Raw genomic sequence first — 72,089 nt, 5'->3', positions numbered from 1 at the left:
AGGAACAGGAGAATCGACGTTTCGGGCATAAGCCCTTCTTCAGGAATGAGGAGGGTGTGCCAGGCAGGCTAAGATAAAAGATAGGGAGGAGGGACTTGGGGGAGGGGCGTTGGGAATGCAATAGGTGGAAGGAGGTTAAGGTGAGGGCGATAGGATGGAGAGGGGGTGGGGGCGGAGAGGTCGGGAAGAAGTTTGCAGGTCAAGAAGGCGGTGCAGAGTATGAGGGTTAAACATCTCTGGGACACCCGCAAAACCAACCCAACCGCTGCGTGGCTTAATACTTTAACTCTCCCTACCACTCCGCCAAGAACATGCAGGTCCTTGGCCTCCTCCATCGCCAGACCATGGCAACACGACGCCTGGAGGACGAGCGCCTCATCTTCCGCTTAGGAACCTTCCAACCACAAGGGATGAATGCAGATTTCTCTAGCTTTCTCATTTCCCCTCCACCCACCTTTTCTCAGTCCCAACCCTCGGATTCAGCTCTGCCTTCTTAACCTGCAATCTTCTTCTCGACCTCTCCACCCCCACCCCCTCACCGGCCTATCACCCTCACCTTAACCTCCTTCCACCTATCGCATTCACAACGCCCCTCCCCAAGTCCTTCCTACCTACCTTTTATCTTAGCATGCTTGGCATACGCCCCTCATTCCTGAAGAAGGGCTTATGCCCGAAACGTCGATTCCCCTGCTCCTTGGATGCTGCCTGACCTGCTGCACTTTTCCAGCAACACATTTTTAAGCTGTAATCTCCAGCATCAGCAGTCCTCACTTTCTCCAAGAAAACAGAGATCACAGGGTACTTAAAAAGAGTGAGGCATCACACAGGCGGCGTGCAGAGCAAGATCGACGTTAGCACATTTGATATTATTTGAAGTTAGAGAGGGCAATTCATCAGTATAATGCAGGTGTTTGCAGGAGATAATTATCTGGGTGGGAGAGATCTTTGATGTTGCGAGACTTTCTGCGACAATGAGAAGTATAAATGGTGTCTGTGGATGAGATGTTGGCTTCTGTGATGGTGTGGGCTGTGCACACAACTTTCTGTACGTTCTCATGGTCCTGGGCAGGACAGTTACCATGTCAGACGATTATGCACTCGAATAGAATGTTTTCAGTTGCCAGTATATAGAAAACTGGGAGACAGGCAGTTCCAAAATAGTTCGCAACAGAAACAGGAGGACAGTCAGTCAAAGAGAGAAAGGAAACAAAACAAGGAAACAAACAGTCACATGGACAGGGTGAAGGGGAGAGAGTAAACCCAGGGGGACAAACAGAAAACAGAGAAAAGGAAAACACAGGGAAACGGAGTGAGAGAAACAGTGAGGGACAAATGATATGGGGAGCTGGGTTGGGTGGGTCGCACAGAGCTGGGGGTACGGATCATGAGAAGCTGGAGGTGAGGACTGGAGGGAGCTCAGAGTGAGGATCAGAGGGAGCTGGAGAGTGGGAGGTGAGGATTTATTGTCACCTGTATCAAGATGTCCAGGCAGATGATAATGAGCAAGGATGTACAGAACAATGGCTGTAAAACATGTCTGAGAGGCATTAGGTTACGTTGCACAGAGCGTGCGCGAGGTGAGATCAACATGAACAAGATCAGCATTATCTAAGATTAGAGAGTCCATTCAGTTTGACAACGGCTGGGAAGAAGCTGTTCCTGAACCTGCTGCTGCGTGTGTTCAAGCTTCTGTATCGTCGAGCCTGATGAAAGTGGTTGTAGGAGATCATTACTGGGGTGTGATGAGCCTTTGATAATATTAGAACAAAGAACAAATAAAATTACAGAACAGGAACAGGCCCTTTGGCCCTCCAATCTTGAGCTGATTCAGATCCTCTGTCTAAACCTGTCGCCTACTTTCTGTGGGTCTGTACCCCTTTGCTCCCTGTCCAGAAAAATATCTTAAATGGCCCTATCGTATCCACTTCTACCAGCTCCGCTGGCAACGCATTTCAGGCACCCACCACCCTCTGTGTAAAGAACTTGCCATGCAAGTCACCAATAAACTTTTCCCCTCTCAATTTGAACTCGTGAGCCCTGGTAATTGAATCCCGTTCTCTGGGGAAAAGCTTCTTAATATCCACCCTGTCTACACCTCTCATAATTTTGTAGACATCAATCAGGCCCTCTGTCAATGTCGTCTTTCTAATGAAAATAATCATAGTCTACTCACGATATTTTCACAGCTAGCGTCCTTCATCCCAGACAATCTCCTGGTGAATGTCCTGTGCACCCTTTTCAAAAGCATCCACATCCTTTTGGTTATGTGACGACCAGAACTCGACGCAATATTCCAATTGTGGCTGAAATAAAGTCTTATACAACTGTGACATGTTTTGCTAACTCTTGTTCTTAATACCCCGTCCAATGAAGGAAAGCATACCATATACCTTCTTGACCATTCCACTGACCTGCCATGGGTGTACAGGAAGTACAGTTGGGGACTGAGGACACAAACGTGGATGTACAGTGAGTCCAGTAGGGGTCCGAGGACACAGCTGTGGGTATACAGGGAGGATGGAAAAGGGCTGGGGGCACAGCCGTGGGTGTACAGTGAGTACAGCTGGGGGCTGAGGGCACACCCATGGGTGTTCAGTGAGCACATTAGGGGCTGAGGACACAGCTGTGGGTGGACAGGAAGTACAGTTGGGGGCTGAGGATACAAACGTGGATGTACAGTGAGTTCAGTAGGGGTCCAAGGACACAGCTGTGGATATGCAGGTGGATGGCAAAGGGTTGAGGACACCGCTATGGTTGTACAGGGAGTACAGTAGGGGGCTGAGGGCACAGCCATGCGTGTAAAGTGTGTACAGTAGGGGGATGAGGGCTTATCCTTCTGGAACTCCTGTGTTGAGTGTTATTGTGGAGGAGGTGCAGTTACCTGTCTTCATTCATCGTGATGTGTGTGTCAGAAAGCTGAGGATCCAGTGGCAGAGGGAGGAGATGAGACTATAGTCATGGGGTTTTGTGATCAGTCTGGAGGGGATATTGATGTATGATGTAGGTGCCTTTGTTGTCCAGATGTCCCAGGGAGGAGTGCAGTGTTCGGGATATGGTATCCATTGTGGACCCATTACATCAGTCAGCAAATTATTCGTGATTTGGGCAGGCTGGAAGACTGGAGGTGGTGTGGATCATAACCAGTCTCTTGAATCACTTCATATTTATTGAGTTCGGAGCCACTAGGCGGTAATCATTAAAGTTGCATGAGCTTTCTCACTTACTTTCTTCACCTTCTTGAAGCAGGCTGGAATGTGGGCGTCAGGGGGAGAAGCTGAAGATGTATGTAATTACCTCTGCCAGTTGGTCCAGACAGGATCTGAGTGCTCAGCCTGGAACATCAACCAAGCCTATCACTTTCCTTGATTTGACTCACAGGAAGACTTATCATGCCTGCAGCGGTGACAAAGGGCACAGGTACATCCGAGGCTGTCGGGGCAGATTACAACCTAACAGTCACACAGTTATTCATCATAGCCAACCCCTCCCCTACCTCCCTCCGTCGTCATGAAGACACAGTGACATTGGTCGGTGTAAGCGCCACACAAGTAGTGTCGAGATAGAGTGACATCAATACACTGGGATTGTGCACCATCAAGTCCTGTGTCACCAAAATGGGGTAAATTCACAACAAAAGGGTCGAAGCATGTGCTCCTACTGAGTGTCAGTGGCGCAGAGAGTGAAGAGTTTACAGGTATAATTCCAATCAATCCACTATGTTAACCTCAATGGAGTCAATATCTAGAGTGTTGGCCTTTGTAGATCAGTGGACAGTCCTTTGGGAATTCAGGAAACATCTTATACAAGAACCACCTGGACCAAGGATTGAGGGAAGTTTTGCTAAGTTTGCAGATGATACAATAATGGTTGGACGGCCAAGTGATATAGAGGAAGTGGGGAGGCTGCAGGAAGACTTGGACAGTTTAGGACTATGAGAAAACACGTGGCTGATGGAACGTAATATGGGAACGTGTGAAATTATGCCGTTAAGTAGGCTGATTAGAGGCAGACACTATGTTCTAATAGGATCCACTAAATCTGAAGCACAAAACGATTTTGAAGCATTCGTCCTGTCTTATTGTTAATCCGCAGGTTCAGTTGGCAGTTTGGAAAGCAAATGCAATGTTAGCATTCATTTCAAGAGTCTTTGAAAAGTCATACTGCTGAGAATGCAATGGACTATGTTGGAGGTGATCCATCCTGGGGATGACAGCTTGCCATATGAGCAGCATTTGAGGGCTCTTTTATCCATACTCGATGGAATTTAGAAGAATGGGAGGCGAGGCATCTGATAGAAACTGATCGATTACTGCAAAGATTGATACAGTCAACATTTAGAAGACATTGCCACTAGTCATAGAGACTATCACAAAATAGCACAGTTTCAGAGTGAAGGAATCGGCTGAATGACCTAAATCTATTGCTATATCTCATGCCCTTATGATCATATGGTCTACTATTCAGTGCAGAATTATAAGTCTCTGACATGCTTTTGTAATCATGGTATTTGTATGTTGTTTTGCCTTCACATTCTGGTCAATGTTAACAACTGTGATACGGACGGTGGGAGGATTCAATGTTGGCCAGTAGTCCATTAGTATTTTGAATATGAGCTCCTATCTGTGAGTCTCATGTGGCGGGAGCACATTGTCTCCATGATGATTGTCATTTTCCGTCTGGTATTTTTTGAAGAATCGATCCTGCAACGCCAGTATTGTTAAATTTAACAAAACGGTGCAATTTATCACAAAACTCAGCAACAATGTGTCATCGAATACTGAACACCCTTCGAATAACAGAAAGGTCTAAAATGTTCAATATTAGAAACATAGGTTTCCTGTTCGTGTTCAAACTAGATAACCTGTCCCATCGAGATGATCAACTTGGAACGATTTGGAAAATCTTTTTTGGATGTGGGCATCGCTGGATGGGCCCAGCAATTCTTGCCCGCCCCTAGTTGCCCCCTTGTGAAGGTGGTGCCGAACTGCCTTGTCGAACTGCTGCAATCCACCTGCTGTGTGTTGACCCACTCGTGATTAAGGAGGGAATACCAGGGTTTTGACCCAGCAACAGTGAAGGAACGGCGATCTATTTCCAAATCAGGATGTTAACTGGTTTGGAGGGGAATTTGAAGGTGGTGGTGTTCCCAAAAGTCTACTGCCCTTGTCATTCCAGATGGAAGTGTTCGTGAGATTGGAAGGAGCTGTCTGAGAATCTTTGAGGAATTTCTCCACCATTGTGTCTTATAGATAGTACAAACTGCTGCTTCTGAGTGACATTGTTGAAGGGAGTGAATGCTTGCGGATGTTGTGCAAATCAAATGGGCTGTTTTGTCCTGGATTATGTCAAGCTTCTTTAGTGTTGTTGGGGCTGCACTCATTCAGGTAAGTGAGAATATTCCATCTCATTCCTGAATTGTGCCTTGTAGATGATGAACAGGCTTTGGGTAGTCAGGAGGTGAGTTACTCGTACATTATTCCCAGCATCTGATCTGCACTTATATTCATGTGGCGAGTCCAGTTGAGTTTCTGGTCAATGATACCCCCCCCCCCCCCACCCCCAGGATATTGATAATGGGTTAGTGATGATAATGCTGCTGAATACGAAGTGATTATATTGTTTCTTATTGGTGATACTCATTGTCTGAATTTTTATGGCGCATGTTACTTGCCACTTGCCAGCCCAAGCCTGGATGTTGTCCAGATCATGTTGCTTTGGGCATGGACTGCACCGCATCTGACCATTTGCGAATGGTGCTGAACATTGTGGAGTCATCATCGGATATCCCCACTCCCGACCTTATGATGGAAGGAAGGTTATTGTTGAAGCAGCTGAAGATGTTTGGACCTAGGACATTATCCTAAGGGACTACTGCAGAGATGTTCTGGAGCTGAGATGACTGACCTCCAACAACAATGACCATCTTCCTATCTGTCAGGTATGACTCCAATAATGCAGTATTGGCCCGGGATACCATCTTTGCTAGGGCTCCTTGATGTCACATTTGGCAGAATTCAGCCTTGCTGTCAAGGGCTGGAATTCAGTTCCCTTTTCTATGTTTGAACCAAGACTGTGACGAGCTCAGGAGCTGAGTGACCCTGGCAAAACCCAAACTGGGCCTCACTGAGCAGGTTAGTTTTGAGCAAGTGCGGTTTGATAACACTGTTGATGACACCTTCCATCATTTTACTGATGATGGAGAGTAGACTGATAAGGCAGTATTTGGACGGGTTAAATCTGTCCTGCGTTTTGTGTACAGAACATATCTGAGCAGTTTTTTCCCATTGTCAGTTTGTAAGCATACTGGAACAGCTTGGCTCGGGGAGAGGGAAATTCTGGAGCACAAGCCTTCTGGACTATTGCCGGCATGTTATCAGGGCCCATAGCCTTTAAAATATCCAGTACCTTCAACCATTTCTGGATATCAGTTCATCTCATTTGTTGAAGACTGCTACCTATAATGATGGGGACCACGGGAGGTGTCCGAAATGGATCATTCACTCAAAACTTCTATCTTTTGCATTGATGTTCTGGGCTCTTCGATCATTGAGGATGGGGATATTTGTAGAGACTCCTACTCTAGTGAGTTGCTTAATGGTCCACCACCATTCATGATTGGATTAACAGGACTGCAGAGCTTAAATCTGATGCATTGGTGCTGGGATCGCTAAGCTCTGTCTGTCCTTTGCTGTTTATGCTATCTGGCACGCAAGTATTTCTGTTTGGAAGCTTCAGCAGATTAACATTTTATCATTATATATTCCTGGTTCTGCTCCTGGCGTGCCATCCTGCACTCTCTATTGAAACACGGTTAATTCTCTGGTTTGATGCTAATGTTTGAATGGGGGAGGTGGGGGGGGGGGGGGCATGCTGGGCCATGACGTTACAGATTGTACTGGAGAAAGTTATGCTGCTATTGATGGTCTGCAGTGTCTTATGGACGCTCAGTCTTGAGTTGGTAGATCTGATAAACGTCTGTGCCATTTACCATGGTGATATTGCCACACAACACAATAGAGTTTATGGAGACAATAGACTTTGTCTCCACAAGGACAGTGTGGTGGTCACTTTTACCAATACTGTCATGGACAGATACATCTGCAGTTGGTAGAATGGTAAGGATGAGGTCAGGTATGTTTTTTACCCTCTCGCTCATTCCGTCACCACCTTCTGCAGACCCAATCATGTAGCTATGTCCTTAGGAGCCGACCAGCATGATCAGTAGTACTGCTGCCAAAACCACTCTTGGCAGTCGACTTGGAAATCCCCCAGCCAGAATACACTTTGTGCCCTTGCCACAGTCAATGCTTTCTCCAAGTGTTGTTTAACATGAAGGAGGAATGATTCAGCTGAGGAACGACGTTACGTGGTAATCAGTAAGAGACACCTTTGTCCATTTGTCCATGTTTAATTTCTGTTATTTCTGTAAGGTATGATTCCGTGAGTATGGCTATGTCAGGCTGTTGCTTACCTAGTCTGTAAGGCAATTGTTCCAATGTTGGCACCAGACCTCAGATGTTAGTAAGGAAGACTTTGCAGGTTCGACAGTGATGTTTCTAATGTTGACTTTTCTGATGCTCATTTCGATGCCAAGTGGTCCATCCGGTTTCATTTGTTTGAAACTTTGTAGCGATTGGTACAACTGAATAACTCACTAGACCATTTCATAGGGCGATTAGGAGTCAATCATATCGCTTTGGGTCTGAAATTACACGTCAACCAGACCAGGTGCGGTTGGAAGATTCCTTCATTGCAGGATATTAGTGAACCAGGTGGATTTTTCTGACAATCGGCAATGATTTCATTCTCATCAGTCGATTCTTAATTCCAGGGATATTCTTACAATATTGAACTGAATTTCCACCATCTGCAGTGGCGGGATTCGACTCAGCTGCCATTTCTTATGTTGCCTGTTTTTCAATCATTGCTTATGTTATTCTGGAATCTCATCCTTCATTAAATCCTGATTGAAATATACAGCCTTCTCGATTGCTCGAACTTCATTCAGTCCACTTATTTTGAACAGACATTTCAAGGCAGCTGTACATCAGAGAAGAGCAGGAAAAGATAATGGGTGATTGTGCACTGTACATGCCACCGGACCAACAGGTCTGCCCACGAGGTATTTATTGTGGGTCAGAGTACCTCAGAATTATTTTGGAATGGATGGAGGCCATTCAGCCCATCGTGGAGTCGCAAGCTCTCCAATTGCACAATTGGAGATCGACAGAGTGTTTGAAGATATATTGTGTGACAATTAAATAAACTGAGAGAAAGCAAGTGAAGTGAGATAAACTGAGAGAGGCTAGAAAGGGGAGCGACAGACTGAGTGCAAGAGGAAAAGGTGTTAGATGAGGGTGAACTTAGATAGATCAGAAGACCGCAGACAGAAGTTAGAAGCTTTATTTAGAAATTTCTCTGGACGGCAAACCCTTTGTCTGTGCGCCATACACTGTGAGCACTGTGCTGATACTGGCTGTCATCCCAGATTATTTATTTCCAATAATATCACAGAGCTTGGTTTCTGACAGCTAAACAAAACCCACTCGCCCAATAGATTGGTTCCATGGAGAAAGCAGAGTTTGGAAGTAGACTGTGCCAAGAGCAGCAGGAAATGATAACCAACACGACCCCCCCCCCCCCCCTTCCCCGATACTGTATGAGAGACTAGTCCAGAGAATCTTAGTGAGGGGACTCACTGACAGAGAGGAAATCACGATCTCAGCTGTGAGTCAAATAATGATTGATAAAGTTTGCACACCACTTCTCTAGTTATGTAAATCACATTTCAATTTATATAGCTCAATATCAGGAGTGTATTTTAACAACCTTATCTCTTTGTACTTTGCATATATTGTTGTTTGCAGAAAATCATTTTGTTCCTGTATTTTATATTGTAGAAAAAAATTTCATTAATATTGTCCCTGTTAATTCCTCATTGTAGATGTATTCTTGAATCTGTTCTTCATATGAGTTATAAAGAGTAATGTTCCAATTCTGGTAACTGGGGAACATCACTGTCTCTCCACCCTCCGCCATGTCCTCCAGACCTCTCCGTCTTCTGCCTTTTCCCCAATATCATAATCACAATGTACTCGAAGTCCATTAAATTACACTTTATGACAGTTCCTTAACATCGATAACATCAACAGCATGACCCACAGCTGCCCTCTCTGATCCTGGAATAGCAATCTGCACTGTGTTTGTTATGTGCAATTCTCCGTTGACATATCAACGCCATTTGTTTGTTGTAACCTTCGTTTTCTTTGGCACATTTTGCTATCAGATCATGGATGATAGTTGTTCTCTCAATATTTTACTGATTTTGCAATGACTGATCAGTATTTACTGGATTTATTTCTGTATACAAGAACAGAGAAGCATGTTTATGTCCTGTTAAGCCTCTGGAATTACTTCCATATCCAAGGCAGACTAATGAATACACACAATCAATCTGCCATCTTCAACATTCCTTCCTTCAGTCACACTCACATATCACACACAGAACGCACAAATGTTTGAAGGTATTTTGAATTTTAATAAATTAGCATTTAATTCAAAGGGGATAACTGGAGCTATTTGTTCAGCGAATGTAAATATGTCAGTCTCCATGAATCCTATACGCCCCTAGAGAGGTTCTCTCTTCTACTAATAAGGGAATGCTTTCAGTGTTGTATCCCATAGTATAAGCGGGAGCATGTCCAACAGCAGTAACAGGGATTTGCAGCATCAGAGAGAAGGGCAGGATAGTTGGGAATCTGGGAACACTAGACTGGAATGTTCCAACAATGGATCAGAATCTGAGAACATTAGACTGGAATGTTCCAACAATGGACAGGGGTTTATCCTATGGTCTTTACTGGCTTTCCCAGCCTTGGATATCATTAGTGTCGCGGATTGAAGATGTACTGATGGTTATCCACGCTAGTTACTATCCTATCCTTGCTATATTTGGTGTTCCTGGTAACTCACTCTGTCTTCTAGTGAAATGGTCTGAACTGAATCGATGGTCATGATATGTAGATTTTGGAAAGGTGTAAACCAATGTTTTCAGTTCGAATCAAATATACCATTCCTTAGAAATTATAACTCGCAAATTATTATTTACAAATTACTCACCAATATGCAAGGATAAAACGCACTGTTCTCAACTTCTTTGATTCATTTTCTCCTGAAAAGTGTACATCTCCATATCCTCCCAACATACCAATCCTGTCCAGTACCACCATTAAGGCGATCCAGTCTCCTCCTCAACCTCAGTTCAATTCCTGAATAAACCATCGTTTGTGCCTTTGCTAATTCCAGATGCATCTGTTTCGACTCCCTTCTTACCACGTGCCCATTGCAAAATAATTGCACTTGAGATGTTTAACTTGTCTCTCCACAAAATCTGAAAGATGGGCAGACAGTTTATGGTGGGTCACGTCATAGGCTCGTATTCTAGAGCCAGAGAATAATAATCTGTTGATACCGTTTTGCCTTATGCCCATTAGAGAATGCAGTGGGTCATCCTTCTCTGGTCAAGTCTCTGTTTAACTGCAAACCTACGGCAATTTGTTTTACTCTTGATTGTCCTGTGGAACAGCTGAAACAGCCACTCAGTTCAAGACCGGTATAACACGCTGGCCTGACCAGAGCTGCACACATCCCGTGAGGGCAGAACAAAAGGAAAGGTAGCTCCCTTCCTCTGCCTGCATCCCATATTCCACCGGCTCGTTTCCATTCAGGTAGGTAGCCATTCACTGTTTTAGATGGATTCTTTGTAATTCAGCCTCTCCAAAGAGTGATGTCAATCCCCATGGGCACCTCTAATGCTGGCTTTATTGATACTGACCTACAGATGTAAGGATGTTTTAAATTCCCCATCAGTGGCAGTGCATCGTAAATGAATGGTTTCCTTTGTCACATGAATGAAATGGAGCCAGCAAAGTGAGGGAAAGGAATTATTGTGATCAAACCTGAGAGTATTTTTGAGGCAGTATTTGGGGCATTGTGGACAGATTTTCTTTCCTTGAAATAAAGTGAACTCCACACCACAGAGAGAATGAAGAGGAGTTCCACCAGATTAATCCCTGGGATGATGGCACCATGAGGAGTGAGTGAAGGTTGATCTGTAGCGCTGTGAGGGAATAAGAGGTGATTGCATTGAACCCTGAGAGAGATGAACAATCACTCCTTATATTCGAAACAGACAAAGAGAAGGTGATAAATTCATGACTGCTGTTCCACTCAGGATGCATGATTCAGGATAGTTGAAATGCCTGGGAGGATGTTGCACCCACCCACCCCAACCCCTACTCCCCATTGTGAGAGACAGAGAGGTCCAGGTTTTGAACACACTCTCAGCACATTAATACAGTGCGGTTGGTGTGTGATCCTGCACTGAATGTCATATTATCCACCACCCCGACAGCAGCCACAATACCTTCATTCTTAAACAGTTAATTATTCCCAACAGCTTCTGACATTCATGAAGAACATGAATCTATCTTCTCAGAGTTGCAAGGTACTTCCTTAAGTTTTAGACCAGAAGACGATAAGACATTTGAGCATGCATTAGGGCAGTTAGCCCATCGAGTCTGCTTCGTCATTCAATCATCGCTGATAGGTTTCTCAAACCCATTCTCCGACCTTCTCCCCGTAACCCTCGATCCCCTGGATAATCAAAATCTATCTACCTCCGTCTCAAATATACTCAATGACCTGACCCCACGGCCTTCTGTGGCAATAAATGTCAAACATACACCATTTTATGGTTAAATAACTTTCTCCATATCACAGTTCTAAAACGTGTTCCTTTGTGCCTTTGGATCCTAGTCCAATGGAAACATCTTATCAACATCCACTCGCTCCAGGTCATTCAGTATTCTGTATATTTCAATTTTATTCCCTCTCATCCTTTTAAACTTTATCGACTATAGACACAGAGTCCTCAAACATTTCTCAATACAATAAGCTTTTCATTCCGATGACCATTCTTGTGAAAGTCTTCTGAATACGCGCCAGGACCAGTACATCTTTCCTGACATATGGAGCTCAAAAGTGAGTACAATACTCCAAATGTGGTCTGATAAGAGCCATATATATGCTGTTCTTATATTCAATTCTTCTCGTAGTAAATGCTCCCAATCCTAATTACGATTGCCCTCCTAACTACTGCCTCAACCTGCAAGCTTACCTTGACAGAACACTGCACTAGAACTCCCCAGTCACTTTGCACTTCAGATTTCTGAATTTCCTCGCCATTTAAAAAAATAGACCATGCCTCTATTCTTCGTTGCAAAGTGCATGACCTCACACTTTCTAACGTTGGAATGCATCTGCCGATCTCTTTACCTGTCCAAATCCTTGTTCAGCCTCTCTGCCTACTCAATAAGACCTGGCCATTTGCCTATCTTTGTATCATCTGCAAACCTAGCCAGAGTGCACTCAATTCCCTCATCTAGATTGTTAATGTAACAAGTAAATGATATGATTCCAACACTGAGAATTGTGAATTACCACTTGTCACCAGCTGCCATCCTGAGAAGTACTCTTTTATCCCCACTCTCTGCTTTCTGCCAGACAGACAAGCTTCTATTCATACCACTACCCTTGCTCTAACACCACGGACCGTTATCATAACCAGTAATCTCCTGTGTGATACCTTGTCGAAGGCCTTCTTCAAGTCAAGGTGGATAACATCCATTGGCTGTGCTTGGTCGAGCCTGCTCATTTGTCTTCAAAGCATTCCAATAGATTTGTCAGGCATGAACTTCCCTTGACGAAATCATGCCAACTTTGCCCTATTTTAACAATCACTTTCAAGTATTCAGAAATCTTATCCTTCACAATGAATTCCGGGATCTTACCCACGACCGTGGTAAAACTATTCATGGTGGGTTTTTGTTGTCTTTTTCTTTATTCTCTTTTTAAAATGGGGTGTCACACTAGTGGGTTTCCAGTGCTCGGGATCGTTCCTTACTCTCGTGATTCCTGAAAGATAACCACGATCGCCTCCACTCATTTTTCAGCTATCTCCCATATAATACTGGGATGTAGTCCATCTGGTCAAGGTTATTTAACCACCTTCAGACCATTGCATTTTTTTCTAGCATGTTCTCCATTGTAGTGGCCATCATACTCAGCTCTGGCCCCTCAATCCCTTGAATGGTTAATGTATTACTCGTGCCTTCCACAATCAAGGCTGATGCAAAGGAATTCTTCAGTTCCTTGGCCATTTCTAGTTCCCTACTACTATCTCCCCAGTATCATTTTCCAGTAATCCACTGTTCACTTTTGCTGCTCTTTTGAACTTTATATATCGAAACAAACTGTTACAGTCTTCCTTTATCTTACTAGCTCGCTTACCCCCCTTATTTAATAATCTCCCTCCTTATTTTATTTTATTTGCCCTCTGTTTTGTCTTTGTAAGCTTCCCAGTCCTCAGGTTTCCCACTACACTTTGCCACATTATATCCTTTCTCTTTTGCATTTATGCTATACCTGAGTTCCCTAGTCAGCTATGGTTGCCCCATTCTCCCGATATAAGCCTCTTTTTCCTCAGGATAAATCTCTGCTGTGCCCTGAATTACTCCAAAAATCTCCTGCCATTGCTGTTGTACTGTCTTTCCTGCTGGGCCCGTCTCCCAGTCAATTCTACCCAGCTCCTCCCTCATGTCCCTGTAATTGCCATTATTCAGCTGTAATAATGTTACTACTGATTCTACCTTCTCCATCTGAATCTGCAGTATAAGTTCAATCATATTATGATCACTGCCTGCTAAGAATTCCTTCACCTTAAGCTCCTTCATCTATTTCACCTGTACAAGCTGCTCCAAAAAGCCATCTCATAGACATTCCACAAATTCCTTTCCTTGCGAACCACTATCAACCTGAATTCCCAGTTCACCTGCATAATGAAATCCCACAGGATCACTGTAACTTTGTCTTTCCTACAGAACGTTCTAGCTCCTGGTGTATCTTGCACCCCAGCTTCCTGTACATAACTCTAACTGCATTTTTTTCACCTTTTTGATTCCTCAATTCTACCAACACAGATTCTACATGATCGGACCTTACTTCATTTCTTATTGTAGATTAATGATTCAATTCCATTCTTAATAATGAAACAACTCTATCACTCTGGCCACCTGCCTATCTTTTCGACAGGATGAATATACTTGAATATTCCGCTCCGAATCCTGATCCTCTTGCAGTGATATCACTGTAATGCCCATGTCGTACCTGCCAATTTGTGAATGAGTCGCAAGCGTGTTTACCTTATTCCTGATGCTGCATGCATTTCGATATGATAGTTTAGTCCTGTATTACCCGTCGCTCTTTTCACTGTCATTTATTTGTCCAGTATTTGGTACCTACATGAATCCTGACCACTGGATCATTCCCCGCCCAATCCAAGTTCTTCTGCAGCCCAGATGATGTATCCCAAACCCAAGTACCAGGTAGGCAACTCATCATTCAGGACTCTCCATCCCAATCACAGAGAACAGTAGCTATGTCTCTAACTCCGATTATCCATCATTGGGCGGCACGGTGACACAACACCGCTACTTCAAAGTGCGAGGGACTCGGGTTCAATTCCAATCTCTGGATCCTGTGTATGTGGACTTTGTAAATTCTTCCCGTGTCTGCATTGGGAACATTAACTCTTTCCTCTCTCCACAGTATGTCTCTGTGTTTGCTTCGGATTTCTACCATCTACAGTATTTTTGTTTTGGCTCGACAGAGAAATCTAGCAAACGTGTCAGGTTTTTGTAAAAGCAGCCGTGCATCGCGGGTTTCCTGGTTATTTAGGAATCTTGCCCGGCCCCTTCCATGTGTGCAGTGTCCCTGGATACCCATTCCATCCCTTTCAGTCTGTCAATCCATCGTCACTTCATGCAGCCTTTTTTCTTGTGCCACCCCTGGGACTCCCCACACCCCATTGCCTGGCACTGGACACTCCCTTCGCAGGACTGTGCACACAACGACACTGGGCACTTTCTGACCCACTGGTGATGCTGCATACACATCCTGCCATTGAAAGGAACAGAATAACTAAAGTCCAATTGAATAGCAAAGCAGAGTAAACAAGCTGCATGACATCCATATTCTCTGATATTTTCTAGTTTTCTGTTTATCCTCCTCCATCTGCAATTATATGGTTCATATGTATACCTTGGTAAAAGCAATGACTGCAGATGCTGGAAACCAGATTCTGGATTAGTGGTGCTGGAAGAGTACAGCAGTTCAGTGGTGCTCTTCCAGCACCACGAATCCATATGTATACCTTGTCAAACAGGTTTAGTGGCGGGGATAGATATCAGATCCTCTGGGGACTGGACTGATTCAGTGGACTCCACTTTCCTGAGGTCACACTTAAGTTTTTATTATCAAGTCTAACCACTTTAAATAAAAGGCCTTGTGAGAGTTCTGTTGAAAGGATATTTGAATTTTGGAGACACCAGAATATGTCACGTGCGAGTGAGGTTAGGAATAGGAAGGTAGCACAGTTAAATACATGGCCAAACAGCTGGCAGGGAAGGCAGCACTTCTGATATGTGGATCATTGGGATTCCCGAGTCGGTAGGACCTAAACAAGAAGGACAGGATGGACCTAAACTTGCAGCAATCTCTCATATGTGGAGAGGGGTATAGCAGGAAAGACAGTGGAACAGCAATGGCAGGAGATCCCAAGATTAATTCAGGAGACACTGCAGAGATTCATGCTGAGGAATAGAGACATGATACAGGGAGGATAAGGCAACCAGGGCTGACGACGGAAGTCAGGGATTGCTTTCAAGGAAAAGTGTTAGCATACAATGTGGTGAAGGGCAGTGGAAAACGAGAGAATTGTAAAACTTATAAAGACTAACAGAGGACAAAAAAATAAGGAGGGAGAAGATTAAATATAGGGGTAAGCGAACCAGCAATATAGAGGAGACTGTAAGAGGTTCTTGTAAGAGATATGTAAAATGCAAAAGCGGAGTAAAAGTAATATTGGACACTGGAAAATGATGCTGGAGAGACAGTAGTGGGAAACAAAGAAATGAATGAGGAACTTGGCATCAGTTTTCATGGTGGAAGACATGAATAATTTCACAGAAGTTGAAGAGAGTGAGAGGGCAGAGCTGAGTATGGTGGCCATCATCAAGAATAACATGTTAGAAAACTGAATGGCCTGAATTTGGATCAATCACCTGGACCAGGTGGACTACACCCCAGCCTTGGAAGGGAGATAGCTGAAGAGCTAGTGCAAGTATAAGTAGTAATCTTTCAGGAATGACTAAAATCAGGAAAGGGCCAAGAGGCTGGAAATTGCTAATGTCACACTCCGTTTAATAAGGGAAAAAATGGAAAATTACAGACTGATTAGCCTTACCTTAGTTGTGGGTAACAACCTGGAATCCATCGTGAAGGAAGGGATTTCTGAATACTTGGAGGTCTTTGGTAAAATAGAACAGAGTCAACATGGTTTCATCAAGAGGAGGTCAGGCTTGACAAACCTGTTAGAATTCATTGAGAGAGTAACAAGCAGATTAGACAAAGAAGAACAATAGATGTTATCCACTTGCTCCGCAAGAATCTTTTGATAAGGTGCCACACAGGAGGCTATTGAGAAAGATAAGGGCCCATGGTGTTAGAAGCAATGTACGAACATGGATAGTAGCATGGCTGTCTGACAGAAAGCAGCGAGTTGGGATTAAAGAGTCCTTCTCAGGATGGCAGCCAGGGACAAGAGGTGTTCCATAAGATTCAATGTTGGGACCACAACTATTCCCTTCATGCATTAATGATTTGCATGAAGGAACTGAGGGGATTCTGGCTAAGTTTTCAAACAGTGCAAAGATAGATAGAGGGACATTGAAGAGGTGGTTCGGCTGCAGGAAGGTGCTCTAGCGCATCTCCTCAACTTCCCGCACCTCCGCCCTTGATCTTCACCCTTCCAACTACAACAAGGACAGAACCCCTCTGGTGCTCGGCTTCCATCCCACCAACCACAGGATACAACGCATCATCCTCCGCCATTTCCGCCACCAACAGTCAGACCCCACCACCAAAGGTATAATTCCCTCCTCACCCATATCAGCAGAGACCATTCCCTTCACAACTCCCTCGTGAGGTTCATGCCCCCAAACCCCACCCAGCCACCTTCCACTCCTGACAGCTTCTTTACCACTGCAAGAGGTATGAAACCTATGTCAACACTCCCTCCTCACCTCCATCCAAGGCTTCAAAGGATCCTTCCACATCAGGCAAAGAACATCCTGTGCATCCAAACACCACATCTACTCTGTCCATTGCACCGGATCTCCTTCCCATTGGGGAGGCAGGACATCAATTTGCAGAACGGTTCAGGTAACACACTCGGACACACACAATGATGGCATTTATTTCAAGAGGGCTTGAATATAAATGCAGGGGTGTACTTCTGAGGCTGTATAAGACTTTGGTCAGGCCACATTTGGATTATTGTGCACAGTTTTGGGTCCCATATCTCAGGAAGGATGTACTGGCCCTGGAGCGTTTTCCAAGGAGATCCACGAGAATGGTCCCAGGAATGAAAAGCTTAACATATGAAGAACATTTGAGGGCTCTGGGTCTATATATGAGAAATTTAGAAGATGTTAGGTGGTCTACTCGAAACTTACAGGACACTGAATGGCCTGGACAGAGTGGATTTTGGGACGATATTTACAATGGTAGGAGAGACGAGGCCCCGATGGGAAAGAGTAAAGAGAAGACCTTTCAGAACAGAGATACGGACGAACCTCTTCAGCCATAGAGTGGTGAATCTATGGAATTCACCGCCACAGAAAGCTGTCGAAGCCAGGTCATTGAGTATATTTAAGAGTGAGACAGATAGGTTCTTGATTGTAAAGGGGATCAAGGGTTACACTTAGAAAGTGGGAGAATGGGGTTGAGAAGATTTATAGCCATCATTGATTGGCGGAGCAGGCTAAATGGGCCTAATGGCCAAATTGCTGCTCCAATGTCTTCTGGTTGCATGGTGAATATTGGCTCTCCTCATTCCTCATTGGAGTTGTATCCCGAAATTTGATCTTCATATGATATATGAAGAATAAAATTCCAATACTGATGGCTGGGAAATATCATATTCCCTCCCTCCAGTCTCAGCAGCCATGTCCCCAGTATCATAATCACACTGCAATAGAAATCCAGTGAAATTTATTTCATGATAGTTCATTGACATCGATAACATGAACAGCATGACCCTTACCTGCCCTCTTTGATCCTCGAATAACCATCTGAATTGTGTGTCACATCATATTCTATGGTAACATATCCATGCCATTTGTCTGTTATCCTCATGTTGTTGTATGCACATTTTCCTGTCAGATTGTGAACTAGAAATTTCTCTCCATATTTTCCTGACATTATAATCACTGATCAGTAGTTACAGACTACATGTTTCGATTTATAAACGGAGAAACTTTTTTAAGTTCTGACAATCCTTTGACATTATTCGCATATCTAAGGCAGATTGAATGATTACATACAATCAATCTATCATCTCAAATATTTCTTCCCTCTGTTCATCCCCACCCCACACATATCCCATGCCAAATGTGTAACTTTAAACTTTTTTTAAAAAAATTAATAAAATCAATATTGTTCAGTGACTGTGATTAATGTCAATCTCCGTGGATCCTAATTATCACAATGGAGAGTTTTCATTGTTGAAAGATAAATGGGCTTTGTTCAATGTGCTATCCCATAGTATGAGTAGGGGCATCACTGACAGCACTAACAGGGATCAGCAGCTCGAAAGAGAGAGAGACGGGGAGGAGCGATCAGAATCTGAGAACATTCGACTGGTATGTTCCAACAATGGACAGGAGCTTATCCTCGGGTCTTTACTGGCTCTCTCGGACTTGGATATAATTAGCATGCCGGATCCAGGATATCCTTTGGATTATTCAAGGTGGTTACTATCCCATCCTCGCTATAGTTGTTGTTCCTGGTAAGTCATTATATTTAATAGGAGAAAGTGAGGACTGCAGATGCTGGAGATCAGACCTGAAAAATGTGTTGCTGGAAAAGCGCAGCAGGTCAGGCAGCATCCAAGGACCAGGACAATCGATGTTTCAGACAAAAGTTCCTGAAGAAGGGCTTATGTTCCAAAAGTCGACTGTCCTGCTCCTTGGATGCTGCCTGACCTGCTGCGCTTTTCCAGCAACACATTTTTCAGCTGTCAAGTCATTATATTTGTCTACTAAACCGGGTTGGCTTGAATTTCTGCTCATTATATATAAATTTTGGAAAGGGCAAGTCAATGCCTTCAGTTCCAAACAAAAATTCCTTTCCTTATATATTATAACTATCAAACTACTATTTATAAATTACTCACTGATATGCGAAAAGTAACCAGACTGTTCTCAAACTCCATAATCCATTTTGTCCTTCACAGATTTACATCTCCATGTCCTCCCCATTCACCAATCCTGTCCAATACCACCATCATGATATCCCAATCTCGTCCTCAGTCTCCGAATAAACCCTTTGTGCCTTTGCAATCCGAATGCAATAGTTTCACGTTCCTTCTAACCACATGTCCGTCACTAAATAATTGCTCTTGAGAATGTTTAACTTGTTATCTGCACGTATGGGAAGACAGTTTATGGTGGTCAAGCCATTGACTGATAATCTAGAGACACAGGATAATGGTCTGTTGATATCTCATGACGGAAATTGGGGTGTTTAAAAGCAACCATTATCATTTGTTATAAAAACCAATCTGCTTGCCTCAAGACCTTTAGTGAAGTCAATGTGTCATGCTCCCTTCGTCAGTTTTCGGTGTGACTTCTGTGATGAACACGTGGGTGTACTGTACCATTGAGAGAATTAAAAACTATCAATAACTATCTGACAGCACCAAGTGTTCTGAAAAATTGATATAATGTTACACTTGGTCGAACAACCCGATTAGCTCATTGTCTTGAAACAAAAACAAATTCAGCAAAACATTTGAAGTCATACCCCAAAATACCCACCTTCAACCAAGTATGAATTTATTATCTTGACAATCTTAAAAGCCAATGATACAGTCCCCAATAGTTTGGCAGTACAAGACCATGGAAAATTGAACAGTTGAGAGGAGAACTGCCAAGCTACCAGCATGCAAAGACTTCCTGGAAAATAGCTCTCCTATTGGTACCTTTATTGATTAGTAACTGGTGAAAAGACAGGAATATGGAGAAGAACCGAAAGCTTCCTGATTTTGAGATAAGACGTTTTGTTTTGTAAATCTTAATTAGGAGCCTTATAGAACTAGTATTGTGGAGGGGGAAGGTAAAAGACAGGTTAGAGGAAGAAGTTGTAAATAGTCATTCGTTTATTATTCTGTGTTATACTTTAAGAAATAAAGTTGTTAATTTTTACTTAAAATAGATTTGGTCTCGAGAATTATGACAGATTACTGCATGGGATAAATCTTTTCTCTGTTGCTGGTTTTAATTAAGCAGGAAGATTTATCCTGTGTTGTAACACTACAAACCCACAGCTATGCGATTTACTCTTTACTGTCCTGTGGAACAGCTGAACTCAGTTCAAGTTCTGCATAAAATGCTGCCCTGACCAGGGCTGTATACTTCCTGTGAGAGAAGAACAGAAGTAAAGGTAGCTCCCTTTCTCTGCCTGTTTTCTGTATTGCTACATCTCATTTCCATTCAGGTACGTGATCCTCACCTATTTTAAGTGTTTTCAATCTCATTGAAATTCTCCCCGAATGTGATGCAAAGCTCCATAGGTATCTCTGGTGCTAGCTTTATTGATGCTGACGTACAGATGTAAGGGAATTATAATTTTCCATGTCAGTCGTAGTGCATAGAGAAGGAATGGCTTTCTGTGGCACAGGAAAGAAATGGCGATGTCTAAGTGAGAGAAAAGGTGCTTTGTGATCATCCGTGATAGTGCTGTTGAGGCAGTATTTGGGGGACTGTGGAAAGACTTTCTCCCAAGTTTCACCAGATTAATCCCTGGGATGATGGCACCATGAGCAGGAAGTGAAGCTCAGTGAGAGAATAAGAGGTGATTGCATTGAACCTTAAGGGGGATGGAAAATCACTCATGATGTTCTATCCAGACACTGATACGGTGATAAGTTCCATGGCTTTCTTTCACTCAGATTACATGATTCTCGATAGTTTAAGAGCCTCTGAGAACTTTCCACCTAACCACCCCCACTCCCTATTTCGACTGAGAAAGAGAGGACAAAGAGAGGAGAGAGAGAGAGGGAGAGATAGGGGTTCAGGCTTTTGAATAAACTCTCCCAACATTAATACAGTTCAATTGATGCGTGATCCTGCAAAGAACGTCATGTTATCCATAATCCCGACTGCAACAACAATACCGTCATTATAAAAGAGTTAACTCTTCCTAGCAGTGTCGAGAGACGGAAAGTCTTTTTACGCTACAGGAAAGAAACAGAGATGTCTTAGATGAAAAAGCGTTATTGTGATCATTGCTGAGAGTGTTGTTGAGGCAGCATTTGGGATATTGTGGACAGACTTTCTCTCCTTTTTCAGGAATGATCGCCTTGCCACAGAGAGAGTGCAATTGGGTTTCACCAGATTAATCCCTGGGATGGTGGTGCCATGAGGAGAGAATGATAATTAATCTCCAGCGTTGTGAGAGAATGAGAGGCGATTGCATTGAACCTTGGGGGAAGGGACAGTCACTCACGATGTTCTAAATAGACACTGAGACGGTGAAAATTCCATGGCTTCTTTTTTACTCGGGTTACATGACTGTCAATAGTTTAAGAGCATCTGAGAATATTCCCCTCACGCCACACCCAATCCCCATTTTGTATGAGAGAGACAGAGGACCAGTCTTTGAATAAAACCTCCCCACATCAAGACAGTACATTCGGTGTGTAGTCCTGCACTGAAATTCTCGTTATCCGCAATCCCTACAGCAGCCACAATACCTTCATGGTAAATCTGTTAACTACTCCACCAGATTCTGACCCCCACGGAGTACATGGGTGTGTCTTCTCGGTGATGCAAAATGCCTCCTTGAGACTTGGCACAAATCATTGGGCTTCCCTCCTCATTGCCAGCAAACTTTGTTAAAGCAGCACACGTTCTACAAACAATGGAACCATGATTAACATCATGGAATCCTCTATCAGTGCAGTCCCGGTTTCTTTGGTTTGTCATGTTGGAATATCAATGACCCCCTCATGTTCCTGTATAACTGTCTCGTGGGGATGAATAACCTCCTCCTGATCTCATGGAACAGATTTAAGGGACTGATTGTGCTCTACCTGCTCCTGTCTAACAGCTCGATGCACTGAACAGACCAGTCTTCTTCCTGTGTAACAGGCAGGAGTATTGCATGTGCTGTCACTTTCCTGTTCCTGAATGCTAGCTCATACCCGTGTGCAACCACCTTGAAATGCTGAATGAGCTCCTCTTTTAACTGCCGAAATGGGCAGTGTCTGGCCGTACATAAATGTTACCGACACATTAACAGCACAAACCGGATCTTGCTGCACAGAATGGTTCAGGAGCTGATGGGGGACAAAATGTTCTGAACATTGTGTGATCTTCAGTCCCACTTCCGATCTCATGATGGGAAAATACATTGATGGAGCAACTGAAGATGTTTGTGCTGAGGATGCTAATGTGAGGATCTCCTGCAGAGATGTCCCGGGACTGAGAGGATTGTTGGCGACTGACCCCAAACCTTATTGTGTTCTGAAAGACCCCGTCCAGTGGGAAAATTACATAGGTGGTCTCAATGGCATCCTCAGTCAAATACTGCATTGGTATCATAGCCATTCACTGTTTCCTGATACCCTGTGTTCGCCTCTTGTTCATATCAATAGGTGACAATGTATGTGTAGGGAGTGTTTTCCTCTCACAGAAGGTAATCACTGTTAGAAATTATCTGGGCTAGAGAGCTAGGGGAGCTACATTACTGAAAGCATTTAAGTAGGAGGTAGATGGATTTTTGACCTGTCAGAGAGCTAAGGGGTGAAGAATTGGGCATTAAAGGGGAGTTAATGTCAACAGTAGATCAGCCATGATGGTATACAATGGCTTGATCATCCGAATTACCTGATCCTATTCCTTTTGTCCTCCTATTCAGTAATTGCAAAGTTAATGTTTGTAATTATCCTGAATATTCTTTTATTGAACTTTGCAATCAGAGAGAGTGAAGTATTTTGTAAGTCATCTCTGGTTGAGGTATGGGGACTGTATTCACAGTGAATCTGGGTCTATAATATGATCAACAAATGAATCATAAGTTGCAGAGAGGAAACACTCTGTAATGAGACCAGAGGCGTCTTTTGAACCAAATAACATTTTCCAACCTACACCAAACCATGTGTGACAGTCTTGAGGGACTGGATGAGATCCTGTGTTACTGTTGCCCAGGTATCTGGGACAAGTGGCCTCCATCTGCTCCCTGCAGGAGCTGTGACTGGTTGAACAGAACACAGAAACATAGGACTGAGCAGCAGGTGTGGTCCATTAGATACTTTATCACCGTTCCATGTGCTTTTGGTCTCAGCAGCACGTTTCTGTCTGTCTGCCATTTTACTACATACCAAAAACAACATTGAATAAATACAAACATCCAGCAACCACAATCCTCTGGCGAAGGGAATTTCCACTTGAACAGCCCTTTGAGAATTTCTCATTTGTGTTCCAACAAATGTTGGAAGGTCACTATGTCCTTTTCCAGTCCCACTCCTCCAATGGTTACACCAACCTTAAATGCAACCAGTTTAGTGATGTGGCCAATGATATAGATCTCAGAGTAGATCATTTTGGCGAAAAAATGTGAGACACAGGAAGTTGAATTCATAACAAATGGTAAAATGACAGAGTGCCCCAAATGTTATTCTGCCTTTGAAGTTACTCTGCTCACACAAGCTACTGGTAGTGAGATTTCTTTCTGGAACAGTTGGATTTGGCTGAATTCCCTTCGTTTCAGGCAGCGAAGAGATTCCAATGAATCCTCACCAGGAATCCTTCACATAAAGATAACTCAGGGATTGGCTGGTCTCACACTTTGCTATCTGACGGAACAAAGTACTAGAGATGGATCAATCGGCTGCTGCTTCTCAGGCAGGGAACATTTTTCTCCCTTTCTGTGTTGGAACAAACAATTATGTCAACTGACCACCAGATTGGACCATGTGCGATCTCCTGGAACATTCTCTGTAAAACCTGATTATGGATTATATGCAAGTGCGTCATTGCTCTTGTTGTGCACAATTCCTTCCAGTCCCAAAAAATTCCCACTTTATAATTTGATGGCATGCTTATATGTGTCTGTGTAATTTGTAAATATTGGTAGGTGTCTTCATAGTATGTGTGTTAATATCAATGTATCTTTTCCTTAAAATTTATTCTCTAGCTTTAGTCTCCCTGACAGGAGTTAATATGCATCCAGTTTATACAGTTTTCATAAAGTCATGGATGGTTCAATACTATTTCTCAGCTAAGATCAAAACTGATAATCCCCCATAACAAAAGACCTGCTTTCCAGGAATGAGTAATTCTTCAAAAAGAATTATATCTTTTTATTTTAGTTTAGGGGATCAAACCTGCACACAGTGTATTAGGTGTGGTCTCAGAAATACCCGGTACAGACGCAGTAAAACATTCCTGTAATTAAACCCGATGCTTTTTTTTGCCAAAAACAGCATTATTCCACTTACCTTCCAAATCACTTGCTACATCTGACTTCATATGATTCATGTCGCAAGAACATGGAAACCTCCTGTATCACAGAGTTCTGCAATCTCTCTCCATTTAAATTGTTTACCATTGTTTCATCTTTCATGCCAAAATAAATAACTTACCTTATGTTATTTCTGCTGAAGGTTTTCTCAGTAACCTTCACTGCCTGTATCACTTTGCAGCTCTCATACCTCCATTTGACCACACATTGAATGGCCATCTTGGTGTACGAGCTAACTGAGCTCCAAGCCAATCCCTCCCTTTCCTCTAGATCTTTGATAAAGATTATTGATCATTGATGACCCCACATTGATCTCTGAGTCACTCCATCAGTTACAGCTTTGCAGCCTGAAAATAAACATTTGTCCCTACTCTCTATTTCCTGTTGGCGACAGCTTCCCTGTTCCTGTGTAGCAGCTCAGGTGGGTTGAAAGGCCTCCTCCTAGACTGTGTAGTGCACTGAACGAGCTGAATTACTTCATTCTATATTCCTGTGTAATTCCTTAGAGGCGCATAATGGCCTCCTCCTGTCTCATTGTAACGATCCTGTCTGACTTAATGGAGTGGTCCCCCTACCCTGTAACAGTATCGAGGGGTGGATTGAGGGAACAACACATGGGGTAGGGACAGCAGTATATCTCTGGAACAGCCTCGAGTGGTGGAATGAGGGAACACATGGGGTAGGGGCAGAAGTTGCCCATTCCGCTGCACCATTCAGAATGCTCATGGCTGGTCCGAGTGTGCCTGACCATCCATTTCCTGTCTGTTCCCAATAAACACTGTCCCTTCTGTCCAGTAAAGATCTCAGTCTGGAATATCTTCTATAACCGAGTCTTCATTGCTCCCTGACAATGAGGACACCACAGGTAGCACAAGACTAAAGTGAAAGGGACATCCTTATTTCATTATGGGACAACTGTTATTTTAAAACTGTGTTTACTGGACATCAAATCACCACCTCTTTTCAGACATAAGTACAGAATAATTAGGAATAAAGATGAACCACTATGGACTCCAAACCTATCCCACATTCCCACTGACCCTTTCCAATCAAATATTTATCACGCCGATCCTCTGCTGCTGTCTGAGGAAGAGAATGCCTGATAGCATAATACCGCAGGAGCATTAAGGAAATGAGCAGATTGAGGCCATTCAGCCTATCGAGTCTGAAATTCCGTTCAATAATTTCTTATTAGTACCTCGACCTCATTCTTCTGCCTTCTCCCTGGAATCCTTGATCCCCTTACAAATCAAAAACATATCGATTTGTGTGTTAATGACACTATTGTCTGTGCCCCTGTGTGTCTGTATGTGAGTAAGTGTTTGTGCGTGTATCTGTATGTGTGTGTGTCTGTGCCTGTGTTTTTGTGTGTCTGTATGTGTGTGTCTGTGCCTCTGTTTGTGTGTCTGTATGTGCGTGTGTGTGTGTGTGTGTGTGTGTCTGTGTGTGTGTGTGTCTGTGTGCTTGTTATCTGTGTGTTTCCGTGTCTACATCTGTCTGTCTGTGTTTCAGCCTGTGTTGCTATCTGTATTTATGTCTAGTTGTATGTGACTGTATATGTCTCAGCCTGTTTATACGTGTGTGTATGCCTATCTCCTTGTAAGTATTGTGTGTGTTCGTCTGTGTATTTCTGTGTCTGCATCTCTGTGAAGTGAGGTATCTGTGGCTGTTTTTTTTTGGAAATGAAAGGACTGTTGTGACTGTTGTGGGAGCTGCCATTGGGTTTAAACTGAGAATTGTCTTTCACTGAACATTGCTCCTTCACTGGTCAGTAGGACGTGGATGTTTCAGATTCTCCACACGAGGCGTCCGGATCCACTTCAGCTCCTTAAGAGTCCTCCCCGCATGGCGGGGTGAGGGGAGTGAGGGAACGGATATCAGGCACTCCACGACTAGGCTTGGACCTTTCTATCCTATTCCAGGCGGTTTCTCCTGGAATGGGAGAAAGGGATGGAGGGAGAGTGTGAATGGGTGACCCTGCTGTTTGTGCTGGTGTAGGAAGGGGGAGTTGTGAGGTGTCTGGAATGAGTCAGTCGACAGTTTTGAATCCATATAGTGTTATTAGTTGCTGAATTCAATAGTGAGAGTGGTAGTGCCTGAGCCTTATTTGGAGACAGAGCGTGAACCTTGTTCGTGGTTAGGTGCTATAACAGATATACAGTGAGTGTGAGGGAGCAGAGAGTATATGGTAACAGAGCGAGGACGATATTGTTGCTTGTCCAATACTGTGGGACATTTCTTCACATTATCTCAGCGTCGTGGTGAGCTTCCCTAAATGTCTTGTCCAGGTCTATCACTAATAACGACACAGACCTGTCCCTCAGCTTCCACAGAATCAGCTTAGGTAGAGTTTACAGATAGCAAGGAGAAGCAAATATTGGTGTGTTACATATCGAAATCAAAATGGTAGCAGAAAATCGGAGCATCATATGCTCTGAAAATTAGATAGGCAAGTATTGTGGATACCGCGGTCTTATTGAATGGTTAACAGCGTTAACTAAGTGACTGCTGAAGCTGTGAAAAATAAGTTCCGTAAGTGTATATGAGGTTGGTTGAAGACTATGTTGTGAAGCAAACTAGAGAGCAGGTTATTTCGGATTTGATGTGGTGTGGTCAGAAGGACGAATTATTAACCTTGGTCTGAAGCAGCCTTTAAGGAATAATGGCATTTATAAGGTACAGTTTACAAGGTGTTTGCATACAATATAGAATGCTTGAATATTCTAGTCAAACATCGCATAAGACTGGAGGCTAGAATGTCAAGATATCTTCAATAAATTTGGAAAGTACAATATAAAATTCAGTGGGAGACAAGCAATGGTTGTTAGAGTCATAGAGGCAGACAGCACGGAGACAGGCCCTTCAGCCCAAACTGGTCAATTGCAACCAAAATGCCCATCCACGCTAAACCCATTTCCCTGTCATTGTCCCGTATCTTTCCAATCCTTTACAATCCGTGTATTTGTTCAAATGCCTTTGAAATATTGTTAATGTATCCGTCTCAACCACTTCTCATTCCATATGCGTAACAGCCCCTGTGTTAAAAAGTTATTCCTCAAGTTCCCTTTAATTCTTTCTCCTCTGACCTTAAACTATAAGATCTCAGTGAGTTCGTAAATGCAATGAATGTGAAGGGTATTTGGAGGAATATATGTAAGTGGAAAGTTAAAGTTTGGTTTTCCTTCATTTAAGGGAGTCAGGACATTGATGTAAAGACATGTTGAAACAGTTTGACAGCATGTTGGAGGGACTGTAGCTGGAGTATTGTGCACAGGTTTGGTGACCGAATCACAGAAAGAATATACTGACCTGAGAGGAAGTGCAATTGGACATTCTCCAGATTAATCCCTCAGATGGTGAGATTGCCTGATGAGGAAACTCGGCCTGTGTTCTCTAGAGTTTCAAAGAATGAGAGGTGGGTCACAGTGAAATTTAGATAATTCACAAAACATTTGACAAGTTTGAAATTAACAGAACGTTTCCCTCGCTGTCTATTCTACATTCAAGGCAAATAATGGCAGGATCTGGTACAGGACAGTTAAGACTGCAATAAGGAGGAAATTCATCACTTGTAGGCCACTAATTAACACAGGGGCATGGAAACCTACTGGTAGGAAAGATTCAGGAGAATCACCAGATATTCTACAAGTGTCTCCAGCAGAACAGAATAACTGGGAATTAGGTAGGACTCATTAGTGACTTGCCAAGTTGCAACCAAATGAACCTAAGTGTTAGGAGACAGAGGGTGGTGGTAGAGGGTTGTTTGTGTGATTGGAGGCTCGTGTCCAATGCTGCACCACGGGTATCAGTGCTGTGTCTCTTAATATTTGTGATTCGGAGGTGTTAGTGTTGGATTGGGGTGGACAAAGCTAAAAATTGCATAACACCAGGTTATACTCCAAAAGGTATATTCGGTGGAACTAGCTTTTGAAGTGCTTCATCGAAGCGTACAACCACCTGATGAAGAAGCAGCGTTTTGAAAGCTCGTGCCTCCAAATAAACCTGTTGGACTACAAGCTGATGTTTTGTGATTTTAAACCTTATCATAAAGGATGCAGCTGTGAATATGGACGAGGGGTGGGGAGTGTCTTAAGTAAGTTTGTGTTTGATACAAAGATTGGCCGGGTAGATGACAGTGAAGAGGAAGGCCTTACGTTGCAGGAAGATACAGATGGAATTGTCAGATGGGTGGATCAATGGCAGATGGAATGTAACCCTGATAACTGTGAGGTGATGCACTTTGGAAGAAGGAACCAGGCAGGCAAGGACTCAATGAATGGCAACACACTAGGAAGCTGGGAGGGTGCTTCTCCACACATCTCTGAATGTGTCTGGACAGGGTAACACACAATTTGAGAAAGCGTACGGGAGCGTAAACATAGCCTTCACATATCGAAGCATAGATTATAAGAGCTATGCGGAACTTTCATTAGCCAAGATGGAATACTGTGTGCAATTCTGGGAGCTACATTACAGGAAGGATGTGATTGTACTGGAGGGGGTGCAGAGGAGATTCACCAGGATGTTCCCTGGGATGGAGCGTATCAGCTATGGATAGAGCCTGGATAAGCTCGAATTGTTTACTTTGGTGGAGAGAAGGCTAAGGGGGACCTGAATCAGGAGGATAAGATTACGAGGGATATGGATGGGGTGGATAGACAGCAGCTGGTCCTTTTAATCAAAGGGACACATTTTTGAAGTGAAGGGTTTGAGGTTTAGTGAGGATTTGAGGACTGTTTTTGAAGCAAAGTATGTTTGGGTCTGGGATGCACTTCGTGAGAGGGAATTGTCATGGTAACCTCAAAACCATTAGAAAATACATGGTTGTGCACTTTTAATGCCATAGGATTCACGGCGACAGGTTTTGTGTTGGAAAGTGGGGCTAATGTAGACCGTGCTGTATTTCTGATCGTACAGAGTCTGTGCTTCTGTGATTATATGGCTGTGGAAGGTCAATCATTGAGCAGCATAAGATAGGAATTCATGGTTTTCTGAAGAATATCTTATCACAGTGTATATGAGTGAACTTGTAATATCTTCTGAAAATACGCCAATGGCAAAATTAAGAGAAAAAGGTGCAGCTTCCTTACAGTCTGATACCAGAGAATTGAGGACAGGGAACTAGCAGATCAATGGAGCAAATACTTCGGTTATGCCTTCACAGAAGAAGAAAAAACAAAAATAAAATTTCCTCGCAATACTCGGAAACTTTAGTCTGGTGAGAAAAAGGGAATAGAATGAAATTAGTAACTAAAACATTTTCGAGAAAATATTGGACTGAAATTAATGGGCATAGACAAAGTCAACAGAGGTTTATGAAATCGGAATCATGTTTGGGAAAATGGCTTTTAGCAAAATTATGGAGAAGGTATCAACGCAATACGATTGGATTTTCAGAAAGATTTTTGATAAAGCCCCAAACCTATTGTGCAAATTCGAATCCTATGGGACTGGGGCTAATATATGGTCATGGTTTTAGAATGGGAGAACTGGCAGGAAACAGTGAGTAGGAATAAAACCATGTTTTTTGAATGGAAGGCTTGGAGGATATAACAAGGATCGAGATTTGGCATCCAACTATTCCAAATACACATCATATCTTTGGTTGAGGGGCTCAATTGCAATATTCCCAAGACTGCTGACAGCTCTAAACGACGTCAGCTTGTGAGTGGATGAGGAGGATGTAAAAAAGGCTCCAAATTGATTGAGACAAGTGGAGTGACTGGGCAAATACCTGGCAGATGGAGAGCAATGGCAGAGATGAGAGGTTGTGTACATTGATGGGATCAATTGAATGGCAGCCTATTCTTTGAAAAGCGATTGGTTGAAATTTGTTGATATATAAATGAATTTAAGCTGCATTTTTGTTTATTTCTGCGCAGCATTCCGAGTCCATGTAGGGCAGTGAGTTCTGAACACGGAAGTCAATACTGGGAATGGCATTGGCGCGCTGTTTTTCAGTGTACGTAGACCCAGCAAGTAGGGAGCTGTAACATTGAAAAGAATCTGGATCTCCCTGTACACTAGTCACTGAAAGCAATATTGCAGGAGCAGAAAGCAGGTAGGAAGATAAATGGTTTATTTAACTTCATTTCAGGGTGATTTAGAATACAGGAGTAAGGGTCATTTACTGCAACTGTACGGGGACTTGGTGGGACCCCATCTCGAACATTGTGCAGTATTGTGTGCAGTTTTGGTCTCCTTACCGAATAAAGGGCAAACCTGACATTGAGGGAGTGCAGTGAAGGATGACCAGACCGATCTCTGGGATGACAGTTAGTTGTGGGAGCAGAGTTTGGGGTGACTGGGCCTGTATTCCATGGGCTTTAGGAAAATGAGTGGAGATCTCAGTGAGATATATAAAACTCTGACAGGGTGTGACAGATTGGAAGCAGGGATGTTAGTTCATTTTCTAGAAAATGGTTTACGAATCACATTGCAGTCAAATCATACTTAATAAACACGTGTTATCAGAGAACTCCCTATATATTGATGGGCCGAAGGCACTATATTTCAATATTGTTTAAACATATTTTGGGATATGAACATTGTGTGGGGAAAACTGCATTGAGGAGATGTTCGGCCATGAAATAGCATGCGGAAAGCTCAATGTGCTACATGACCTCCCCCTTTCCCGATGTTTCTGTTCAGTCTGTGGGAAAGCTCTGTAAATGTTGTCATAAGCTCTCAGATGTTTGGAAGGATGTCTATGCAGGGTCGATAGAACTGTGTTTCTCACTCCCTTTTCTGATAACGAGGTAGATGCTCGATGTTCTGTCAGGTTTTATCCTTTAAGACCTCAGAGTAGTTTAATATTATTGGGTGTCTCACTTGGCCTATTCAGAGACCATGTTTGTGTATTTGGAGTCACCTTTAGGCCAAGAAAGCACAGGAGTTCATTTGGGGAAGGAGACCGATGTTTACAATCAACATTGGACACTATTACTGACACCAGATTTTAGGTATCGATATTTTATTAATTATTTTTAACTTCCAACAGCTGCCAGATCATTGGGTTGGACTGGATTCGTAAACCAATGATATGTCCACTGCAGCACCATCTCCACATGGGGACCTATCAGAAACTACACTGACCCGATTATTTCGGTGCTACTTGACAGCTTTATCGAAAAGTATTCCCACCAATTTGACTGCCGAGATGGGACTGAGGGTGTGGTAATTGGTCAGATTGTAATTATTCTCCTATGCAGGGACTGGATATAGTTGAGTAATTTTCCTCATCGCCAGGGTCATATCAGAGTTGGAGCTGGAATGAAACGTAGGATGGCGTTTTTACAGGGGGCAGGGTGGGAAGAGGTGTAATCTAGGTAGCTGTGGGAGTCAGTTGGTTTATAGTATACGTCCGTGTTGAGTCGGTCATCCGAGATAGAGATGGAGAGGTCTCCGAAGGGGAGGGAGGAGTCTGAGACTCTCCAGATAAATTTGAGTTCTGGGTGGAAGGTGTTCGTAAAGTGGCTGAACTGTTCAATCTCCTCGTGGGAGCACGAGGTAGCGCCGATACAGTCATCAATGAAGTGGAGGAAAAGGTGGGATTATATTCCCAATTTCTTCGCCTTCACCGCATCTGCTCCCAGGAGGACCAATTCCAATACTGAACAATCCACTGGCCTCCTCCTTCAAAGACCGCAATTTCCCCTCAGACGTGACTGATGATGCTCTCCACCGCATCTCCTCCACTTCCCGCTCCTTCGCCCTTGAACCCCGCCACTCCAATCGCCACCAGGACAAAACCCCACTGGTCCTCACCTACCACCCCACCAACCTTCAGTAACATCGTATCATCCTTCCTCATTTCTGCCACCTCCAAACGGACCCCAACACCAAGGATATATTTCCCTCCCCACCCCTATCAGCGTTCCGGAAAGACCACTCCCTCCGTGACTCCCTCATCAGATCCACACACTCCACCAACGCAACCTCAACTCCCAGCAACTTCCCCTGCAACTGCAAAAAATGAAAAACTTGAGCCCACACCTCCCCCCTCACTTCCCTCCAAGGCCCCAAGGGATCCTTCAATATCCATCAGAAATTCACCTGCACCTCCACACACATCATTTAGTGCATCCACTGCACCCGATGTGGCCTCCTATACATTGGGAGACAGGCCACCTACTTGCAGAACGTTTCAGACAACACCTCTGGGACACCAGCACCAACCAACCCAACTGGCCCGTGGCTGAACACTTTAACTCCTCCTCCCACTCTTCCAAGGACATGCAGGTCCTTGGACTCCTCCATCACCAGACCATGGAAACACGACGCCTGGAGGAAGAGCGACTCACCTTCTGCCTAGGAACCCTCCAACCACAAGGGATGAATGCAGATTTCTCCAGCTTCCTCATTTCCCCTCCACCAACATTTTCTCAGTCCAAACCCTCAGACTCAGTACCACTTTCTTGACTTGCAACCTTCTTCTCGACCTCTCCGCCCCCACCCCCTCTCCGGCCTATCACCCTCACCTGAACCTCCTTCCACCTATCTCATTCCCAATGCCCCTCTCCCAAGTCCCTCCTCCCTACCTTTTATCTTAGCCTGCTTGGCACACCCTCCTCATTCCTGAACAAGGCCTTATGCCCAGAACGTTGATTCTTCTTCTCCTTTGATGCTGCCTGACCTGCTGCGCTTTTCCAGCAACACATTTTTAAACAACTACCTCAGTGTCCACTTTAATTTGAGGAATGTCCGAATCAGAATCCTCTGAAGTTGTTTTTTCCTTCTCTGCTATAATCATTAACACCTTGTTCTCTGGCTGTCCTTACCTGTCAAAGTACATTTTGAGCATATTCACATGACATACGCTGTGAGATTTCTTTTTTTCTGGAGTCCTATCAAGTAGTTACTCTCACTCAATATCCGTTGTGTTTGATAAGGTCTACTAAACCTTGCTTTTCAAGGTTCACCTATAACTGGAAGTAACAGTAAAATCTTATCCCCGATAACAAAATTGGATTTTTAAAAATTTCCTGTCTGCTTCCTGTTTTATTGCATGTTGCATTTCTTTTAAATGCTGTCTAGCCAACTCCCCATCGCTATTTATCGTTCCTTAAATTTTGAGACCGAGTCCAAATGTGTGGCCTTTGAACTCTAATTTACTATTTTCTCCTTAATCAATTTTAATGGTCCTCTCACTTAATGCCCCCAAAATAATTCCAATGGAACAAATTTGCTCTGTTAATCGGGGGCATCCCTGATCACAATAAGTGCAAATGGAATTCCCCGACGCTAATCATCTGGACAATCCTGATTATAAGCCCTCAATATGGTCTTTAATGTTTAATGTCACCTTTCTCGTGCTCCCTGCAATTGTGGATGGTTTGCAGTAGATTTGAATTGCTTCATTCCTAAGACATTATCGTGATTAATTAGATGTGAACTTTGAACCTTGATCTCACTGTATCTTCATTGGTAGTCCGTATCTATGTTTTTATAAAAGAGTAATTCCTTTGCAATTCTTTTAGCTGTGATACTGCACCTTGGGATGGCCTCTGGAAATCTAGTCGATGCATCCATTATTATTAAAAAAATACTGATGCCCACTCTTTTGATTGTGGTCTGGGACCTAGCCAATCAATTAAGACTCCTGTAAAAGGTTCCTCAAATGCCGGAATAGTTAAGAAAGGTGCAGGTTTTATTATCGCTTGTGTTTTTCCAATTACCTGACATGTATGACGCATCTGGCAAAATTCAACTACATCCCATTGCAGTCCAGGCCAGTAAAATGTCTCTGTATTCAGTCTGTTTTTTTTCCTCACTCCGAACTGACTTCTCGGTGGTAACTCATACACCATTCGCATCACCTCGTTTCTGTACCACATTGGCAATATGATTTGATGAATCTCTTCTCATTTCTCATCTCCTTGAATATATGATCGCCTCCATTTCCTCATTTGGACATTATCTTTAAGGTAATAAAGCTCAGGGATACAGTCAAAATTCCTAACGTATGTGCTTTTTGATACAACTGCTTTAAACTTTTATCTTTCTGCTGTGACTCAATTAGTTTAGCTGAGCAAAAATAGTTACATGATCACCTATTTGCTCCTGTTTTGTCTCAACTTTCTGATGGAGCAAAGTATCTGCTCATGCCACTTAAGTTTCCTTATCTTTACATTTTTGGTATTTTCTGTTTCAACTGGTAATATTGGGACTTTATTACCCATAATCAGGAAAATTTCCAGGATAAGATTCCTACATTGATTCAGTTGTCTGCATATCCACTGGCTTTTCAACGAGAGTAGCAGTTATCCTACCACTGAATCAGCTATATTTTCCGCAAGGACAAATTGTATTCCTGGAGCTGAGAGTTTGTCCAATACCTCTACCACAATTTCCCCACCCTTTTCTGGACACGCTATGCTCACTTTACATGATTTTGCACCTTTTGTCTCATGGTGAATTGCCTTTCGCTGTACCTTTTCTGGAAATATTCCTTCAGGAGTATATATCTCCTTATCTATTCACAGAGGATCCGGTGTCTCTTAATATTACATTCTCTTTAACTGCCCTATGTGAATAAACTTTCCCTTTGCAGGTATATTTTATAAGCAGATCTGGTACTCCCTCCGTAACAAACCTCCAATCAGATTGTACACTCTGATGCAGCTTTCTAGTTTCCACTGTGCATTCTGTTACCGCTCCATCAAAACTCCCAGATTTATTCCTTTTTCCTACGTCTGTGTTTTTTTCTGAATCCACCAAAACAGTGATTTCACGTGACCTAATTTGTTGCAATGAAAACACCGCAGGCTTTTTAAAAATCTTCTCTGCCTCCTTCAAGTATTGCCTTCACCAAGATCTACGTCTCCCTTTCTACGTGGGGATTTCTCTTTGCCCCAATTTCTATCCATCATGGACTGAAATTGACTCTGGAAGCCAAAACAAGTTTTATAACAATAATCACCAGTCATAATCATCAGCCTCTTCAGCTGCCAGCCTTGCCTTTATTACTCTAGTATCTTCCAAATGAGTTTGCACAATGTGATTGCTTAAACCCCTTCAAAGTGATTGTCTCTCTCAGAGCATTGTAGGTTTGCTCTCTTTTTAAAGCTCTTATCCATCTATCAAAATTACTTTGTTTGATTCTTTCAAACTCAATATGGGTTCGACCAGGATCCTTCCTTATATTCCTCACGTTGTCTGTAGGCTTTTGGCACATGCTCATATGTACATTTTCCCCTTCTCATACTCCCCAGATCCCTCCTCTGATAGTGTTGCACATACCTCACTAGCTCTACCTACAAGTTTTGTTTGGGTCAACAAAACCTACATGGTCACTGCCCACTGAAATTCTTTAGCCACTTTCCTACTCATTAATCTAGGCTGTGAATATACTGAAACACATTTCTCACCAGGCTTTGGACTCACCATGGGTTTACCCATCTTCAGTCTGTACCTCGCTAAGCTGACCTTCAGCCTTCATCCTCATCCTTTTCAGCTGACTTTCCATTCTAAGTGTCCACCTCGGAAGCTCAAATGCTCCCTCTTTTTCTTTCTCTCCTGCTGAAGCTATTTTTTTCTCTTTCCTCTGTTAAACCTATTCGTTATCTTTCTTCCTCTTCTGATTTTAGTCGTAGCTCAAACTGCTTCACCTCTGCTTCCAACTCAAGCTGCCTCTTTTGCGATTGAAGTTTAGTCATCTCCACAGATCCTGATGGAGTTTCCAGCAAATTGGAATGCCGAGCTACTGCTGCATTCATCTCATCTTTCCTCACATCAGAGCGTAGCTTTCACTCCCTTTGTCTACTAATTCCTGCGGCTTGGACTTATGTGCATTTTGTAAAACCCCCAAGGTCACTTCCTCCACCTCCAAAACAAGCTTTGTTCCTGCAGGAACCATTGCTATCTGAAGGTCTGTTTACTCACCAAATCAACACACGAAATAAGAGACAATATCACCTGCCACTCGCTGTCGAAATTCCGCGAAGGCCCCTAATCTGTTATGGACCAGACCCGAACCCTCAAAACATTTTAAGCAGGTAGCCGGACGATAAATTTGCTACTTGTTGAAGGTTAGTGTATAGCTGATATTCCCAGAGTGAATTAGCTGGTCAGACTGCCGAGTTTTAAACAAATGACATTTATTTGCTAAATTACCAAATTAAACATAACGAACCGAAAATAGAATACCTGAATAAGGTATCGTATCCGAACCTGACAGGCTATCCCGATTTAAGGATGCTGTTCCAATATACTTGCAACAATCCCAATAAACAAAACCCCTTAGCACCAAGAATAAAACTGACACAACTGCTTACAGGTTATAATTTCGGAAGGGCAGAAGGAGGCAGAGAGCGTCCAGTGACCCTGACTCAACTGATCCAACCTGTCCACCTAGGGAGCTGGACAGGTCCTCCTGATTATACAGGGTACTGTTTAGAGACTTGAAAGGCTTCTTGGATGAGGCATTATCTGTTAGGTATTAACAAAAGGACCCCAACGAACCTTTCAAAATTCTGACATATTGGAATCTTGGGTCCTTTAGACCCTCTTTCAAAAAAACCAAGGACAACATAACCCTGTAAAAGGACTAGCTTTGTGAGAACATGCCACATTTGGCTTTGGACTGAATTCCAAAACTGTAAGTCTTGCCGCTTTGAAGCCAATATAATGTATTAAGGTGTTTGTTAGTTTACATAAAACAGTGCTCAATCATATTGTGTGTTGAAGATTCAGCATTGTCACGAGTGGAATGTCCAGACATATCCACACTTCCTGTGTATGGTCAGGGCAAATATATCCACTGAGAATCTGTTGCTTGGCGCCTGTTCTAGTCAAGGAGAGGCCAGCATGGAAACCACATATAGATTGTGATTTTTTTTTGTGGATGGTCATGGTGGAGCGTTCAGGTGGTTACAGCATTGCAAATGAATAACACAGCAGAATCATCTAACCCGCGATAAGAAAACGTCAATAATTCTCCCTCACAATTAACTTCACGAGAGCAAATGGAAATGGGAGATGTGACCATTAGCCAGCGATGTCAACATTCAATTCAATCCAGTTGTTATTTTGAACTGAAAGTCGTATTCCAAAAGGAGTTATCTGGATCTGTTTGTTCAATGACTGTGATTGATGTCAGTCTCCATGGATCCTAATTATGTCACTGGATAGTTTTCCTCTTCTATTTGTACGGGGCTTCTTCCAATGCTTTATCCCATTATTGATGCAGATGTATCACCAGCAACACTGACAAGGATCATCAGTTGCAGCGACAGGGAAAGGAGAGATCAGAATCTGAGAACCATAGACTGCAATATTCCAACAATGGGCCAGAATCTGAGAACAGTAGATGGAATGTTTCAACAGTGGATCAGAATCTGACAGCATTAGACTGGAATATGCCAACAATGGATTAGAATCTGAGAACAGTCGACTGGAATGACGCATCAATGGTTCAGAATATAAGGAAAATAGACTGGAATGCTGCAACAATGGACAGGAGTTTATCTTGGGGTCTTTTGTATCTTTCCTGGTATTGGCACATAATACCAGTTCGGATATTAGGTGTACTGCTGATTATTCAGGCTGGTTACTATCCCATGCTCGCTATTGTTGGTGTTCCTGGTAAGTCTCCCCATCACTATCGATTTATTAATCCCATGGTGAACTTCTGTGCTATTTCTGTTATCTATATTTAGTAAATACTGAAACTATTGTCTTCAGTTTCAAATGCAAACGCATTCGTTACCCACAAATTTCAGAACCGCCCACACCCCCGCACACACAAACATCTGAAAACAAGTCTGTTCACAATCACAAAGTACCTATTTTCCCCGAATTGATTTATGTCTTGGTATTCTCTCCATCACCAAAGCTACTCACTCCCAGCTCCATGGTAGCGCCAGACCCTATCTTGACGTCAGTGTGAGTGCTAAATAAACCATTATCTATACCTTGGTAAAAGTCAGACTTTATGGTTCCTGTTCTCTTCTAATCACTCTTTCCGTTACAAATGTTTCCATCAAAATCTTGTTCTTGTCTGTAAAGTAAATTCATGACAGGGACACGGTGTCAGAGTAGTAATGTCGCTGGCCACGTAATTCAGTGGCCCAGGTAACTACACTGTGGACACTGTTTCAAATCCTACCACAGATGATGACAGAACTTAAATTCAAATGACAGGAACTGGAACTAAAAGTGAATTTTACTTGTATAATCCCACCAGCACTTTGTCAATAAGTTTATCTATTTCATTGTTGTCCTTTGGTGATTAAATCTCACATTATTGCCCGGTCTGAATTAAGACTGACGACAGACCCAATACCTTAAGGAATGGCCTCACAGTAAAAGTTATTTAGTTAGGTCCACAAATGCTGCTCTGTCAGTGATGCAGACATCCCATGAAAGGTAGCGGGAAAAAATGCCTCTAGAGATCAGAAACAAAAGGAACGAATAAGTGCCAGAGAAACTGAACAGATTTGGCAACGTCAGGTCGAGAGAAAAATAGAAGTGAAGTTTTGCGTCCAATCACCATATATCAGAACCGAATGCAGCTGGGAAATAGTGTGTTTGATGTTGATGACAGGGATGGCTGTTGTGAAAGGGAGAAGGAGTGAGTTGAATAGATAGAGAAAGAGAGAGGTAGAGAGAAAGAAACAAACAGAGGGACTGTTGATGATTAGCTGGAGTGGAAATAATAGTCCAGACTAATCTTATTTATTTTTCTCCTGTTCCCATATTACTGAAATGCATGCCTATGTGAGGTGTACCTCCATGTCCCAGTTTGAAGTGAGCTATGTCCCTTTGTCTCTCTTCCTTGAGTGTCATCATCTTCTTTTATTCAGTAATGGGATGTTGGTCCAGTAATTAATTCCTTTCCTGATTGTCCTTGAGAAGGTGTTGGGGAGCCGCCTCCCTGACCCACGGCAGCCTGTGAGCTGTAAGTAGTCAGTGTTGTGGTCAGCCTGGTTTCATTTATTTGAAAATTTTAGTGAGTGATATAACGGAGCGGCTGGCATGGCCATTTCAAACTACAACTGTGTGTTAACCACAGTGCTGTGGTCTGGAGTCACATGTAAGTCCGACCGGGTGAAGACAGTAGATTTCCTTCTCTGAAGTGCATTTGTGTTCCAGGTAGGACAAACACAATGGTTTCATTAGATTCTCCATTCCTGATATTTTATTGAATGCAAATTCCAACATTTGCCGTGGTGGGATTCGAAACCAGGGTCTCGGTTATCACCTGAGTCTCTGGGTTATTATTTCAGAGAAAATACAGCGAGGCCATCACCTCCGCAGAATCTGCAACCATCTCCAATGGCAGGGGTGGTGTTGTTGTTGGCGTGGCTGTGCTTAAAGCATGGCGTTTTTCAAGGCAACAAAATGATTTGGCAAAACATACCATCCTTCTCAGTTTGTATTTATGCGAAGGTGAGATGATGGCAAGTGTTCTTGGTGAAAAGGAGGTGGATGTCCTTGGTCATGAGCCACTGATAGAATTCATACGGAGCAGTAGGTAATCAGCCCAGTAAATGTATAGTGTCCTTCATTGCAAAATGATGGAAGTATAAGTATGAAGACACCTTACTGAATTTGTAAAGTGTTATTGAAACAGTACTTGGGACGCTGTGAACAGATTTTCTCTCCTTTATGAGGAATGATCTCCTTGCCATAATGAGACAGAATACAGGCAATGCGCCAGAGTAATCCCTGCGTTGAAGGTACCACAAGGAGAGTGTGAAGGAAACGAGTGCTTAATCTGTAATGCGAATAAAGAATAAAATGTGATTGCAATAAAACTTGAGCGTTATGGACCAATATTCATTATTTTCAAAACTAAGCATGGATACCGTTAAATATTCCGTGTTTCCCGCAATTTATGTTTTCTCATTTGGACAAATATATGATAGGGAATGTTAAGAAGGACATGGGCCAAGTACAGGAAAATGGAGTTAGCATGGATGGACATTTTAGTCTGAATGGTCCAGTTTGGGCTAAAGGGCACCTTGAACTCTATGACTCTGTGATAGCTTAGATGTCCCTGTGGAGCCCCCATGTTGTTGAGAGACAGCTCCAGGCTCTGACCAAACTCTCTCCGTGTCAACGCACGGTTGTAGTGAGACCCTGCACTGAGCATCATGTTGTTCACAAACTTGTCAGCAGCCACATTCTGACAGGGTTGGTCATTCTCAAACGCTTCTGACATCCATACAGAAGACTAGCCCTGTCTTCTCGGAGATGGAAGATGCCTCCTTGAGATGTGTCACAAACCATCCGGTGTGCCTCCTTACCATCAGCAAATCATGTTAATGTAACACGTGTGAAACATTAGCAAAGGAGCCAGGAGGCACAACATGGAGCAATCTGTCTGTGCAGCCTCTGCTTCATTAGTTTGAAGTGTTGCAGCATCAATTACATCCTCCTATTTCAGTGTAACAGTTTGGACGGGCTGAATGGCTTCTTCTGTTCATTTGTCAATGTCTCGGGTGGCTGAATGTCCTCTTCCTCGTTCCAGGGAAGAGGTCCATTATTGGGTGACCGGTGGCAGCTGCTTACCTGCGTGTTGTGCTGACTAGATTCCTTATCTTCCTGTGTAACATTAAACAAACAAGAGGCTGGAAGAAACAGCAAGTCAGGCCGCATCAGGAGGTAGAGAAGTCAACATTTCAAATATACCCGTTCTTCAGGACTGCGAGTGGGGGTAGGGGGAACTGCAGATAAAGAGGGAAGGGAGTGGTTGGGGTGGGGAGAGGAGCAGGATGGTGAGGTAGCAGATAAGTAGACACAAGTGGTGGGTGCAACCTGGTTGGTCGATGGGAGGGATGAATCCGGTTGGGAGCTAGAAGGTGCAATGGAAGGGAGAAGGCGGGACTGGAAAGGGAGTAGGTCCATGGTTGGAAAGGTTATTCCAAATTGGAGAACCCAATGTTGAGTCCTCCAGGTTGTAGGCTAACCAGGCAGAAGGTAAGATGTTGTTCGTCCAATTTGCGGTCTGACTCACTGTGGCAACAGAGGAGGCAAAGTACGTCATGTTGGAAAGGAATTGGGAAGGGGAATTGAAATGGGTGGTGCCTGGGAGTTCAGGTCGGCCGCTGTGGGCCCTGTCTTGATGCTCGGCGAAATGAGCCCTTAGTTTACGTTGCTCTCCCCGATGGAGAGAAGACCACATCAGGTGCACCTGATGCAGTAATCTAGGTTGAAGGAGAGGCATGTGACCTATGATTAACATGGAAGGACTGTTTGGGGCCTTGAATGAGATGAGGGAGGTGGTGTTCCAGCAGGTGATGCATTTTTTTCATCTGCAGGGTCAGTTGCCAGTGAGGATTGGCGGGTTTGGCGGGGAGTGTGGGACGAACCAAAATTAGTGAAGTGATTGGTCCTTGTGGAAGATGTGTCAGGTGATGGGATCCAACCTCGTTAACTGTATCTGGTGCTACTGATCTGGTCTTCTCTATATCAGGGAGACCAAATGTAAACTAAATGGAATGCTTTGCTGAGCATCTCAGCTGGGCCTGTAAGGGCAGATTTGACCTCCCAATCACCTCCAATTTCAATTCCCCCTCCCACTCCATTTCCGACATGGTCATCCTTGACCTCCTCCATTGCCACAACGAACCAAAGCACATCTGGAGGAACATTGAATATTCCACCGGTGCAGCCTAAAGCCCGGGAGACTCAACATTGAGTTTTCCAATTTCTAATAACCTCCCTTCCAATACCCCGACTCCCTTGCCAGCCTCTCCTCCTTCCTTTCCTCTGATCAACCCATCTTCCAGCTGTCAAATGGATTCATTCCTCCCATTGACCAACCTGGTGGTACCCTCTACCTGTGTTTCCCACTTCACCACACCGCCTCCTCCTACTCTTGCACCTCGACTATTTATCTGTACACACCGTTACCCCCACCCCAGTCATGAAGAAAGCTTATGTCCAAGGAGTGGACTTCTTCTCCTGATGCTGCCTGGCCTATTGCGTTCTTCCAGTCTCCTGCATTCCAACATTTGTAGTTTTTTTTAAACTCTTCTTGTGCAATAGCTAAGAGATAGTAAATGGGCTGTGCCTCTTCTTATCCAATAGCTTCAATGGGCTGAATGGTGTTCTCACATTTCAGTGACACCAGCTTGAGATACAGAATGAGCTGCTCTTTTTTAGTTCTTTGGAAATGTTCAGGGTCCAGTAGTACTGTTATATTAATGTTACCTAGATGTTAACAGCATGAGCTTGAATGTTGTCCAGGTTTTGATGCTTTATGCGATATTTTCTGAGCATCCTCACTTCTGATCTAATGATGGAGGGTAAGACGTTGATGAACCAGCTGAAGATGTTTGTGCCGAGGGAGCTACCTTGAAGATCGCCAACATAGATATCTAGGGACTGAGAGGATTGATCTGCACCAGCCACATGGTGTCCTGAATGGCCCAACCACTTGCTAGTTTACAACTGATTCCCATTAGGTTCAATGTTATTCAGTTTCCTTGACACATTCCTCAGTCACACCCTGCCGTGATGTCAGGGCCAGTCACTCTGATACTGTGCTCATATATTTTGTTCATGTCAAAGGTCAAGGTAGATCCGTGGGGACTGTTTCCTTCTCTCAGAGGGTAGTGACTATTCTGGCCTCTCTATCCCAGACAGCTACATCTCTGAAAGTTTGGGGAGCAGAATGGTGTTAATGGATCTTGACACATCAGGGAGTTAGGGCTACAAAGAATTGGGCAGAGAAGAGAAATTAATGCCGGGAGAGATCAGCCCTGACCTTATTGAAGGCTTTACAGGCTATATAGCCTGGTGTTATTCCAGTGTACCCCATAGGCCAGTCATTTTGTTGCCTCTTCCATTTCCTGTGTTATTGACTTCAAGTAGCTGAATAGCCTGATCATGTTGCTGCATGATCTAGAATGGGTCTAGTTCTGTTGCCTTGAGGGCTGATTGGCCTCCTCCTGTAACTGTATATCATACTCCAGGGGCTGAAAAGCCTCATCCTGTTCTGGTGTAACTGAAATCCATATAGTCCAGATCTACCACCCTTGGAGAAAGTGAACACTGCAGATGCTGGAGATCAGAGTTGCGAAGTGTGGCACTGGAAGTGCCTAGCTGGTCAGGCAGCATTCAAGAAGCAGGAGTATCGAAATCTTGGACATTCCTGATGATAGGCATATGCCAAAACATCGATTTTCCTTCCCCTCCAATGCTGCCTGACCTGCTGTTCTTGTCCAGCACCTCACATTTGGACGTCTACTGGCCCGCCCTAGTCAACCTTCCTGGTCATGTCATCAAAGAAAATTAACAAATTCTTCAGGCATGAACCTCCACTCAAAAAGCCATGCTTACTATTCCTAATCAAACCGTTTTCCGAATGCATGTACATCTTATCCTTCAGAATCTTCTCAAGTAATTTACCTACCACAGATGTTAAGCTGACTGGTCTGTATTTCCCATGCTTTATTTTTTCAGTCCTTCTTGATTAAGTGCACATTTGCTATCCTTCAGTCTTCTGGGATCTCATCTGTGATAACTGATGATCAAAATTATCAGCCACGGCCCCCGCAAATTCTTCTCTGGCCCCTTTCAGTGTTCTTGGATATATCTGGTAAGGACCATGAGATTTCTCCAACTTCAAAGATTCTAGTACATCAATTACCTCCTCTATTGTGATACAGACTGTCCCTAAGATATCACCACTAATTTCCCCAAATTCCCATATATTCATATCTTTCTCCACTGTAAATATAGAGGAGAGATATTTGTTGAGGACATCGCCTATCTCTTATGGTACTACACATGCATGTCCACTTTGGTCTTTGAGGGGTCTTATTCTCTCTTTAGTTAATGATTTTCCTTTAATATACTTAAAGTGCCTCTTTTGATTCACCCTGATCTTCTCAGTCAAGGTTATCTCATACCCCCTTTTCGCACTCCTAATTTCCTTCTTCAGTAAACTCCGATATCCCCTGTACACCTCCAGGGATTTCCGTGATCCAAGCTGCCTCTACCTGAGCCACGCCTCCACAATTTGTTTGGTCAAAGCCTAAACATTTCTTGTTATCCAGTGTTCCTCATTCCTGTCAACGTTCCTTTCATCCTCACAGGAACATATAGATCTTAAGCTCCCGCTTGCTGGAGGTCCCTTTGCTTGCAAACAGACTACTCTGATCAACTCCTGCAAACGCCTGTCTGAGTCTATCAAAATTAACCTTGCCCCAATTTAGAACTTGAATCTATGGACCAATTTCTTCCCTCTCCATAACTTTTTGCAAATTAACAGAACTATGGTCACTGGTCCCAAAGTGCACATCTACTGTCACCTCACTCACCTATCCTGATATATTTCGTAAGAGTATGACAAATATTGCCCCTTCCCGATTAGGACCCTCTATATACTGCTGGAGGAAACTTTCCTGACACATCCCATCAAATCCCTTAATGCTCTGGCAGTTCCAGTCTGTGTTATAAAAATTAAAACCCCTATTATGACAACCCGAATGTTCCCTGCAAGTCTCCCCAAACTCGCTAGATAGTTTTGTTACTGTAATTCCTGTTGACAGTTTGGGGGCCTATATTACAACCCCAATAAAGTCACCATCCCCTTCTTATTTCTTAGTTCCACCCACAAAGCTTTCTACACCCCTTGATTAGAAATGCTACTCCCCTCCCACTTTCCACCATCTCTGTCCCTCCTAATGCATTTATCCTTTTAAATTAAAGGTCAGTCCTACCCATCCCTCAGCCATGTTTCTGTAATAGCTAGACTATCCAGTGCCAAGTATCTATCCACACCCTGAATTCATTGGCCTTACCTGTCAGCTCTTTCACATTGAAATAAATGCAATTTAATCAACAGGCATTCCTTGCTCCCTATCGTGTTCCAGCCTGGTCTGTCTCCTCAACGTACTATTTCTGAATACTGTATTTCCTTCCAGCCTCACACTTGCCTCACTGATCTCGAGGGTCCCACCTCCTGCCAATCTCGTTGAAACACTCCCTTGTAGCACGAGCAAAACTGGCTGCCAAGATATTGGTCCCCCGTCCAGTGCATGTGCCACCAGTCCCTCTTGAACAGGTCAACTCTGTCACAGAAAAGCTCCTAATGATCAAAAAATATGAATCCCACCCCCTGCACCAATTCTTTAGTCACATACGTATCCGCCATATCTTCCTGTTCTTACCCACACTAGCTCATGACAATGGAAGTCATCAGGTGACTGTCAAGGTCTTGTTTTCTAACTTTTCTTCGAGCTCTCAGTAATCACTCTGAAGGACCACATTCCTATGTCTACCTGTGTCATTTGTGCCAACGTGCACAATGACTTCTAACAGTTAACACCACCCCCCACGCCCCCCAACTCCAGCAGACACTCAGAGACATCCTGGACACTGACAACTGAGAAGCAACACACCATCCTGGTTTGCCGTTTGAGGCCACAGAATCTCTCATTTCTAAGACCCTGTTTACCATTGTCCTTTCCCATTGCTCCCCAGTCCCAGTCGTAATGCAACTATGCTGGCTACTGCTGCTTTCCCCTAAACGTTCATTTCCTAACACCCATTTCCCAACACCACAAAGTCAGTATCAAAAATGGTATACTTGTTTTCGAGAGGAATGCCACAGGGGATTCCTGCACTCTCTGCCTACTCCCTTCCCCATTCCTGGTTGTCGTCCAGCTACTCTCTGCCTGGAACACGACAGGAAGCAAGGAACACCTGTTGGATTAAATTGCGTTTATTTAAATGCAACACGGCTGACAGGTAACGATGACGAACTCATGAATTAGATCTTTACATGGGACTGGGATATGACAGTCTTTAAAGAAACACGGCTAAGGGAGGGACTTTGGTGTGACCACCTCACTAAAGCTCTTACCTCTGAAGTGCTCTGTATCTGGATGATCCGGAGAACAGCCAACTCCAGATCCTGAACACTGTCTCCCAGGAACTGCAGCTGGTTGCACTGCCCACACGTGTAGTCATCAGGGACAGTGGAAATCTCCCTGAGCTCCACATCCCGCAGGTGGAACGTGCAACTGCCCTAACTGCCATCTCAACTGTTGTCAAACTAGCATTAAAAAGACTTTACGTGAGCTTACCTGTACCTTTTGCTGAGCCTCTGCTCACCAAAGCCTCTGGAACCAAAGCATTACTACCTATTCTGCCACTAACAGCACGTCAATAGACCACTCCACATTTAGTTTTGGTTAAGGCAGGAGGGAAACACTGCAGTGATGCATTGTTTGGGACTTAAGCACCCCTTGACACCAGACCCATACTTGGACTTGGAGAGTGTCTTGCTGAGGTTTTCTTTCTCGTCGTGGTGACTGCGCAGATGCAAATATTCACCCTGACAGCCAATCCACGTTGTCGCAGTCCTCTGATCTTTTCTGACTATTAATACTGCATTTGTGAATTCCTTGAATCTATTGATTGCTTTCCAAACTGTGTCTCATTCTGGAGGGAGAGATGCTGGTGTTCCAGTGAATACAGGCTATTTGAAAAGGTTTACCATTAGACATATGAGCGATATAATGCCCATCCGCTCGCTGACTCAGTTTTTCCTTTCAATTAGAGTACATTTATTCTGATAACCTTCAATTCCATTTTCCAGCATTTTCCCTGTAACCCTTGTTTAAAACTCTGTCCATCTCAGCCTTGAACATATTTAGTGATCATTCCTCAACAGCTATCTCAATTTTCTGCAAATGTTTCCCTCCCACTGATGTGAGACTTGGTGGTCTTTAATCCCATGGCTTTTTTTCTAGCACTCTGTGTGGAAGTTAAACCTACATTAGATGTTATCATGTTCGATAATACCAACTTTGTGGCCAGAGGCAAAACTAAAAAAAAAGAAACACAACGGTTAAGAACCTGTAATCTCCTCCCTCATCTTCCACATCAGTCTAAGATACAGTTCATCCGGATCAAGGGATTTGGCCACATTTTATCATACACCAACTTCCAATTCTTCCTCAGCTTCTGTGTAAATTTGCTCAAGGTCACACTGTCAGGAACAGACATTGAATACAGTAACTGCTCCTCCAAATTGAAGACCAATATGTAATAGATCTTTGACATATTCTCTGGCTCGATGCACAGGTTGCCTCCTCGGATCCTAATACTCCCTATTCTTTCTCTTGTTATCCCTCTTACCCTTAATAAACCGATAAAATGTCTCTGGAGTCTTGAAAATACTGCCCACTAATATTTTTATCACCGCTGCACCCCTACCCTCTTTTTGCACTTTTACTTACTTTCTTGAGTTTAGACCTTCACGTTCTCTCCTCTTCTGGGACCTCCATTGACCTGCTCCCTTTATGCCTGTTTTAAGCTTCTCTTTCATTGTTAATTCCATTCTGAATATGTGTAGATATCCCAGGCTCTCCGGGCTGGTTTTCCTCCATTTCATCTTTGGTGTAACATGTTGTGGTCACACTCTCATCACTTCCATTGTGAGCATGTGATCCCCCCCCGCCCCCACCTATACGCTGTTCTGTTACAGTTTCACCCAGAAGTAACTGTACTGTGGCCAGATCCTGTCTTTCTCTTGGTAAGATCTGCCTCCATCATCCAAATTATTTTTAATTTTCAAGCCTTTTTCTTTTGGTCTTTTCCTTAACAAGCTAAAAATGCTTGAGTCACGGTCACTGGTCCTGCAATGCTCTCCCAAACCTGCCTGGCACCTGACTGGCTTCGCTCCCCACAGTCACGCCTATGCACTGCCCCGCCCATCGTTGTATCTGCTCCATGTTGATATAAGAGTCTCTCTGGAATAAATGTCAAGTCATCTTCCCCTCTTTAAAAAAAATCACTGTCCTAATGAATATTTGGAATTGAAATGTCTAAATATAATAATCCTGTTATTGTTTTTACACACCTCAGTGAATTGGTTATATATCTGCTGCTGTATTTTCTTTTATCTGAGAGTCGGTAATATATCCCCCGCAGTGCATTTGTCATCGTTTTGATCCTAACCTCAACCCACAAAGCGTCATTTGAATACCCTTCCAAGATATGATGCTAGCTAACTGCAGTCATTGACTCCATAATTAATAAGGCAACGCAACCTTCTCTTTTACCCTTCTCCTGTGCTGTCCATAGTTCTTATACCACAGAATATTGAGTTGTCAGCCCTGACCACCCTCAAACACATCTCTGTGATGGCAAAAATGTCACACTGCAAAAATGTCATCTCATTCCCTTATCACACCTGTCGGTCCGATAATATTCCCAACATTAAGGTAAAGGACATCCAGCCTGGAATATAGCACACGGAATACTCTGTACCTCGCAGTTCTTCAGTCATTTACTGTTTGTTATCAAACTGCCTTTCCATGAACTAAAACTGTAACTCTGGGACTGAATGAATAATTGTTGAATTGTAATTTCTTTTTTAATTTATGTGTTAATCAAATGCAACGTTCCAGAACTGAACAGTCAGCTCCAATTACCTTACTTTGCTTCGTGTGCAGAGGGGTCAGCCCTCAGTAATGGAAAAAGTGAGGACTGCAGATGCTGGAGATCAGAGTCGAAAAGTATGGTGCTGGTAAAGCTCAGCGAGTCAGGCAGCATCCGAGGAGCAGGAGAGTGAAAACTTTGAGCACAGTCCCTTCATCAGGAAGACATTGGTGCATTCACATTTTTTCCATTCCATGGGAAATTTGGAAAGTTACTTGCTCAGGAGGGCAGCACTGTATATAGCCCTGAAATGGAAAGCAGTCAATCAGTTGTTTGGACAGGGGGTAGACATAGTAAGGTGAGTACAGACTGATTGAAGTACAAACATAAGGATAGATAAGTCCCCTGGACCAGGCAGGAGGCACCCGAGGTTACCAGAGGAAGTGAGGGAAGAGATTGCTGCGCCTTTGGAGATGATCCTTGCGTCCCCACTGTCCACTGAAGTGTTGCCTGATGATTGGAGGGTGGCAAAAGTTATTCCCTTGTTCAAGAAAGGCAATAGGGATAATCCTGCGAAATACTGGCCATTCTGTCTTACTTCTGTATTGGGAAAGGTATTGGAGAGGATTCTGAGAAACAGAATTTATGATTACTTGGAAAGTGATAGTTTGATTAGAGATAGTCAGCATGGCGTTTTGAGGGACAATCATGCCTCAAGGAACTTATTGAATTCTTTCAGGATGGGATCAACCACATTGATGAAGGTAGAGCAGTGGATGTGATGTACATGGATTTGAGCAAGGTGGTTGATAAAGTTCCCATAAGATCGGCCCATTCAGAAAGTAAGGAGGCATGGGGTACAAGGAAACGGAAACCTGTGTGTGTGGATACAAATTGTCTGACCTGTAGAAGACTGATAGTGGTAGAACATGGAAAGGATTCATCCTGGAGGGTGGTGACCAGTAGCGTTCTTCAGGAATCGGTTCTGGGTCTGCTGTTCTTTGTGATTTTTACAAATGACTTGGATGATAAAGTGAAAGGGTGCTTTAGTAAGTTTTACAATGTAATAAAGATGTTAGAGGTATGGATATTGTTAAGGGCTGTCTTAGGTTGTAATTGGACATTGACAGGATTAGCTGGTAAATGGAAGATGGAGTTCAACTTGGATAAGTGTAAAGCGATTCATTTTTTAAGGTCGAATTCGAATGCAGCATACAGGTTTGAAGGCAGGATTATTGGTAGACTGGAGGACCATAGGGATCGTGTGGTCCATATCATAGGATGCTCAATGTTGTCACCCAAGCTGATAAGGTTGTTAAGATGTCTGGTGTTTTCATTAGCCAGGGATTGCGTTTAAGAGCCGCAAGGTTACGCTGCAGCGCCAAGAATCTCATTTGGGACTACACGTGGAATATTGTATTCACTTCTAGTCGCCTCATTACTGAAAGATGTTGAGACTTCGGAGAGGGTGCCGGGGAGATTTACCAGGATGCTTCCGAGACTGGATGGCATGTCTTACAAAGAAGCGTTGAGGGAGCTAGGGCTTTCCTCCTTGGAGCAATAAAGAATGTGAGTTGACTTCATAGACGTGTATAAGATGATGAGAGATATAGGCAGAGTTCATAGCCAGAGACTTTTTCGCAGGGTGGAAATGGCTATCTCGAGCCGGCATAAGTTTAGTATGATTAGAAGAAGGTTTGAGGAGATGTCAGAGGTAGGTTCTTTAAACAGAGAGTGGTGGGTGCTTGGAATGCACTGCCAGCAGCGTTAGTGGAGTCAGCTGCATAACGGATATTTAAGTGACTATTGGATAGACACATGAATGATAGTACAATGAAGGGTATATCAGTTAGTCTGAACTTCGAGTAGGATAAACGTTCGGCAGGACAAGAAGGCTTGAAGGGTTTGCACTAAGCTGTACTGTTCTGTGTTTTATGTTTCACCCAGCCTCTGGATTCTTTTCAATTGTTGAATGTGTGAGGGAGTGATCTGAGTGAGATTAGGAAGCTGGGGAGGGGCGTTAGCCCAAAACTTCCAGTTATGTTGTTCATTGTTCCATTCACCTGACTGCCAGTGCAATATGTGACGTGTCCTACACCAGACAGGCTCCGCCAAGTTCAGTTATTAACGTAATTCTTGACTTGTCATTTGCTGCTGTTTTCTTCAGATACAATCTGTTGGGTGACCCATGTATTAGTCAGATGTTAGCTATGTTTCGTGAATTGCGCAAAAATAAGACGTCAACTATCATTATTCGACTGAACTATAATCTCTGAAAAGAATTAGGCTGATTCTATATTTATGGAACAAAACTATAAACTCCTGTCAAGATTTTCTAACACAGAAATAAAGAATGTACATTTTATTTTGTATCAAACAAACAACATGGATGTAACTCTTTTGGTGATCAGAATTACACACACAATGTCAGGATTCAAAACAATGCATTGTCACTCCAACATTTTGAAATTGGTTGGCCTCTGAGTGATTACATGTTCAGGGTGAGCTAACGATTGAATAATCAAATAGAATTAGCATTCTTATATATTTATATATCTCAATCAGTTCAATTTCTCACTAAAATGTACAAGCTTCAGCTATTTGTCAGCGAATTAAAAATGGCTATAGTTCAAAATGCTCTGTGAATATTAAACTAACTAAATGATTTGTGCTATCAAGTTTTAGTGAACGACAATTTGAAAACGTTTAACTTTTAGAAAGAATGTCATTTAATTTGAAATGCAGACAGTGAACAAAAACGATGAGCATATTATCGTGTAAGTGAAAAGTCAAACCTTTTCAAAGAGATTTGTGCCAAAGCAATGACAGATTTGTTTTCGTAATTGGAATTCAACATTTCAAATATTCATATTCTGAGTAATAATTAGATTATTTAATGAAGCTGACCTTGCAGTAGTTGCATTTTAAATGCTTATGCTGCACTAAATAATCAGATATTCGTGAGTATTTACAATGGGAAATAATCGGATCCTGACTTTTATTTGCATCAGACACATGATAGAGTGCAAAACCTTAAAGTACAGGAGGAGGCCATTGGCCACTGTGTGTGCATCAGTTCCAGGAATGTCTCCCAAGCCCCTCCCATTTGCCAGCCCTATCTCTGCAGCCTGTTAAATTCATATTTCCAAATGCATATCCAGTTCTATTTTTTAATGTTCATCCACAACTCTCCCAGGCAGTTCCATTCCAAATCCTAACAACTCTCTCAATAAAGAAGTGTTTCCTTATCTCATTCCTGGCTCTTTTGCTGACAAGCTTGAAATTAGAACTCCTTGATGCTGTAATGCCAACTAACGGAAACAGAGTATTCCTGTTTTACTCTACAACGTTTTTTCATACTTTTGAGCACTGCAATAAGTTCACATATTTGTCTGTTCTGCTCAAGCAAAAATAATCCTTGCAAGAACTGTTACAAGCACTACATCGGAAAAACAGTCAGAAAACTAGCCACCTGGATACATGAACAACAACTGGCCAGAAGAAAAAGACATGACCCACTATCACTGGTATCCTTACTTATAGATGAGGAAGTACACGATTTAGACTGGGTCTGCATATCCATCTAGGACAAGCCAAACAGAGACACGCACGAGAATTCCTAGAAAAATAGCATTCCAACCTGAACTCTATCAACAAACATATCGATTTTGATTCCATCGAACACTCTCTGACAAAAAGAACTGGACATAAAATCACCAATACTGGAAATTACATCACTGACTCAAGGAAACCTAAACACATAAATAGCAAATGGGACATAATACCAGCACTTCACCGAAGGCTCACTGATAATGTTCCCTAGTACAGTGATGAACCATCTGAAAATGAACTCTCCAACTCAGCGAGCAAACTGACATCCAGAAGAAGCACAATTTCTCTCATCCTCCCTTTAACTAAATACTTCATTCCACTTGTCATTCCGATTATTTTAAGGTTATTTGCATTCTTTTGCAAAGTAATATAGTGTCTTTCTGTGTGTGTTTGAATGTGTGTGTGTATATGATAGAGAGAGAGAGACAGCGAGCGAGAAAGAGAAAGAATAATCCTCTGTAATCCCTGGATTACTCCCCGTGCCATGTGGAAAAGAGAGAAGGATGAGGAAGACACTAAAGCTTAACATGTTGTTAAAAATCTAGTTCAGGGGTGAGAGTTCCAGATTGTTGTATCATTGGGATCTCTTCCAGGACAGGTGGGGACCTGTACAAAAAAGACAGATTGTATCTTAACTGTACAAGCACCATCATCCTTGTGGGGATGTTTTCTAGTACAAGTCAGATGGATTTGAATAAACCAGGAGAGTGAGAACCAAAGCAGAATATCACGAAGTGAGCAGAAGGTTAGGTGAATAGGACATCAGGCACGGCCAGTCTAATGACCATGCCGAGAGAAGGAATCAAAACAGTGAGTTGGGAGTTGGAATAAATTATAGAGAGGAGGCGCAGGTTTTTCAGAGATTAACAAGTAAGGATGGAGAGTGTGGGGGATGTCAGGGAGTGAGGTGTGTGGGATCAGGGAGACAGTGCACAAGAAAATGTTAAATGGGAAAGAGGTTGGGCTGGGAAATTCCATGATAAACAACTGGCAGCAAAATACAGGAAAACTTGCTGCTTGTAAAAGTGAATACCTGGGAAAGAATTTATTATGCTTCAGATAAAGAACACCCTTATTGCTAGAGGTCTGTATTATAATGGAGGAAAAGCTGTCTTCATATTATGGCTGTAGCTTTACTAATGGTTGCATACAGCTCGAATAGTGTCAGTGTTGTTGTTGGACAGCATCCACTGAGAATATGAATTCCACTGGATGGTCCCAGAGATGGCTGGGCTGCCTTTGGTTGAGTGAGTGCTGAAGATGCATGAGATGATGCTGGTTTGTAATATAGCCATTAATGAGTACAGTCAAAGGAACAAAGCAGCAACTGCCATTGTTAATTGTTTCAGAATATATCAGAGTGTTCATGGCTGCCACTGCAAAGAATCATGCAATGAAAAACAGGCCTATCACGTCTGTGCCAGCAAGTGCATATCCAAAGACATTTTAACCGTTTGTGAGGTTACCTGCCTCAACCACCCATCGAGACAAAGCATTCCAGATTCATACCATCCTCTCAGTTCGAAACACATTCGACAAATCCTCTCTCAATCCCCTGACATTCACTTTAAAAGTGTGTCTCTTTGTTTTTGATCCTTTGACGAAGGAAAACAGCTGCTGTCTGTTCATCCCCTCCATACCCCATTTGCTCTTGTACACCTGTACCATATTCCCTCCTTAACTTTCCTTGCTGCAAAGAAAAAAGGAGCAAATTTAGCCCTCCTCTTTCATACTTACTTTTGAGTACTCACTTGTCTTGTTACTTCTGACTTGCATCTTCCCAAATTATCGGTGTTAAGTTTCATCAGGCCATTGATCTGGCTATCTGAATAATCTGTTTCTATCCTTCTGCAGCCTAACACTTTCCTCCTGACTGTGACCCACGCCGCCCATCTTTGTGTCATCTATAACATTGATCATCATTCCACTGCTCCCCACCTCCACATTCTCACAATCGTCATTTCTGAATATCACAAACAACCAGTGATTTCCTTCCTGTTCGCCAGATGTTATTTAGATGATGATTGGACAATTACAGTCTCTTGCTTTTCCTATATTGGTGAATTTATGAGTGATGTAGTTAACGCATTTTATGAGGGATCCACAATTAACATTTTCGACACAGAGTTGAATTCACCTTTTACACTCCGCCCCTCTGCATGTTTTGTTTATAAACATTGTAAATAATTTAGGATAAACTAGGATTTGGCATTTTGCGGTAGAACATTAGCATTTTGTGTGGCACTGTTCTTTGTAACATTCCCTGCAATAGCCAGAGCTGAAGAAATTTTTCATCTGCAGGATGGACATGCACTCATTCATTGTTTGTTTTAATCAGCGAGTGTGATGAGGATAAATATTCAAATAAATTCTATATTATGGGCAAACTGCAGAAGATCAAATCATATTCTCATATCCACCTTGAATTGGAAGCAAATATTTTCTGTAAAAATAAAATCAAAAATATTGAAACACCACCGTAGGGGAGAAAGAAACATATCGTCTGTACTTGATGGAGATATAGAAATATATAGTACATGTACAACCTGAACAAGAATCAAGTGATAGAAGAGAAAGTACAAGAAATCCTTTCTTAATTTTGAATGGAAACCAGATCCCGATTTTCTTGTACAGTGATGTTTTCTCATCCAATCTCACTTCCTCAAAAGCAAGCTTTTCCCTGTCACTAAAACTTCATCTGCCTTTCTTCTTCCTCTGTCCTACTCTTTTCTTACAGTCCTACTTCCCTTGCACTGCCCCTCCTGCTGCTACATTCTCTTCCACTGATGATCTCCCTTCACATTCTTCTTCTGCCACTCCCCTGTAAGTTACACCAATTCCCCAGTTACTCCCACTTTCTCTGGCTATTCCTTCCCCATTTTGCTTTCCAACTGGGATGATGGGAGCTGCTGGCTTCTGGGCTGCTATTGAGCATCAGTGAATGATGAGATTGAGATGATCAATGTCCAATAGGAACTGACAATAGTTGTTTCTGTCACTGTCTGATGCACCGTAAACAGGGTGGTTTTGTTCCCCATGGTACAGAGTGGAGTGTCTTTCTGTCTCTCGGTCACATCGCTTAATCAAACAGCCTCATCACAAATAGGACAAACCTCTCCTCACAGTCAGAAATCCATGCATCAGTTTTACCTTAAACGTTGTGAGTAGAGTGAGCACATTGTTCTAACAGGCTGTGTACTGGCCTTTTATTCTTTATTCATTTAACTGATCTTCCAATATCAGTTGAGGTGAGATCAGAGTAACTTGCATTGCATTAAAGTAGTATTTGACTCCTGTGACATCAGAGATCCTGAGTAAACTGTGGTCACTGGGAATCGCAGGAAAGTTTGCGCTGGTAATTTCCTCACTAAACAATAACACCTTCCCCAGAGCTATTGGGAATGCCAAATAAACTCTGCCCTTGCTAGTGCCTTCCAAAACCATTGATAATTTTTTCTTGTTAATTACATCAAGACTTATTATATTTTAAAGTTTGGTCTAAAGTCTCTGAAAAAAATAAGACCTTGCTGCTTGAGTGTCACTCAATTGAAATAAGGATGTTACAATAAGTATACTTTCCCAATTATAGTCAATCATTTACTTTCTGAGGTCTGATCGTGCGATATCAGTACCACTGAGATCAACGTTTTCTCTGTCCAGCAGAATCGCATTATATTGTCTAAAGACTGCACCACTCTACAATTCTAATTTATTCACCGGCTCATTCGTCATGCTAAACAGATGCACTGGGCACACAATTTGCAACAAGGTAGAGATGCCCTTGACCCTCTGGAACCTTCCTCCCCTCTCATACCTGCCCACTGACTCCATGCCCTCCCCCAACTCCACCTCCTATCGTTTATTCACCGTCCCTCCTTAACTTCCACTCTCTGATGCTGAATGTTCTGTACTCAGCAAATATCTGAACATTACCTCTCTGTGCCCCCACTTTAAGGAATTTTAGGCATGACATTTAGTTGAGCTCTTCCGCTGCGTTCGCCTCAGTGCCCATTTCTTTCAGCAATATTCCACTCCCTGTTCCAAATACGCCGTTACCCAGCTCCAACACTCTCCCTCCACCTGGACTCCTCCCTCTGGCCTTTACCTGAACGAAATCAGTTCGTTGAGAAATCTCAACTTGACATTGGTTGTCGTAATTTCTCTGCACTTGCCTCACCAAATCCATACTATCAATGTCCGAACAGCCTATACTCCATGTGCTTAGGTCCAACTCTGACTGTGTTATTCAGCCTGTGCTGACAAGGGTGGTGCTGCTATAGTCTGGTGGACTGACCTCGACATTGCAAAGGTTGAACGCCCACTCTCAGGTACCTCCTCTAATCTCCCCCTGGACCATGACCCTACCATGGCACATCAGGCAATTGTATCAACTATGATAACTGACCACATTTCATCTGGAGATTTCTGCCCCACTCGCCCCACGCCCCTAACTGCCCCCGAGTTGATAATCCTCTGATAGCAGAGCTCGCCTCTATCTCCTCTCAAAAGTTCACAAACAGAACAGCCCAGGCAGACCCATTGCTTCAGCCTACTCCTGCTACACGGCGGAAGTGTACGGATACACACTTGGGCCCCAGTTATGCCTGTTTCTTCTTGGGGGACATCGACCATTCCCTGTTCCAGTTCTACTCCAGCACCCATCCACAAATCTTCGTCCGATACATAGATGATATCATCGCTGCTGCATCTCTCTCTTGTCCGGAATTGGAAAAGTTCACCGATTTCACTTGGAATTTGAAACTATCCATCACTTTCACCTGGTCGATCTCTGGCTCCTTACTTCCTTTCCTCAACATTTTTGCTTCCATTTCTGGGGATAGCCAGGCAACTGATATCCAGTATTAACCCACTGACTCCCACAGGTTCCTGGAGTATTCATCCTCACACCTGGTTTCCTGCATAGAGTCAATTCCATTCCCCCAGTTCCTCCGTCTCCACCGCATTGCTTCTGCTGATACTAAATTCAATAAGGAAGCCTTTCAAATGTCCACCTTGTTCCTCAATCAAGGGATTCCCCATCACTGTTGTCAACAGGGTCCTCAACTGAGTCTGATCCATCTCCTGCACTTCTAGCCTGCCCCTCCCCTACCCTCTCGCAACGGAGTTTCCCTTGCACTTGCCTACTATCCCAGCCGCATTCACATGCAGAGGATCATCAGCCCACATTTACCCCACCTCCAGCGAGATGCCCCACCTGCACATATTCACCTCTCCTTCCTTGTCCACCTTCTAGAGGGATTATTCCCTCCAGGATACACTGGTCTACTCTTTATTCACTCCCACCACAGGTCCACTTCACTTTCCCCTGCCGGAGGTATGACACATTCCCATTTAGATTCGATTAGATTAGATTACTTACAATCAAGTCCACACCACCCCGCCGAAGCTATCTACATCTACATCTACATCCACATCTATATCTACCCTAACACTACGGGCAATTTAGCATGGCCAATTCACCAGACCTGCACATCATTGGACTGTGGGAGGAAACCGGAGCACCCGGAGGAAACCCACGCAGACACGGGGAGAACGTGCAAACTCCACACAGTCAGTCGCCTGAGGTGGGAATTGAACCCGGGTCTCTGGTGCTGTGAGGCAACAGTGCTAGCCACTGTGCCACCGTGCCGCCCATTTACCTCCCTCCTCATCAGTATCAAAGGGCCCAACTGTACCTTCGAGGTGAAGCAGCACCTTACCAACATTTCCCACAATCCAGTCTACCTCATGCGCTGCTCACAATGTGGTCTCCTCTACATTGGGGAAATGAAGGGTAGACTGGGTGACCGCTTCACAGAACATCCAAGTTGGACCGCTGCAGATGACTCTGAGCTTTCAGTTGCCTGCCAGTTTAACAGCCCATCCTGTTCCCTGACCAATATCGCTGTGTCAGGCTTGCTGCAGTGTTCCAGGCAAATTCAACGCAAGCTAAAAGAACTACACCTCATTTTCCATGTGCGGACTCTGCAGTCCTTTAGACTCAAAATCAAGTTCAATAATTTTTGGGCCTGAAATCCCCAAAGTCCTAGCCCCCTATCCATACACCAGGCCGAGTTGTCACATAGCCTTCCATTACTCACACCCTATTGTTAGCTACTAACAGTCTCCATTAAGAGCTATCCAGTCTCTTCTGCATATAAACCAACATTTTCCGTGTTACTATCAGTTCTGAGGAAGGGGCTCTGGACCTGAAACGTTAACTCTGATTTCTCTGCACAGATGATGCCAGACCTGCTGAGCGTTTACAGCAACTTCAGTTTTGTTTCAACATTTTCATCGCAAGTTCTCACAATGCAATACGTCATCGATATTTAGAGCCCTGTCAAACATAGGAACTTTGTAATTTCTCACTTAAAATCAATAACAAATTACTCGAGATTCAACTAAGATAACAGCTTTGCTGCTATCATTCAGATCAGACACTTTGTCACAGTTCAGAAAGAAGAAAGAAATCAAAAGAGCTGGAGGGAAACTCAGTAAATCTGGCAACATCTGAACAGAGATGCAAAAAATTAAGCTTTGATTCTAATAGGACTTTTCAGAACAGTGTCACATCATATTACATATGTTAATTCTGCTGCTCTCTGCAGACACATCCACACGTTTTTTGTTTATCCAGCATTTTCTGTTTGCATTTCATGTTTCCATTATCACATTATTGCATGTTTCTTGACAGGTCTACATGTTGACCTTGGTAATGTTTGGACAATGTGGTACTTTCATGTTTCTATTACTGTTGGTGTGTCTGTGATACCTGAATTACAGCCGAAATCTGTCTCTTCTTTAAGATCGAAAGTAAAAAGAAAATCTCAACATCTTGTAAATCTCAGGAAATCTATTTTGTTTGACAATACATTTTAGAGGCAGCTGAACTTCATGAAATAATAGCAATAGATTTTTGATGATGGAACACTTGTGTCCTTCATTGAACAAGCTTGTCTCCCCAATCTCCAAAAGCTTTCAATGCATAACATAGAATTATTACAGCAAAGGTGGTGAAAACTCAGCCCATTGTCTTTTCCAGTTTGGAATGAGCGATATTTCTACTGTCATTCTCTTGTATTGTCACCACACCCCTGTACATTTTGTTATTAGCATCTGCTTTTAATTGTAAGCATCCTGCCAGATATGAACAACATGATCAATCTCAAACAAAAACAGACGTTGGAGGGAAAGCTCAGCAGGTCTGGCTGTATCTGTGAAGAGAAATCAATGTTAATGCTTCAGATGCGGTGACCCTACTCAATCTGTATTCCCAATGATTAAATGGTGTGTATATAAAATATAGTTCACTTTGTCACATTTAAAATTATCCGGTTCAGTTCACATTGTCATTGAGCATTACATATCCCAAGCGTTGGCTCGTTCCTTGTTGTGAACTATATTTAATTCTATCTGACGTTAAGAGAGATAATAACTGGGGAATATCATTGTACTCCCCATGTAGTCTCCACAGCCACTATCCCCATTCCGCCCTATCCACTAGGTAAATCTGACTCATTAATTCATAAGTCTTAATGAATAAGTTCACTTTTGGTTTTGGGCTGAGGGGAAAAAAGGTGAAAAATGATTGCTTTACAGCAAATAAAACTGCATTAAGATGTTTGTCAATTTGTATAAATTAATTACTGAAGCATATTCTATATGGAAGGTCCAACGTTTCTTTATTAGAGCAGTGAGAGGACCATTCAGAGAAGTCCACACTTCCTGTCTAAGTTCAGGGCAATTGTGCCCAGTGACAGTCTGTTAGCTGGGGTTTGTTCCCGTGAAGGAGAGATAAGCACAGTAACAACATCCTGACTGTGTTTCTTTATTTTGTGGAGGGGCAGAGATTCCGGGTATGATGGCAGAACTAAATAAAAATGATAAGAATTGGAATAAAAGTGAATTTCACGAAAAACAACGATAAAACCACATTTTGTCTGAACATTTTCCTGTTTCACTGATGACCTTCGGTAAAGAAATCTAATGTTACTACCCGTTCTGGGTTAAGTGTGACTTCAGACCCATATCAATGTGCTTGACTTTCTATTGGCTTGTGGAATGTCGTCAGAGTCAGGACAATTAGTGATGCTTAACAAATGTTGCCCTGGGCAGAGATGCCGACTTCCCATGGAATAAGAAATTTGAAGGTTAAACAAATTTGAAAGATGCTGGAGATCTGAACTTGCATAAATAATGCAAGGAAAAGATCAGAAAGTTCTGGGAAGCTTTTCTGAACTGAAAGCAGCTGGAAAATAGTGTGAACAATGCTGGTGACAGGGAAGTCTGCTTTGAAGGGCAGGAGGAGTGAGTTGAATCGATAGAGAAAGAGAGAGATAGAAGACAAAGAGCAAACAAAGGGAATGATGATCAGCTGGGGTGGAAATAAAATGTGAGAATCACCTCATTTATTTTTAACTTTTCAAATCTTCCTGAATATCACGCCCATGCAGCTACACGTATCCCCCGCTTTTAAAAAATTCGCATTTTGCCATTTCCCTTTCCGAAAAACCTCCATTACGTCCTGTTTTCACTAATCAAAAGAAATCCGAAGAGGATTTTCACTTTTAACAAGAAAAGTAAATTTTCCCCACATAAATTAATGATACCTCACTTTATGCCATATCAGCTTATGAAAGGCTTTGTCGGAACATTCTACTTTCAGATACCGAGGGCAATCTCTATCTATCTAAGATCATGTTTAAAGCGATTTGATCCCACCTGTCTGTGTTCCCTGAGTGTCGTCATGTTCTTATATTTATTAATGGGATATAGGTATCGCTGGGTGGGCCAGTATTAGTTCACTGTTTTGATCGCCCTTGAGAAGACCTTGAGCCTCACAGGGCACTTACACAGAGTGAGGCACACACGGTGACAGCAACACAGGAGCAGTGCGATTCAAGATCGAATTTAGCAAGATTAATATTATTTGAAAAGTTAGAGATTTCAATTGGTCAGTGTAATTAGGGTGGGGAAGAAGGTGTTCCTGAGCATACTGGTTCATGTTTTCAAGTCTCTGTATCTCCTCCCTTTTGGAAGAGGTTGTGGGAGATCATTACCAGTTTGGGAGAGATATTTGATGTTGCCAGCCATTCGCTGACAATGAGAAGTATAAATGGATGGAAGGTTGTCCTCCATGATAGTATGGGCTGTGCACAAAACCGTCTGTAGTTTCTTATGGTCCTGGGAAGAGCAGTTACCGTCACACGATTATGCACGTGAATAGAATGCTTTCAGTTGCCAGTATGCAGAGCACTGGGAGAAGGCAGTTCCAAAATATTTAGATGTAACAATTGGTTGTTAAATGGATATCTACATTCTGGTTGCTGTTTTGACAACAATTGAAATTTAACCAATAAATTTAAATTATGTTTAAGATACCAAAACATAATTGAATTTATTGTATTGCCAACATCCAACCAAAGAGCCATCACATGCTTCAAAAGAATAGAGAAGCCATCACCATCACAACGAGAGAGAAAGAGATGGACATGTAGAAGGAGAGAGAGAACACAGCGAGGCAAACAGAAGGACAGTCAGTAAAACAGAGAAAGGAAACAAAACAAGAAACAAACATTCACAAGAACAGGGAGAAGGGGAGATAGTAAGTTATGGGAAAGAAACAGAAGACAGATAAAGGAAAATACTAGGAAACAGACAGTGTGAGAGAAATAGTGAGATACAAAGCACACAGGGAGTGGGGATGGGGTCACAGTGTGCTGGGGGTGGTGAATGGGAGGTTCTGGGGCTGTGGACCAGAGACAGGTGGAAGTGAGCACTGTAGTAACTGGGGGAAGGGAAGTGAGGATTTACTTTGACCTTTACCAAGAAATGCAGACAAAGCATAGTAAACAATGATGTACAGAACAATGGCTATAAAATATGTTTGAGAGCCATGCAGGTTACGATGCACAGGGCGTGTGCGAGGCGAGATCAGCAGGAACAAGATCAGCATTATCTGAGATTAGGGAGTCCACTCATCAGTCTAATAACAGTCAGGAAGAAGCTGTTCCTGAACCAGCTGCTCAGTGTTTTCAAGCTTCCGTACCTTTTAGTCTGAGGGAAGAGGTTGGAGGAGACCATTACTGGGGTCTGATGGGTCATTGCTAATCTTATAACAAAGAACACTCCAGCACAGAAACAGGCCATTCGGTGGTCCGAGCCTGCGCCGATCCAAATCCTCTATCTAAACCTGTCGCCTATTTTCTAAGGATCTGTATCCCTTTGTTCCCAGCCCATTCATGTATCTTTCCAGAAACATCTTAAAATAAACCATTGGTCACAGTTCTCCATTTTGAGAAACTCCCTCCCCCTACTATTCTCTGCCTCCTGTTGCCCAGCCAGTTCTTTATCCACTAGCTCGCGCACCATGTGACTTCACTTTCGACATACCCTGACCATGGGGAAATATACCAAACGCCTTCCTGAAGTCCACGTCCATGACATCTAGAGTGCCTCCTTCATCAATCAACTTTGTCACTTCCTCAAACAATCTATTGATTTGGTAAGACATGATCTTCTCTGCAAAAAAACATGTTGCCTATCACTGATAAGACTATTTTCATTCAAATAAGAATAATTCCAATCTCTGGACCCTGTGTTTGTGGAGTTATTTTGCCATCTCCCCGTGTCTGCATTGGGAGAATTAACTCGTTTCTCTCTTCACAGTATGTTTCTATGTTTGTTTCAGGTTTCTGCCATCTGCAGTATATTTTCTTGTATTTGATGGAGAATTGCTGCAAATATGACGTGTTTATTGTAAAAGTGGCACTGGTGCTCGGGGTCCCCGAGTACATGGGAATCTTGCCCAGCTACTGATGTGAGTGCATGTCTCTGATTACCTACTCCGTCTCTCTCGAGCCCTGAGTCCATCCATTATTGCATGCAGCCTTTCACCGAGCCATTCCGGGGTTCCCCACACCCCATCGCCTGGCACTGGATGCTCCCTACGCAAGGGGCGCACAAAGGCACTGGGCACTTTCTGACACGCTAGGGATTGGGGGTAAAGCCCCAGCCATTAAAAGGAACAGAATAGCTAAAATCCAATTGAACAGAAAAGCAGAGTAAACAGGCTGAATGACAGCCATCTGTTGTGACATGTTCAGGACTTTTGGACTAATTTCTGTTTATCCACGTCCATCTACAAACATATACTCCATATGTATACCTTGTCACACAGGTTTGGTGAAGGTGATAGATATCAGATCCTATGGTCATTGCGACTGATTCGTTGGGCTCCACTTTCATAGTTAATGATACCACACTAAGTTTTTATTGTCAAGTCTATCCATTTCAAAGTAAAGATCGTGCCGGAGTTATGCTGAAAGGATTTTTGAATGTTGAAGAGACTAGATAATGCCACGTGCCAGTGAAGTTAGGAGTAGGAAGGCAGTATAGCTAAAAACATGGCCAAACAGCTGGTAGGGTAGGCAGCACTTGCAATATGTGGATCATTGGGAATCCCGGATCGATAGGATATAAACAAGAAGGACTGGATGCATCTGAACTGGCAGCAATCTCCGATATGTGGGTCATTGGGACTCCTGGGTCAGTATGGAATACACAAGAAGGACGGGATGGACGTGAACTGGCAGCAATCTCCTGGCAGGCAGGTTAGCTATTGTTACTCAGGAGGGTTTAAACTTTTGTGGTGGTGGGGGGGGGGGGGTAGGGGGGGAGCCAGAGCAGTACGTCCACAAGCACAGTGACTGAAGAGTAGTTGGAGACTAATCCCAGTACAGCTAAGACCAACAACAAACTGGCAGAGGGGAGTGAACACAATGGGACTGGCAGTCGGAAGTATGCTGATTTTAATGTGAGCAGTATGACAGGCAAGACAGATGAGCTTGGAGCTTGGAGTTTGAATGAGTATATATAACTATGATATAACTATTACAGAGATTTGGTTGAGAGAGGGATCAGAAAACTGTCAATCCAATGGGTCCAGAGAGAATTGAAGAATGTGCATTGAGAGGCTGGAGACTGTTGTTTGAAGCATAATAATTATCCAGCAGTTTATTGGAATTGGACAGTGTGTGATGAAATGTACAGATAGAAGGGACAATGGAGGAAACAGAAATTGTCTGTTTGCAATATTTTCTCCTTTACTGACAGTCTTTTCTAATCTCCTATTACCAGAGAATAGACGAGGAGAATTTACATCAGGGCAACTCAAACCAAATATCAGGTCAGGATCTGATGGAGTTGGGCTGAAGTGTATTTATTTCAATGGAAGAATTATTATGGTTAAGACCGATGAACTGACAGCCTGAATCGGTGCATAGGACTATGATGTTGCAGCTTTACAGAGACTTGGTTGAGAGAGGGAAAGGACTGGCCATTTAACATTCCAGGGTTTCATTGTTTTATGCGAGATGGAGAGAAAGATAAAAGAGGTGGACGAGGTGTTTTAATAATCGGGAGAATGCTACATCTGTACTTGAAGAGGACATACAGGAGGGACTATCCACTGCAGCAATATGGTTAAAGCTCAAAAATAAGATGGCTGCAAGCACTGCGTTGCTATAATCCCCCACAACAGCCACGGAGGGATTGAGGAACAGATATTTACGTCGATGAAGGAAAGGTGTATTAAAAACAGAGTGGTCATAGTGAGTGACTTTAAGATCTCCAGTAATGACTGGGAGTCCCTTGGAGCAAGAGGCTTCGACGGGGCAGAATTTATTAACTGCAGCAGTATGTGGATTGTCCAACCAGAGGAAGAACCATACTGGATCTCGTATTGGCTAATGATCCTGGCCAGGTCACTGACCTTTCAGTGGGACATAATTTTAGAAACAGTGGTCACAGCTCCTTCAGATTTAAGATAGTTACGAACATGGATAAGTCAGGACCTTGTGTTAAGCTACTGAATTGGCGTAAGGCAAATTCCGTGAGCATCAGGCAGAGCTAGGCCGTGTCAATTGGGAGGAGCTGCTATCAGGGAAATCCACAATTTGTATGTGGGAACTGCTTGTTAAATCCTGACAGCATAATCATCTGGTGATCGTCCTCCCGCCTGCACGAATTTCAATCTATTTTGTTTGAACAGATATTTCAAGGCCACTGCATAACAGGCAACAGGAAGAGATAAAGGATGATTCTGCACTGTGTCCTTCGCAGGACCAGCTTGTCTCTCCAGGCACCTGATGTCTTCATTGTGCTGAAGTCTTCATAGTGGTTCAGAGAGCTTCAGAATTAATAGAGCACTGAACGAAGCCGTTTAGCCAATTGTACAACGATGAGCTCTCCAACATCACAATTTGAAAACAGAGAGAACTGTGTGTGTGTGCGCGTGAGAGAGAGAAAAATTAACAGAGAAAAAGGAAGTGAAGAGAGATAAAAGGAATGGAGGGAAAATGGAGCGACAGAGTCAGTGAGAACAAGGGGTGTCAGACGAGTGTGAAGTTAGATCAGAAGACAGCATGAGGACAAACATACAGAAATTTTATTTAGAAATTCCGACAGACTGCAAGCCCTTTGTCTGGTGCCGTACCCTGTGAGCACTATGCTGCCATCCCAGATCATTTATCGCCAATATATGGTAGTGTGGCTAGTCCTTTGGGTTGCGGAATGTCCTCGTTCCGTTGTCTTTCCCTTAGGCATCTGTTGTTGAAATTGCACCGAATCATCAACGCCACACTCTCAGGAATCCGATTCACGAGAGAGGAAGAAAAGGACAACCAACTCCCATTCCTCAACGTGATGGTACAGAGAACACCGAACGGAGAATTCACCACAAAGGTTTACAGGAAAGTCACACACACAGACCAAATCCTGAACTACGAAAGCAACCACCCCAACACACACAAAAGAAGTTGCATCAAGACACTATTCAAAAGGGCCACAACACACTGCAGAAACATCACAGAAGCGCTTCACAGGAGGCTCCCAAGCACTGAGGATGTCACCTAGACAGGGGACGAAACGTCTGCAACACAAATTCCCAGCTCGGCGAACAGAACCACAATAATGAGCACCCGAGCTACAAGTCTTCTCACAAACTTTAAACACATTTTATTACTGAGGAAGAAATAACCTGTTCTGATGGGACAGTCTTCGTGTGAACCGTGCTGGGACCAGAGTCGAAGTGAATCCTAACCAAGGATGTCGACAGAGCTTTAAACTGATTAGGAGTGTGTGTGTGTGCGCGTGGGGTAGGGGTTTCGTTACAGAGTTTAATGAGAAAAGAGGAGGTAAGAGCACAGAGCTCAAGAGAGGTTATTAAAATCTTCAGCATAGATGCAAATAGAACAGAGTGTATGGAAAGTCTCAGCAATCAAACTTCAATCACACTGAACAAACAAATGGCATAGAAGAGGAAACGTTAACACAAGATTGAAGGGTTATATCTGAACGCGAGCAGTATAAGGAATAGGGTAAATGAGCTTGTGGCATAGATTGAAATTGGTAGGTATGACGTAATGGGCATCACAGAGAAGTGGCTGCAAGGGGATCAGGATATTCAAGGACATATATCGTATCGAAAAGATCGAGACAGTGGATTTACATTATTAATAAGAAATGAAATTTAATCAACAATAAGAAAGGAAGTAAGGTCAGATGGTGTAGAATCTGCATGGTAGAATTGAGGAACCACAAAGATAAGACAACCACAGTTGGAGACTTGCACAGGCCTCCAAAGAGTCGTCAGGAGCTGGGGCACAAGATACACCAGGAGATAGAAAAGATCTGTAGGAAAGACAACGTTCCAGTGATCATGGGGGGGATTTCAATATGCAAGTGGAATGGGAAACCAGGTTGGTAGTGAATCGCAAGGAAAGGAATTTGAGGAATATCTACGGGATGGCTTTTTGGAGCATCATGTGGTGGAGCCCACTCGGGAACAGATGACACTGGATTTAATGACGCAGGCGAGACAAGGGAGCTTAAGGTGAAGGATAACTTCAGAAGCAGTGATCAGAACATGGTTGAATTTATTCTGAAATTTGAGAGAGAAGATAGAATCAGAGTTGACAGTATTTCAGCTGAATAAAGGCAACTGGAGAGGCATAAGGGAGAAGCTGGGTAGAATTGACCGGGACAGGCGTCTAGCCGGAAAGACAGGGTAACAGCAATGGCTGGAGATTCCATGATAATTTAAAAGACACTGCAGAGATGTGTGCTTAGTAATAGAGGTATGGTACAGGGAGGATGAGGTAACCAGGGCTGACAAGGGAAGTCAGGGATTGCATATAAGCAAAAGAGTAAGCAGAGTGAAGGGCAGTGTGGAACTGGAGATTTGAGGCCAACAGAAGGCAAGAAAAAATAAATAAGGAGGGAGAACATAAAGTATGGGGGTAAGCTAACCAGTAATATAAAGGAAACTGTAAGAGATTCTTTAGATATATAAAATGCAAAAGAGATGTAAATGTGAATATGGACCACTGGGAAATGATGCTGGAGAGACAGTAGTGGGAAGCAAAGAAATGGCTGAGGAATTTTGCATCAGTCTTCACGGTGGCATACACGAGTAATTTCCCAAGAATTGAAGAGAGTGAGAGGGTAGTCCTAAATAGAGTGGCCATCACCAAGAAGAACATGTTAGAAAATGGAATGGCCTGAATGTGGATAAGTCACCTGGACCAGATGGACTACACCCCAGCCTTGTAATGGAGATCGCTGAAGAGTTAGTGCAAGCGAAAGTGGTAATCTTTCAGGAATGACTAAAATCAGGAAAGGGCCAAGTGGCTGTATAATTGCAAACATGACACCCGGTTTAATAAGGGAGTTAGGCAGAAGATGGAAAACTGCAGACTGATTAGCAGACTTGGTTGTGGGTAACATCATGGAATTCATCGTGAAGAATGGGATTTCTGAATACTTGAAGGTCTTTGGTAAAATAGGACAGAGTCAGCATGGTTTCATCAAGGGGAGGTCATGCCTGACAAACCTGCTAGAATACATTGAGGGAGTAATGTGCAGATTTGATCAAGGAGAACCAATAGTTGTTATCCATCTGCACCTCAAGAATCCTTTGACAAGGTGCCATGCATGAGACTATTGAGAAAGATATGGGTCCATGGTGTTAGAGACAAGGTGGAAGTTGAAGTTTGGCTGTCTGACAGAAAGCAGAGAATGTGGATTAAAGTGTCCTTCTCAGGATGGCAGCCAGTGACAAGTGGTGTTCCACAAGACTGAGTTTTGGGACCACAACTTTTCACTTTGTGCATTCATGATCGATATGAAGGAACTGAGGGCATTCTGGCCAAGCTTTCAAACTGTGCAAAGATAGATAGAGGGACAGGTAGCATTGAAGAGGTGGTTTGGCTGCAGGAGGGTGCTCTGGCGCATCTCCTCAACTGCCCAAAACTCCGGCCTTGAGCTTCACCCTTCCAACTACAACAAGTTAGAACCTCTCTGGTGTTCGCCTTCCATCCCACCAACCTCAGTATACACGCATCATCCTCCGCCATTTCTGCCACCAACAGTCAGACCCCACCACCAGAGATATACTTCCCTCCCTACCCCTATCGTCATACTGCTGTGAAAATTCCCTTACAGCTCCCTCATCAAGTCCACGCAACCCCAACAAGCCACCTTCCACTCCCGGCACTTTCCCTTGCCACGACAACAGGTATGAAACCTGTGCCAACACCTCCCTGCTCACCTCCACCCAAGGCCCCAAAGGATCCTTCCACATCAGTCAGATAACATCCCATGCATCCAAATACCTCTTCTAGTCTGTTCATTGCACCTGGTCTCCACTACATTGGCGAGACAAGACGTCAACTTGTAGAACAGTTCAGGGAACACTCTCAGACACACACACCCAACAACCCCACACTGCCCTGTGGCTGAATACTTCAACTCCCCCTCCGACTCCGCCAAGGCTTTGCAGGTTTGTGGCCTCATCCACTGTCACATTCTAACCACCTGACGTCTGAAGGAAGAACGCACCATCTTCTGCCTTGGGACCCTTCAAACACACGGTATCATGGACAATTTTACCAGTTTCCTCATCTCCCCTCCACCTTATCCAAGATCAAACCCTGCAACTCAGAACCGCCGTCTTGAACTGCCCTACCTGTCCATCTTCCTTCCCATCTAGCCACTCCACCTTCCACTCTGACCTATCACTATCACCACCCACCTTTGTCTAGCTGTCGCCTTCCAAGCGACCTTCCTCCCAGCACCAGCCCCTCTCATTTATCTCTCTGGCACCTTCCGCCCACCCCACATTCCTGATGAAGGCTTTATGCCTGAAACGTCGAATCTCCTGCTCCTCGGATGCTTCCTGCCAGGCTGTATTTTTCTATGACCACACTTTTTGACTCTGATCTCCAGCATCTTCAGTCCTCACTTTCACCTGCTGAAGGATTTTTACAGGTTCGGAGAGTGAACAAAGAAGTGGCAGATGTAGTACAATGTGGAAAAGTGTGGAAAAGCATTTTACCAGGATGAATAGAGGCATAGCCTATTTTATAAATAGCAAGCACATTCAGAAATCTGATGTGGAAAAAGACTAGGGCTTTCTAGTCCAGGGGTCTTGAAAGGTAAACTTGCAGTTTGTCAGTAGTTAGGCAGGCAAATACAATGATGGCATTTATGTCAAGAAGGCTTCAATATAAAACCGGGATGTACTTCTAAGGCTCTACAAGGCTTTGGTCAGGCTACATTTGGATTATTGTGCGCAGCTTTGGGTCCCATATCTCAGGAAGGATGTACTGGTCTTGGAGCGTTTTCAGAGGAGATTCACAAGAATGGTGCCAGGAATGAAAAGCTTAACATATGAAGAATATTTGAGGGCTCTGGGTCTGTATTTGATAGAGTCCAGAAAGATGTTAGGAGGTCTAATTGAAACTTACAGAATACTGAATGCCGCGGGACAGAGTGGATTTTGGGAAGACATATCCAATGGTAGGAGAGACTAGTACCAGAAGGGACAGAGTAAAGAGAAGATCTTTTCAAACATAGATAAAGAGAGACCTCTTCAGCCAGAGAGCGGTGAATCTATGGAATTCACTGCCAGAGAGGGCTGTCGAGTCCAGATCATTGAGTATATTTAAGAGTGAGACAGATAGGTTCTTGACTGTAAAGGGGATCAAGGGTTACAGGTAGAAAGCGGGAGAATGGGGTTGAGAAGCTTAACAGCCATCATTGAATGGCGGAGCAGGCTCAATGGGCATAATGGCCAAATTTCTGCTCCAATGTCTTCTGGCCGTATGTTTAATATTGGCTCTCCTCATTCCTCATTGGAGCTGTATCCTGAAATTTGATCTTCAAATGATTTACAAAGAGTAACGTTTCCCTACTGATGAGTGGGAAGTATCATGTCCCCTCCCTCCAGTCTCAGCAGCCATGTCCCCAATATCATAATCACACTGCAATTGAAATCCAATGGTAAATAATCACAGTTGATTGACATCGATAACATTAACAGCATGACCCTCACCTGCCCTCTCTGATTCTCGATTAATCATCTGAATTGTGTGTCACGTCATATTCTCTGTTGACATAGTCATGTCAGTTGTCCTTTATCACTCATGTTATCATAGGCACATTTTCCTGTCAGATTCTGGACTAGAAAAGTTCTCTCCATATTTTAGTGACATTATAATCCCTCAACAGTAGTTGCAGATTGTATGTTTCCATTTATAAACGTCGAAGCTTGTTTATGTTCTGACAATCCTTTGTCATTATTAACGTATCCAAGGCAGATTAAATGATTGCACGCAATCAATCTACCATCCCCAATATTCCGTCCCTCAGTCACTCCCACATATCTCATGCCAAATGTATAAATTTTAAACGTTCTTTAGAATTTTCATAAAATCAATGTTAAATTGAAAGGGGTGAAATGGAGCTATTTTTTTCAGTGACTGTGATTAGTGTCAATCTCCGTGGATCCTAATTATCCCAGTGGAGAGTTTTCATCGTTGAATGATAAGTGGGCTCTTTTCAGTGTCTTATCCCGTAGTATGAATAGGAGCATCACTGACAGCACTTACATGGATCATCAGCTCGAGAGAGAGGGGGAGTAGAAATCAGAATCTGAGAACATTAGACTGGAACGTTAGACAAATGGTTCAGAATGTGAGGACCTTGGATTGGATTGTTCTAATAGTGGATCAGAATCTAAGATGGGTAAACTGGAATGGTACAACAATGGATCAGAATCTGAGATCATTAGACTGGAATGGTTCAACAATCTATCAGAATCTGAGAATATTAGACTGGAATATTACAATAACAGTCAGGAGTTTATCCTCGGGTCTTTATTATCTTCCTCAACCTTGGTTATCATTAGCATCACGGATCCAGGATATCCTCTGGATTATTCAACGTGGTTACTATCCCATCCTCGCTATAGTTGGTGTACCTGGTAAGTCATTATATTTGTCTACTAAACTGGGTTGAACTGAATTTCTGCTCATGATATATAAAATTTGGAGAGTGCAAGACAATGTCTTCAGTTACAAATA

The sequence above is a fragment of the Chiloscyllium punctatum genome, chromosome 21 (genome assembly GCF_047496795.1).
Source record: "Chiloscyllium punctatum isolate Juve2018m chromosome 21, sChiPun1.3, whole genome shotgun sequence".
Taxonomy (NCBI): Eukaryota; Metazoa; Chordata; class Chondrichthyes; order Orectolobiformes; family Hemiscylliidae; genus Chiloscyllium; species Chiloscyllium punctatum.
The sequence above is the reverse complement of the archived record's forward strand: the minus strand, read 5'-3'. Positions refer to the sequence as shown.